The 72,089-nt window shown below is 37.8% G+C and overlaps 1 pseudogene across 1 annotated transcript; it reads right to left on the reverse strand.

Annotated features, from left to right (window-relative positions):
- Positions 1-39,262: 39,262 nt before the first annotated feature.
- Positions 39,263-42,057, reverse strand: LOC308514461 (AP-1 complex subunit beta-1-like; annotated as a pseudogene). The gene has a single exon. The product of its transcript is annotated as an AP-1 complex subunit beta-1-like (transcript).
- Between the last annotated feature and the right edge of the window lie 30,032 nt (positions 42,058-72,089).

The raw sequence follows: 72,089 nt of genomic DNA on the forward strand, positions 1-72,089 counted from the left end.
GCGTTCAGTTGATCAGCAGCCTAGCCAGGATCTCTAGCCAAGTTCTGGTCAGGATCTCCAGCGAAGTTCTGGTTAGGATCTCCAGCCAAGTTCTGTGTCCATGTTCTCTTGATAGGTTCTCCAGCCAGGTTCTCCAGGTTCTCCAGCCAGGTTCTGTAGCCATGTTCCCTAGCTAGGTTCTCCAGCCAGGTTCTGTCCAGGTTCTCCAGCCAGGTTCAGTCACCAGGTTCTAGTCAGGTTCTCTTGCCATGTTCTATCCAGGTTCTGTCTCTAGGTTCTTCAGCCAGGTTCTCTCGCTAGGTTCTGTGGCCAGTTTCTGTCCAGGATCTTTTGCCATGTTCTCTCCCTAGGTTCTGTCTCTAGGTTCTTTGTCCTGTTGTCTTGTTACATCTGTATTTATACCAGTTGATTCCAATCCTATCAATCTCTATTCCAAAGGTTAGGGCCTTTCTTGTCTCCATTCCAGGGAGTAAAGATTTAAGCGTGATTGTTTGTAGTTAAAGTGATTAACTACCCGCCTGGCACTTAGTTAAGGGGTTTTATTCCCTCCCTAACTTCAGGGAAAAATCCCTACCTGGGGAAACAACCTTTCTCAGAAAGGTGACCTTGGTTAAAACACATAGCGCTAAGGGGAACAAACATATTAAGAACAGTATGCTATATACGCCAGGTCCCTTGAAACATATGCTGGGCAGATGTTTCTTTCCTGCAGCGACTGTGTCAAGCAGCAAGGATGGACCAGCTCCTGGCACCCAGGTCTCCATGGCAACCGGGGAGCAGGCCCAGCTTGGAGCTGCCCGCAGGCCGGGCTTGCTCTCCTGCTCCTGGATCCCCATGGCGAGCGGGGAGCAGGGAAAGTTTGGGGCTTCCCACAGGCCAGGCTTGCTTTCCTGCTCCCAGATCCTCATGGCAACCAGGGAGAAGGTGCAGCTGGGGGCTGCCTGCAGGCCGGGCTTGCTTTCCTGCTCCTGGATCAGCCACAGCTGGGGACTGCCTACAGGCTGCACTTTTCTACTTACCGATGGCCAGGTCACCACAGCGACCCAGGGCCCAGCGGCACTTTCCTGCTCTCCAATAGTCATAGGGTCCCAGGCGGGTCTTAGCAGTGCGGGGCTTAGGCGGCACAGGGGTCCCGGCTGGGGGCGGGGCTTATGTCCTTCTGCCCAGAGCTGCACATGGGGCCCTGCCTGTAGTATAGGATAGAGGCCTGGCGCACGGGTGGGGGTCGGCTGGTTTGCCCTGAAAGTGTCCAGGATCAGGGTGAGGGTCCTGCTTGGGTGCCTGGCTAGCCTGGTTGACGGTCTGAAGGCTGTTTGCAGCTGGCCGTACCCCCTTCAGGGTGGGGGTCCCAATGGGGTGCCTGGCCAGTCTGGGTGAGGGCCTGAGAGCCGTTTTCAGGCTGGAGGGCAACTTAAGCTCCCAGCCTCTCCTTTTTTTCTTTTTTTTTTTTTTTTATTCTGGGATTTATTTACCTTCTATAGCTGTCACTGGAGCTGAGAGCCGGCTCCAGCTCTGAGGGCTGAAAGCAGGTTTCTGGGTCTGTTTGGCTTCTATAATTGAAACTCTGTTGCCATAACTGCAGCTCTAAGCTCTGAGGCCGAAGCTGGCTGAAAGCAGGTCTCTGGAGCTTGTTTAGCTTCTATAATTGCAACATAGTTGCTTAGAGTGCAGCTCAGAGGCTGAAAGCGGCAGGCCAGGAATGTTGGCTTCCTCTTCACTAGAGCCAGCAAGCCTCCTGTTTGCTTTAGCTGAGTGGCTGCTGGCCGCCATTTTGGTTGGCAGTTAATTTGCATATCCTGCTGATTAGCCAATGGGAAGGGTGTCGGGGTTATGGTAAATTTGCATGTTTCTCTTTTATTAGATAGGATTATATAGTAACTAGAGGCCCAGTGCACAAAAATTTGTGCACTCGGGGGGGGGGGGTCCCTCAGCCTGGCCTGTGCCCATTCACAGTACAGGACCCCTTAGGGGATGTCCACCTGTCAACTTAGGCCCATTCCCCGGGGGTTCAGGCCTAAGCTTGCAGTCAGACATCCTTCTGGCAGCCAAGGAGCCCTTGGGGGATGTCTGACTAAAGGCTTAGGCCCCCAAGGGATTGGGTCTAAACTGTTAGTTGGACATTCTTAGTGCTTCCATGGAGGTGAAAGAGGCTCCTGGCACCACCACTGCACTGGCCAGCCATGAGCCAGCTTCTGTCTGAGTGGCACTCCCCATATGGAATTTCACTGACCACCAGGGGGCAGCTGCTGCATTGAGTGTCTGCCCCATGGTGGCCAGTGTGCATCATAGCAACCAGTCATTCTGCTGTTCATTCAATGTGCATATTAGCCTTTTATTATTATTATATAGGATGTTCCTATTTCCCCCTTTTTTCCCCCCTCTACCCAGCTCTTGCCCCCCACCTCTCTCTGGCCATCACCATACTGTTGTGCATATATTTTCTTTGGCTAATCCCTTCTTTAAATTCACTTCTTTAAATTTTTATTTTCAAATATGTGTTTATAACTGCACTATTATATATTTTCTATTATATCATTTAGAATTAAGATATTTTTAATTGAATCCTTGTAAATTTTAGCACTATTTAATAAATTATGCTAGAAGCAATTATGAGATTTTTCATGTAATGCATACACATTTCAATTAATATTTTATTAATTTTTAATTTTTAATATTTTAATTTGAAATAATCTCATACATGTAAAAAAACTATAAAATACTACAGCATATTATATGTACCCTTCACCCAATTTCTTAGGTGTTAATATTTTAAACATAACCATTATACAACTAACAAAGTTTGGAATATATTTTTCTTATAATCCCTTTAATGTTACTTAATCCATTTACTTTGTTTTTGTTAATCTTCACCCAAGGATATTTTTCCATTGAATTTTAAAGAGAGTGAAGGGAAAGGGAGAGTCATATTGATTGGTTGCCTCTGCACATGCTCTGATAGGGACTGGGGATCAAGCCAGCTACTGAGGTACATGCCCTTGACTGGAATCAAACCTGGGACCCTTCAGTCCACGGGCTAATGCTCTATCCACTGAGCAAAACAGGCTGCAGCTTAATTCATTTACTTTTAATCTATATGTGTCTTTATATTTAAAGTGGGTTTTGTTTTTGATTCACCCTTATAATCTGTCTTTTATTTATTTATTTATTTATTTATTTATTTATTTATTTATTTTTTAATATATTTTATTGACTTTTTACAGAGAGGAAGGGAGAGGGATAGAGAGCTAGAAACATCGATGAGAGAGAAACATCAATCAGCTGCCTTCTGCCCACTCCCTACTGGGGATGTGCCGCAACCAACGTACATGCCCTTGACCAGAATCAAACCTGGGACCCTTGAGTCCTCAGGCTGACGCTCTATCTACTGAGCCAAACCGGTTAGGGACATTCTCTGTCTTTTAGCTGGTGCATTTATGCCACTGACTTTCAGAGTGCTTACTGATAGAGTTACTACCATAACAGGCAGCTTCTGGGGCTTCTGGGGCGGGCCTGCCTTGCCGCCCCAGGACTCACCAATGGGGTCCTGTGCGGCTGGCCTGCCTTGGATGGCAGTGTGCTGGCGGTTCACACTGTCCCGCCCTGCCTGCAGTATGCAAATTAGTTGCCATCTTTGTTGGTGGTTAATTTGCATATCACACTGATTAGCCAATGGGAGGTGTAGTGAAGGTATTGTCAATTACCATGTTTGTCTATTATTAGATAGGACTAGAGGCCCAATGCACAAAATTCATGCAAGAGTAGGCTTTCCTTCCCCCAGTTGCCAGCACAAAAACAGGAATGTGCTCAAATAGAGAATGGGAGTACATAATAAACTTAAAATATTTTTATGGAAAAGATAAAATATTGCTTCAAAATGTATATATGTAAGAAGCAGAAGCATAAAGTAAAATAATAAACATAAAGTGATTCTTTTTTTTAATATTTTATTGATTTTTTTACAGAGAGGAAGGGAGAGGGATAGAAAGTTAGAAACATCGATGAGAGAGAAACATCGATCAGCTGCCTCCTGCACACCTCCTACTGGGGATGTGCCCGCAACCAAGGTACATGCCCTTGGCCGGAATCGAACCTGGGACCTTTCAGTCCTCAGGCCGACGCTCTATCCACTGAGCCAAACCGGTTAGGGCAAGTGATTATTAATAAAATAAAAAATCAGTAGCAATATTATACAGGAGAATGACTATGGCTGTTCTGCAATCAGAGCTAACTTTATTTTAAAATCAACACTAGTATGTATTAATTACTCCATGATCACTTTAATGGGTAATTCACTTAATCCGTTAAAAGTTATTAATATTAATATTGTTATTAGTATATATCTTTTGTGGGTCCGGAAAGTGAGATTTTAAAAAGGTTAGATAATTTGGCCAAGGTCATACATCTATTGAATGGATTTCCAGAAAGTATTTATTTACCAACCTGGTATTTGTCCAAGTATGGATCATAGATACACTTGCACTAGTTCTAGTGGTGTTTTTTAAATGCATATTTCTGGGCTTTACCTCAGGTACACTTAATTCCTGGGCCAGGAATCTGCATTTTAAATAAATAATCTAGGAAAGTCTTATATATGTTACAATTTGAAAACCACTTTCATATATCTATACCATAAGAATTCAGATGCCAGCCCAGTTTCATAACATGGTGTCATGTAAGTTAACTGGAGTCACTTTCAGTTTTAGCATCTACAATGTGGTAAAAATAATAGTTATCTACTAGTATAATTACTTGAAGTATTAAATAAATAAGCATGTACAAAGTCCTCAGGACAGAATCTGGTAAATTGTTAGTATTTGCTAAAGCTAGCTACCGTTATTATCTAGTCATTTTCTTCAAGATTTCCTGGATTTAGAATCAGTCTCAGAGACCAGTTTATTCATTTTAAACATCATTTTTTTCACATGTATTTTCTCAGACTGAAGAATTCCAATCTTCAGTTTCTTCGAGGAGCCATTTCATCATTTTGGCCATTTAAATTGCATCTTCCTGAGCTTTTTCCAATTACATTATACCTTTAATTTTACTAAATCACACTGTAGAATACTGTAGGTGGGGACTCACAATAATTTCACAGTAGAATAAATTTATGTTTTGTGTTAGTTTTCTACCCTTTCAGAAGCTGCCCAGACTTCTTAGTACTCTTGTGCACATTAAAGGGGAAAAAGGCCAAGTTATTCAGTTTCCTTTTTCTGGATTGGAACTAATTGCTCAGAGCCCATTATCATTAATGGGGGGGGGGGGGGGGGGGAAGTGCTTATTTTTTTTTCTCTAAATGCATTATCCTAATTAAAATAATGACATTTTATATTCTTATAGTGCTTTATGATTCAGAAAATCCATTCGGTCAGAAGTCATAAAGGTACCATCACATTATACATTTTACTGTCCTACGGCATTTTTTAAATGCACATATATAACCATGCAGACATAATGCCAAATCAAGTGTGTTTTTTTCCCCACCTATTCCAAACCGAATTATACAACCAATATGAGGTAACATTTAGGAATGATTCCTGCAATATGTATATTATGTGTGTAAGAACACAGAATTTTGGACTATTTTTAAAAGATTAAGAATAGACAATTTATGTGTGTCATTAATTATTAGTTGTGACTAAACCAAAGTCTCCTGATTTTATAATACCTTTAACTTTTCTGTTTCTCAATCCCCTTGTTATAAATTATAAAGTTAATATGACAAATATGACTATGTTTATAATAATGATTTCACCTTTCAGAAAGAAAATATCACTTTCTTTTTAAAAATGTGGGGTTTTTTTGTTTGTTTTTTTGTTGTTGTTTTTTTTTTTTTTTTTTTTTTTTACAAAATATCAAGTAAAAGACACATTTTAGATTTTAAAAAACAAGAACTTAATTAGCTTTTTAAAAAAACCACATTCTTAGATTAACAATTTGTGTATTAAGCTTACATTCTGGAACCCTGTGATTAATGCTTTATTATGATTTTCATTTATTAATTACACAGGTCTGAACCAAATGAATATATTTTGATATCTAAGAAAAGTTGTAAGAGTCATTCATTCACCAAAATTTCTTCCACACTGTTCTAATTGTCAATCTTAAAGCAGCCAAGAGTGATAAAATTGAGCTATGACAGTTACTTTCCTACAAACAGATATCTCAGTTTAACTTATTATAATTTTGAAAAAGGGAATGCTGGTTTCCTCAAACAGAGGAGATAGGGTACTTCTACTGGTGAGCAAAGTTTGGCAAAATTTTAGATGTTCAACTTTTCAGATTCATCTGTCTTCTCAGAATTTTTCATCCCAATCTTAGGGTTCCACTCCTTCCAAGGCAATGCACAAATACTAACATAAAAAAACATGGCAATGTTCTACATTTGAATTATGTTTTAATTCTATAATCAACCTTATTAGATTTGAGGTAAGACTTTAGCAATGCCTGCGTTATAACTTAAAAAAAAAATTAAGGCCATAAACAAAAGTCATTCTGATTACTGAGCCTATCTTTGTCTTTTTAAAAGTTCTGCACAACTGCTAGAAGCAGCTAGCAAATTATTGACATCTCAAAACTTTTTCCTAAATTGACATTTCACCTCAAACCACTAACAGTGATAATATATCTATGTATAAATGCCTAAGCAACCAGACGACCCGCTGGTAGCTATGATGCACACTGATCACCAGGGGACAGATGCTAAATATAGGAGCTGGCCCCTGGTGGTCAGTGCGCTCCCACAGTGGGAGCCCTGCTCAGCTGACCCATGGGCACCAGGCACTGGGCTCATGGCTGGCGAGCGCCGCTGTAGCGGTGTGAGCCTCTCCCGCCTCTGTGGCAGCATTACTGAGCAGCAGCAGCAGGCACAGTGGGGCCAGCCCAGGCTCAGGCTCCTTCCTGGCTGCCTGCCGTTTCACGCACTACTACATCCCTCAGGATATCGGTCTGCTGATTTCAGCCAGATCCCCACAGGCCAGACTGAAATCGGCAGTTCGAAACCCCCCAAGGGGTCCCAGATTGTGAGAGGACACAGACCAGGCTGAGGGACCCCACCAGTGCACGAATCCATGTACCAGGCCTCTAGTTGGTAAATGATTCTCAGAAAGATAATTTAAAAAATTCAGTATCGATTAATGTAAATTAGGTTAGATGAAGTTGAGGGAATGGATTGAGATCAAATGGGAAAGTGACAAGCACACGCATTGTCATGACCACTTTTCAAAGATCCGAGGGTAGTAAAGTATTTGAGTTCCTGAGAGATCATCACAACCTTAAAAATAGTTTTTTAACCATTTGGGTTATGAAAAAATGTTCCTCAAAACTTTCCTTGGTAATCACTTAAATGGTATAATCAAGGCTTCTTTTTATTTATTTTTTTTAATTTATCGGGGTGACATTAGTTAATAGAATTATATAGGGTGGCAAGTGTACAATTCTACAATGCATCATCTGTACATTGTATTGTGTGTTCACCACCCCAAGTCAAGTCTCCTTCCATCACCATTGATTCCCCCATTACCCTCTTCCATCTCCCCACCGCCCTTTTCCGCTGGCAATCACCGTGCCGGTGGCTGTATCTATGAGTGTTGGTTTCTTTTTGCTTAATCTCTTCACTTTTTCACCCATATCCCTTAAACCCGCTCCCCTACAACAGTTCTGGCTGTTCTTTATCTATGAGTCTATTTCTATTTTGTTTGTCACTTTCTTTTGTTCATTAGATCCCACATGTAAGTGAAGTCATACGGTACTTGTGTTTCTTTGACTGGATGACTTCACTTAGCATAATACTCCAAGTCCATCCATGCTGTCCCAAAGGGTAAGGTTTCCTTCCTTTTTATGGCCCAGTAGTATTCCGTTGTGTAAATGTGCCACAACTTTCTTATCCACTCATCTACTGATGGACACTTGAGCTGCTTCCAATTCTTTACTTATATAAATAATGCTACAGTGAACATAGGGGTGTATATAGTCTTTAGAATTAGTGTTTCAGGGTGTTGTTTTTTGTATATATCCCCAGAAGTGGAGTTGCTAGGTAAAAAGGCAGTTCCACTTTAAAAATTTTGAGGTGACTCCATACTGCTTTTTACAGTGGCTGCACCAATCTGCATTCCCACCAACAGTGCACAAGGGTTCTTTTCTCCAGAAAAAGAACCCTTTTAGTAAAGCTAGCTACCGTTATTATCTAGTCATTTTCTTCAAGATTTATTAATGATAGCTATTAATCAAGTCTTCTTGAGTCAGGATGGTCTTATTTTATTTCTGACCTTTCATTATTTAAAACTAATGTCTGTTTTTATTGTTAATTAAGGAAAGGAGTTAATCAAGGGCATGTTCATTTTATCCTTGACTTCTTAATGTTAGGACAATAGTACTTTGCATTCTTATCTGATGTTTGTGTGACATATTAAAATCATCAATAAATATTCTGGAGGCTCAGATTTCCTCTCTGATCCTTTCCCTGTACCGTACTTGATTTCTTATACTGATTCTAAATTACAGTATCCTCCTTGATAAGTCAGACATCACATGCATGGCATTGTTAAAAGGGCAGTTTCAATTGATCTGGAAACTTTGAAACACAGTAGAACAGGTTTACAGGCTAAGCATAAACATACCTTCTGCCTGATTTCCACTCCTTGACAATGCTCATTAAAAGAGATGTAAGAGAAAGTTCATAGCAGCGTTATTTGTAATAGTTCAAAACTGGAAATTATTCAAATGCCCACTAGTGGTAATATAGATAAACAAGTAGATTTATTAACTGAATTATACAATTTGAAGGAATTATCTACAACTATGCAAGTTACTATGGCTGAAGTTAATTGAAAGCAGCTAAACACAAAGCGGCACATGATATATGATTAAATTTACACTAGAGGCCCATTGCACAAAGATTTGCACAATAGGCCTTCCTTCCCCTGGCTGCCGGCACCGGTTTTCCGCCGGCACAAGTTTTCCTCCGGCACCTGGGACCCAGGCCTTTGTTCCAGCCGCAGCAGAGAAGCCAAGCCTCTTCAGTCTTCAGTCTTCTCTCCATGCCTGCAAATGCAAATTAACCGCCATCTTTGTTGGGTTAATTTGCATAGTCACTCTGATTGGTTGGTGGGCGTAGCAGAGTGACACCAATTTGCATGTTTCTCTTTTATTGGTGTAGATAAAATACAAGAGAAAATATCTAATGTATTCAAATAAAAGTCAGCAGAGATGTCCCTCACTGGTATAGCTATAGTGACTAGCAGGAAACACAGAAAGGCTTCTGTGATACTGGCAGTGCTGCGTGTGTTTATGAAAACTTTACTGAACTGTATGTGTCCTTATGGGCTGATCTGTGTTCCCTCAAAATCTATATGTTGAAGCCCTAACCACTGGTACCTCAGAATGTGGAATGTATTTGGAGATAACGCCTTTAAAAAGGTAATTAAATTAAAATGAAGCCCTTAGGAGGTCCCTAATCCGATCGGACTAATGTCCTTCTAAGAAGTGGAGATTAGGCCATACAAACACCAGAGCCAAGTGCACAGAGGAAAGATCCTGGAGGGTTAGTGAGAAGGCAGCCATCTGCAAGCCAAGGGAAGAGGTCTCAGAAGAAACAAAACTTGCCAAGACTTTGATCTTGGACTTCTGGCCTCCTGAGCTGTGAGAAAATAAACTTCTGTTTAAGCCACCTAGTCTATCTGTGGTGTTTTGTTATGACAGCCCTAGCAAACTAATATATATGTTTTATCCTTTACATATATTATTCTACATTATTTTTAATATTTATTATGACATTTATACCATTTACTATATAATATTTAGCAAAGACTGGTGCAATACTCCTCCTATGTATACAGCAAAACATGAATATTCACAGTAGCAGGATAAATAAAAATTATAAATAGCTTCACTTTTCTTTGTGTTAGATTTAGCTGCCAAATAAGTTTAGGAATCAAACTATCAAAACATATCTTAAACAAAAGCAAAAAAAGAGTCCTATAGTTTTTAGAGCTTTGTGTGTTTGGAAACGTGGATGAGTCATTGTAGACCTGGTCTAAAATAACTTTAAAATTATGTAAATACTGTCTATTTACAACTGCTGTCCTCCACTATAGTCATGTGAATTACCTTCTCAATATCCTTACAATTTGCAGATTGCCATTTGAACCACGAGTACACAAAGGGCTTTAGGTACCTTGAGAGCATAGTAAATATAAATACAACGTGTTTGTGAGAAGACAGGATCTACTGTGAGCCTGGTAGTATAATACAGTCAGTATATTGAAAAAGCCAATAAAGTGAGGCCAAAAGAATAAAATAATTTATAAAATACTATGAAGTATGTCTTGGACATTATACTCCTCTGAGGCCTACTTCACTTCCTAGTAAAATTATGGCACTAACATAGAATAGGTACAAAAATATCACAAGTACAAGTTGATAGTCTTTTACTAAAACTATAAAATGGAGCTGATAGAAAACAAAAACAAACAAAAAAAAAACAGCCAACACAGTTTTATCCTTATTCAGAAAGTCACTTGATAATATCTCAGGGAAAATCCCCTGATCTCATTTCAGGCCAAGGAAGGCATGCTCCATCCTAAGCACCATTAATTTTAATACACCCTCTACTGGTTTTATTTTCATCTAACCTGGTCAAATCCATGTGATACTAAAATCAAGTTTTACTTTCATTTGCTTGACTGTGTGATTCTTGTTTAAGAAAAAAAAATTCAAATCAAATAGATATTTAAATAAATTGCCAAATACCAGTGTGTGTCACTCAGAAACTGTGCAGTTTACTTTTCCTTCTGGCAAGAGAGAAGTTGCTAAACATATCTGTGAAGACTCCTCTAAACTAAATAGAACTTGTGTTTCATACAGGAGAAGATTGGTAGTCACCTAGGTTAAAGCAAGGGTCAAGAGATCACGTGACCTTTAGAAGAAGAGATGATACTGTGAGTTTCATCTGCTATCCTTCTGGCCCTCGTCAATTCATGGCTGAGTCACATGAGACTATCATTTTCTGAGCAGGCAATTTTTTTAAAGGTAAAATAAAAGAGTATGTTCATGACAATGAATTTGTGAGTTTTAATTAAAAAATGTTGGAAGAATACATGATTAGACAGAATTAGATTGCTTATTCTTCCCCCATCTTTCAGTTTGGAACAGTGAAAATCTGGCAGGAGTTTTCCTTACCGCCACATCAGACTACGAATGACTGAGAGAACTGTGAAGGCAAAGAGCGTTCTCCATCTTGCATTGGGCTGAGAGAGCAGACAGGTTGCTCATTACAATCCATAATTGATCTAGTCACTATTATGTCTACTGTGTACTGTGCATTGTGCTGAAATTCACATATGATATATTTAATTCATAAAGCAACAGGGGTCCAGAATAAATAAGCATCTTGCCTGTTTTCCTAGCATGCAATGGATAAATCTGGCATTTGAACATTGCTATTCTGGTCATGATGAGAAAATACATGGGAGGAGGGGAATATTTAAAAGTAAACATTACATGGAAGTTTGGGAAAGATTACTTCAGACTCAGTTCTAACAAGTGGGCAAGATAGAAAATTCAATTTGAGAAAACTAAATGTCAGACACATTTACCCACTAAGAAATGTTAGATCTGTAAAAGTAAGTTGACTTTGAAAAATAAAGAGATAATTGAGATCTTGAAGGTAAAGATCATGTTTTGCTCTGTGTTTTCTGATTCTTTTTGGATATTTCATGTGGTTGTGTAATGAATTGCTAGGCTATACATATTTGGTTGGAATATAAGCATACACACATTAAAAGCTCTATTCAGATAAACCAGATATTAGAAAAATAACATGTTTCTCTTTCTTGGGATAAAATATTATTCTTATTGTAGAAGTCAGAACACATCCTTTAGTAGTTTGGTCCTCTGAGAAACTTCACAAACCCCCCAGTGATATGCTTCAGTGCGTATATGCTTCTGGTAACATTTATCTTAGCCTACTCTGTTAGGTGCCTTCACCTTCTATGTTATACCTTAGCTATCTCCTTGTTTATACCCCTCCTATCTAGCAGAATGTCTTCCATATAGTAAATACTAAAAATGTCCAGAATATGTCCTGTATCTTTTTAATCTCTCTCTCTCTCTCTCTCTCTCTCTCTCTCTCTCTCTCTCTCTATATATATATATATATATATATATATATATATATATATATATATATATATTTGTGGGTTATAGGTGATGGAAAGCATAAATCTCTGATTGAAATGCAAATGTAGCTGAAGGAGGAAATGTCAATTTGCTGAGTCTCTGAGAGTCAGGTGGCACAAAGGGAAATTCTGATAGTACTGCCAAGAGAGGGAACACCAAGTAGAGTCACAAGGAGGGTGGTGCTAGGAATTATGAAATCACGGCACCCTGCCTACTTTACAAATAAAGGAACCAGAGTTCAGAAAGTTGAAATATATAGATCAAGGTTACTCAGTTAGTTCAAGAAAAAGCCATCTGAGAGCACATGGAACATTGTCCATTATAGATTACTAGAGGCCCATTGCATGAAGATTTGCGCAATAGGCCTTCCTTCCCCTGGCTGCCAGCACCGGTTTTCCTCCAGCGCCCGGGACCCAGGCCTTTGGCTCAGCCACAGCGGAGAAGCCAAGCCACGTCAGTCTTTAGTCATCTTCAGTCTTCGCTTGGCCAGAGCCTTCAGTCTTCACTCGGTGCCTGTATATGCACATTAACTTGCCATCTTTGTTGGGTTAATGTATTGCTCATCCTGATTGGCTGGTGGGTGTAGCAGAGTGATGGCCAATTTACATATTTCTCTTTTATTAGTGTAGATGTTTGACCACAAAACGAATCTTAATAGATTTAAGATTGAAACATATGTAGCATTTTTATGACCACATTGTTTGACATTCTTACAAATCTTTTGAATGGTCAGTTTAATAGAAAATGAAAAGCCTCTCATATCTGCTTCAGTCCCTTGCAATAGCATATATCATGTAGCTGCTAGAAAACTCTGTTATACGTTCATAGAAAATAAAATATAAGAGAGCACCCTTGCTGGTGTGGCTAAGGTGGTTGAGCATCATCCCATACCCTGAAAAGGTCACCGGTTCGATTCCCAGTCAGGGCACATACCCAGGTTTTTGGTGCAATCCTTGGTGGACAACTTATCAATGTTTCTCTCTCACCTTAATGTCCCCCCCCCCCTTACCCTTCCTTTCTCTCTCTAAAAGAAAATCAATAAAAACATATTTTAAAAAATGATAAAATTGCAAATGATATCTTAGTATTCTTGTAAAATTAGTTTTACAAGCCACCTGACAATTTTTGAGCCTCCTATGGGACTCAAACTTTAAGAACTACTTCTGTAGCAGATAATTTTAACAATTTTCTGGTACTTTTCATTGCTTGCATAGAGGCTGTGGCAAAAATATGTTTTCTTCCTACAGCTGAGTTTTCTTCATAGCTAAATGCTTTAAATGATTCTGTTTTTGTACTTGATTTAGTAACTTCGCTGAGATATGTTTTGTTGTTTTTGATCATTATCAGTTTAGCATTTACTAAGTTCTGCCCTGTTAGATCACTTTTTAAAAAAAATATATTTTATTGATTTTTTACAGAGAGGAAGGGAGAGGGATAGAGAATTAGAAACATCGACGAAAGAGAAACATTGATCAGCTGCCTCCTGCACACTCCCTACTGGGTATGTGCCCACAACTAAGGTACATGCCCTTGACCAGAATCGAACGTGGGACCCTTGAGTCCGCAGGCTGATGCTCTGTCCACTTAGCCAAACCGGTTAGGGCAAAGTTCTGCCCTTTTAGATAACAATTAAATATCCTCTTTCAGTCAAGACAACTATTCCTTTATTTTTAAATGTTAGTCCTATCCCATGTTTTTGTGTGTGTGTTTTCAGGAACCAAATTATATTTATATCAGACCTTTTTTGTATTTCCTAGCTATTTTTATTTAATCTAGTTTTCCTGATGCTTTTTTAAATTTTCCATTGTGATATTTTCTCCTTCAAGCGTGTCATTTGTAACTGACTTTGTATACCATCCATTTCTCTATGATTCGGATGTGTATTTCATTTTGGTAATGACAATGTTATAATCTGCAGTTTAATGAGCACTGTGCTCTGTTGTTACTTTTGATGTCATTCTGTTACTTTATTGCCCTTCTCTGAAAAATATTTTATGAAATCAAAGGGTATCTTGTTCTCAGTAATTTTAAGATTATAGGCTATGATTTTTTTTTTAAATGACTGCTTTTCCTGGAACAATTTTTTTTGTATTTTTTTCCAGTGACCTATGATTTATGATCTACTTTTTTTCTGTTAGTGTATAAAAATAGATACCATAATGAATCCTTATGCTTATTATTCATATATAAATGGGAGGATTTTTTAACCACTTTATTGAGGTCTGATTGACATGTAAAAAGCAGTATGTGTTTAATGTATACAATTCAATGAGTTAGGGCTAAGTATCCATCTATGAAACCATCACCACCATCCAGGTCATAAACATATCCATCACCAGCCAAAAATTCCTCCTATCCTAGTTATTAATATTATTATTGCTATTATATGGGAAGAACACTTAGAATAAGATTTATTCTCTTATAAAACTTTAAGTATACAATACAGTAGAAATAGTAGATCTCCAGAACTTATCCATTTTACATACCTGAAACTTTTGTACCCTTGACCATCACCTCCCTAATTCTTCCTTCCCTCAGCCCATGGTAGACAACCTTATATTCTCTGTTTCTAGGAATTTGACAATTTTAGAATCAACATTAGGTGAGATTATATGATATTATGTTTCGTGTCTGATTATTTCACTTAGAATATGTCTTCCAGGTCCACCCATGTTATTTCAGAGTCTTGGTTCCTTTCTTTTTTTAAGGTTAAATAATGTTCCATTCATTATTATTATTATTCTCCATGTATTATGTACCTTAATATAATAAAGGCACTATATAATAAGCCCAAGCTAACATTATACTCAACATGAAAAAATGAAAGCTTTCAATCTGAGATCAGGCACAAGATCAAAACACCTAGTCTTGCCACTTCCATGCAATGATTTTATATATGTACTAAAGGCCGGATGCACAAAATTCATGCAAGAGTAGGCCTTCCATCCCCTGGCTACTGGCACTGGCTTTCCTCTGACACCCGGGACCCAGGCTTCCCTCGCAGCCCCGGCTTTGTTTGGAAGGACTTCCAGTCTAATTAACATATTACACTTTTATTATTATAGGTGTGTGTGTGTGTGTGTGTGTGTGTGTGTATTTCTCTGATCAGGTGTCTTGATCAGCAGCTGGGAAATTGTTTGCAAGTTTCTTTATGTTCTGCACCTTTTCTTGTTGTTAATCCTCACCCGATGATATTTTTCCATTGAGTTTTAGAAAGAGTGGAAGAAGGAGGAGAGACAGAGAGAGGAAAACATCAATGTGAGAGACACACATTGATTGGTGGCCTCCCGCAGGCGCCCGCAATGACCAGGGCTGGTGATCGAGCAAGCAACCAAGGTACATGCCGTTGACTGGATTAAGTCTGCAGGCCAACTGTCTATCCACTGAGCCAAACTGGCTAGGGCTGTTCTGCGCCTTTTACCTTCAGCCTGCTTCTCATGAATAACAGTTTGGAGAATTGAAAAAAAAAAAAAAAAGGCTGTATCTGTAGAAGTCCCAGGAGAAGTCCCAGGGCCAACTTTGCTGTGATTTTAGTGATTTCCCTATAACTGCTCTCCCATATTCCTATTCCTTACATCCAAAAAATATTTTCTTTAGATCTTTCAGAACTCAATTTTATGAAAATTTCTAGCCTGCTATAGATCAAAGTTCACCATATTAATATATTGATAAGGTTAAATACACTATCTGCATGTTTTTGTTTTTGCAAAAATTGTCTCACAATTCTGCCTATGTCTTGAGAGCAAGAATTATGGCTATAGATATTTAGAATCTATAAATACTACAATTTTTAGAGCGTAGTATTATCATCTAATATAATATGTCTGCTAGTTAATGACCAATGAGACAATTAGCTATCTACAGAGATTAGAAAACTACAGCTGTGGGCCAAATCCTGACCACTGTCTTTTTTATAAATAAAGTTTTATTGGTACACACCACATTGTCTTTGGCTACATTTCTCTTACAACAGCAGAAAAGAATAATCATGGCAGACCCCATGGCAAGCAAAGCTCATAGAATTCACTATCTGGTCCTTTACAGGAAAAAAAATGTCCAGATCTACAAGAAGGTAAAATGAAACATGATAAAAACTTCATGAAGAGTTTTTGTTTTTTTTAAATCTATTGAACTCTAAAAGGTGTATATATCTAAGAAAGAGAAGAAGAGCTCCAAATTTGCAGAAATACATGATTTTAGTTCTTCCTTTTTTTTTATAGATCATTTAGACAAAATTCTAAGTATCCTGAGTGGAGACACATTTACACTGGCATTGCATTTGAATAGATTTTCATGGAAAAAAATAGCATGTAAATAAAAACTGAAGGCTAAGACCTGGTGTTTTAGTTGGTTAGAGCCTTCTTCATACACCAAAAGTTCCTGGTTCTATTCCCAGGCAACCCAGGTTGCAGTTCAATCCCTGGTCAGGGCATATGCTCCAGGCAACAGATTGATCTTTCTCCCTCACATCAGTGTCTGTCTGTCTTTGTCTGTCTCTCTACATCTCTGTACCCCTTCCTCTCTAAGCATGTCCTCAGACGAGGGATAAAAAAAAAAGGAACAAATAAAAATGGAAATGTGCAAATTTGAAGTTGAATTGATGAGCTCTGAAACATCAATCACAAATAATTCTCTGTATAATAAATGTAAATTGCTACATGGTACATATCTCACAAATCTGACTCTGCAGCTGAGATTTAAGTTGCCAGTGTCTTTTTAACAGACATAAATCCTATTTCAGATGAAATTATTTTCCTAAGATAAATGATAGAATAGAATTGCTTACAACAACAAAAAAGGAATTTAATGACAAAATAAGTCTGTTGTTTAAAGAAGCAGAACATTTATTTATTTTCTCTTCAAAGACTAAGTTTTCATTTTCTCCATGTTAAAAAAACAAACAAAACAGAAATAACAAAGTAAAATTCACTTATACTTCATTATTAGGCAGCCAGGAAATATATGCTTAGCTTACAAAAACAAAACAACAAAATATTTCTTTTAAATTCCAATAGGTGGGTATTAGAGTTGAGCTTCTAACAGAAGGCAACTTCAAGTTCATAAACGGCAATCTGAGATCAAAACTCTGAATGATTAGAGTGCAAATGTACATTTGAATATATTTAGTGTAATTGACAATTCTATTATCACAAGTTGCAATTACAGAAAAGTATTCAAGTTGAATGTGTGAAAATAGTAACCATTTACCTGTGTGTTAGTCAGGATACATCATTCTGTTTTAAGTTACAGAAATCCAACTCAAACTGCTCTAAGCAACAACAACATCAACAACAATAAATTCAAAATAAAATAATTTGGGATACTGCCTGAAGTAATGTGAAATACTAGGCTTCAGGTGACATCATCAGAATTTAGATTTTCTTCAAGTATGTCTCTTCTCTGTTAGCTTCATTTTGCTCCCCATTAGGGTCCCTGTCACAACAGCTATATAGTTTCTCAGCTCCCCAGTATTAAGAAAGACAGCTTCTCTTTCCCAGGAATTCCACAAAAGGTTCCTGGATTACCGTAATTCTATCCAATTCCTAAAGCACAAATACTCATGCTGGCTAAAGGCATTATTTATGGAGTGTCCATTAGTAGAACCATGGTAGAGAGCAATATATCAGTATCTGAGAAGGAGGCAGTCTGAGGAGCATGAATAAACATTTTGAAGTCACGTAATGTCCTAAATTTAAGAATATTTGGCCAATATATCTAATTTCTAGAAAATAATCTAAGGAAGTAATCAGCATAGAAATATTTTGTTCATCAAAAATTAATTAAGCCCTGACTGGCTTGGCTCAGTGGATAGAGTGTCGGCTTGCGGACTGAAGGGTCTCAGGTTCGATTCTGGTCAAGGGCATGTACCTCGGTTGCAGGCACATCCCCAGTCAGGGCGTGCAGGAGGCAGCTGATCGATGTCATCAATGTTTCTAACTCTCTATCCCTCTCCCTTCCTCTCTGTAAAAAAAAATCAATAAAATATATATTTTAATAAATAAATAATACAAAAATTAAAAAGTTAATTAAAACCTATTTATCATTAGATAAAAAGGCTTTAAGGGTGCTATCCAGTATTTTTTCAGTCATATATATAAAAGCTTGTAGCCAACTCAAAACATCTTAAATATTTAATTTCATAAAAATAAAGAAAATGATTAAAATAAAAATGCTAATATACTTCTTTAAAAAAAACCTTATTTATAATTTCGTAAATTAAAAACCCTCTATTCAACATGAACACTTTAAATTGTGGCACATAATTCCCAAATATATAGCATTCAATATTTTTGTTTTTTTCATATATACATATATGTATATGTATATATGTATATATGTACACATATATACATATATACATATATAGTCGTATTTATTTATGTATATATAGTCATATTTATTTATTTTACCACATATACATATATACATATATTATTGTCACCTTTTTATCCATTTCTTCTAGTTATTTCTTTCATAATCCTCCTTTCTTTTTGTGAATGTATTTTCTTATTCTTCCTGTATTCTTTTACACTATTGAGTTTATCAAATCGCTTCATAGAAATTCTTTTGTACTTAGCATTGGATTATACTTGGAGGATTTTTTTCTTCTTAGTTCACCGAGTGCTGTTTCCAGCAGCTTTCCTCATACCTACAGCACTTTTCACTCATAGGTCTTAATACTGTTTTGTGTTACTTTTCTCCTTACACATTGTCAGTTGAGAAAGTATTTTATAATATTTCTTCATATTCATCATCAGTCAAGGCTCAGTGTTTTCACAGCCCATGAACATGGGCAATAGGGTAGTGACAATCTTGGGGGTGTGTACAGGCTGGGAGAAGGAAGGGAAAGAGGGAAAATATCTGTAATACTATCAATAATAAAATATATATTTTTTAAAAACTCAGTGTTTTCTAACAGGAAAAAAAATGCAGAATTCCCTTTTGTTTGTTTTGTTTATCATCTTATTTTTTCTTCTTTTGTATCATTTTTTTCTGATCTAAAGCTGGAATGCAAATTGATGTTCTCAACCCCAGTCCAATTCTTCCTCTTTAACAAGTTTTCATCATTTTTCTTTCTATTCAGGTGACATTTTACTCCTGTCTTCATATTATCTGCTCTTACAGGCAAATATAGTTTATGACACACTACTACTCTACCACATTGTACTAGCAAAGTCTTCATGTGGCAGCTCTTAACCAAAAGCATGTTCCCCTGGTGCCTATATTTCTTAGAACATCCTGAATTACCCAAGGGTTCATCTTACCACTTAACAACCACCAATTCAAGTTTTCTAGGGTTGCTTGCATTATTTTGAAGCCTCTGCTGTATGCAACAATGACTGTAATGAGAGCTAAAGATAACAAGATAAAGAGCATACCAGCCTAACCAAACAATTATTGAGGGGTAGGAAGAAATATTCTGTGTCTCTAAGTCAGAAATTGCTCCCCAATCTTGTACATTATTTCCAGGCAATCTCTATACATTAATCTGTTTTTGCTATGAAAGAAAAAACTCAATCTCTTAGTGGCTTACTATCTCAGTTGCTTACTCCTTGGTCTTTTGGTCAGCTGAATAGCTCTGCTCATGGTGTCTCCTACCCTCCTTGTACCTGGGACATGTCTTCATGGGGAATTGTAGAAGTGTAGAGGAACAAATGAAAACAGAACACTTTTAAAGATCTAGGCTTGAAACGTTACACTGTCACATCTATCTACATTCTATTGAACAAACCAAGTTAATACCCAAATTCAGAATAAATGGGGCAGGAAAATATATTTTGTCCATTCTAGTGAGAGCTATCTTCTGCAGAATCAAATATAAAAGTGCATCAATTAATTCTGTTGTAGAAAGGAAGTGAAGAATCAATAGTAAATTAGCAACACCTACCACACTCTGATTCATGAAACATACCCAACATTCATCTTGAGTTTAAGCATAAGCAGACTTTATTAATAAATTAAATCTGCTTCATAATTTATATCAATTTCCTTCCAGATTCTCTCATTAGTTTATCTGTCAATCTTGACTTTTTGTCCTGCAAGTTTTGATTTTTTTCTATGTCCAATGATATATTAGTGAGAAGTTGAGTGAGATCACGTTGGAACTTGTTAGACAGTAATAAGTTTGAATTGATGGCCTGCATACTACTTTGTTTTGTATTGTTTTTTTAAAAACTAGTTGAATTAAACCTCCTCTGTTTAAGTAAAATATGAAAATAATTTTTAAGTTGTTACATGTAGGATCCATAATTTCTAATTGTATAGGTAGTACAAAGCAACTTTTATTTTTATATTAAATCAGTATTTTATTTTTCAATTGCAGTTGATATACATTTTATTAGTTTTAGGTGTACACCCCAGTGGTTATACATTATATAACTTACTAAGTAATCATTCCAATAAATCACACTGATCTTACATCATTAGAATATTGACTATATTCCTTATGCTGTACTTTATATCCTCATGACTACTCTCTAACATTCACATCATGGGAGTGCCAAGAGAAGAGAGAAAACAAGAAATTGAAAACCTATGTGGAAAAAATAACAACAGAAAACTTTCCTAACATGGTGAAGGAAATAGGCATAAGAGTCCAGGAAGTTCAGAGAGTCCCAAAGAAGCCTATACTAAAATACATCATAACTAAAATCCCAAGGATTAAAGACAAAGATAGAACCTTAAAAGCACCAAGAGAAAGGCAGTTGGTTACCTACAAGAGAGCTACCATAAGACTATCAGCTTATTTCTCAACAGAAAGTTTGTAGGCCAGAAAGGCTTAGCAGAAAATATTCAAAGTAATGAAAAGCAAGGACCTACATCCAACATTACTATTCCCAACGAAGTTATCATTTCATTTAGAATCGAAGGACAGATAAAGAGCTTTCCAGATAAGAAAACAACAAAAAGCGTTCATCACCACCAAGCCAGTGTTATATGAAATGTTAAAGGATCTTCTTTAAGAAGAAAAATTATCAAAAATACTAACAACAAAATGGCAATACGTATCTATCAACAATTGAATCTAAAAAAAATAAAATAAAAAAGACAAAATAAACAAGCAGAACAGAAACAGACTGAGATACAGAGAGCGTTTTGTTGGTTTCCAGAGGGGAGGGGTTTGAAAGAATGGGTGAGAAAGGTGAAGGGATTAAGAAGTACAAATTGATTGTTACAGAATAGTCCTGGAGATACAAATCAACTTTTTAAACTGAGTTAAGTCTGGGTCCTCTCTCAGCTTTAGTAGTCTTATCTGTAAATAAAGAGAATTGAAGTTACTCATGTCAAAACTGGTATAATGGCATATTCTTCAGTAACGTAGCATACAAAATGCTTTTATATTCTCTAATTGCCTATTTTAATCAAGTGCTATTGAACATTGAAACAAAAAAACACCTTTTCTCTCTAAACTATATCTCTAAAAATCTCATAATTATTAGTTACTCTAATTATAAAAATGCAGTTCAGTACATTTTAAAATTCTAATCTCATTTCAAATTTCATTTGAACTTTCTGGGATATGAAAATATGAGTTACATAGGTGTGTGAATTTGTCAAAATAAAAAATATAAATGTTTATATTTATATGTAAATATACTATATGTAAAGTTTACCATAAAAATAAACTACAATTTTGAGTAATTAGTAAGTTTGCTTTTCAAAATGTTATGGGTTATCAGTTTTCAAACTCTATTTTTGTGTATTAATTAGGTTTGAGGAAATAAGTAAATGCATTCAAAATAAGGGAGCTACAGAGAACACTGTTGAAGAATATTCTCAGCCATGTCCACTAAGATGGTATAAAAGCAATGACATACCAGTAACAATGAGCACATTCAGAGACCAGATTTTGGTTTCTAAAAGCCATTCTTCACTAAAGAAAAATAGGGCTCTTGGTAAAAAGACAGAATATAGGAGAAATAAATCTTTCCTAGAACACCATGCTATGCCATAAATGAAGAAAATGTTCAAAGAATTATGGGAACACATAGAAAGTACATAGTATCCAGCTGGAAGGTACTCAAACTGGCCACTCTAGGATATTTTGAATATTAAATTAAATAATAATTATAATAATTATAAGGAATTAAATCCCATTGAATAAATTTAGAATTAATGAATTTTATTTTATTGGCACAATTGAAAAATTGTAATACAGACTGTGAATTAGATAATAATGTACCAATGTTAAATATCTTGATTTTGATAATTATGTAACTAATTAAGAAAATGGTTTTGTTCTTAAGGAAAAGAGTATGTTTCCAACTTACACACACACAAATATACACAATTTATCCTATTCTCCATCTTAGGCAAGACCAATGGCTGAAGGAATTTGAAGTAGGAACAGGGACATGAGCTATACTTTCATTTCTCTTTTCCTTTGCAACTGGCAAGGAATGGTAGGAATAGGGAAAGGAGGACTGTTAATAACTCTTAATAACTGAGTATGATAGGGCTCATTGTACACCATTTTAACAAATCCTGAAAAATATTTTTGTTTCCAAGTATTTGTTGCTCTCTTTAGAATGCCTCCGTTTTCAGCTGTGGGCCTAACCATCTCTTTATAAGGAACAAGAAATACCCTATTTATCATTCTGTGACATTAGCTTACATCTCTAACATTCAAGGTCTAGGTGAAGTTGTTGTGTCCTTACATAATGTGGGTAAAATACAGATTCTTTACAAGCTTGAAGTCACTATGTATACTGACACTCATCCAAACATGATTCCACACTCCTACATAAGGATGATCAAATTGTTATTCTTGGAACCAGAAATTTTTTACAACATATAAGTGATATAAATATAAAAACAGTAAATCAAAATTATTTATCTATCTATGCACCCACCTATCTATCATCTATCTGTCTATGCTTTGTTGTAAAATTATACAATCCAGGCCTGATATTTCTGAGCCCATTAACTTTGCTGCTAAAAATCTTCACTCAGAAAGCTATAAAGCCCGTTTGTGCTACACTATAGACCAGTGAAATTTCCCAGGTACTCTCACAGTTCCTGGAGAGCCACTAGAAAAAAGTATTGGCAAGTAGGAAGAAAACTTAAAAAGTCACTAGAACTCTAGATCAACAAGAAAAACAAGAATTTATAGAGTAACTGTGGAAATAGAGTAGTGTGGGTGTGAAAAATAAAATTGGCTCCTGAGGTTTCAATACAAGTATACTATTGCCATCCATTTTGCTGGATAGGAGGCAGAAAATTGCCTAATGACATTAAAATAAGTGCAAATTAAAAGCAGCAAGAAGAATCAAAAATAAAACTTTACCCAGTCATAATTATACCTGTATAGCCATGAACCATCAGTCCACTTGTCAACTGCATTTTCCTTTTGTAACCAGATGATGGTGTGTCATATAGACATCAAATCTACCCATAATTACTAGAACATATAACTTTACAATCAAAAACTTAATATTATGGAGCTGCTGAAAAGGTTATGTTTGTCTAATGTACAAATAATATAAAATAATATTTCTATATCACAGTCATGCACTGTAAGTAATATATAATGGCTGCAATGAAGAGAAAATATGCTAAAGTAAAAGTGTTCTATTTTGGACTCTATAATTTCAACACCAGAGACTAACAATTTGTTGTGACTTATATACTTTTTTTAATAAGACAATTTTAGGATCATTTTGTAATTCTAACATCTGTGAAATTCTGATTGCAAATACTGGTAAAATTTTATCTTTTAGAGTTCTGACTCCAGAAAAAAAAAGTCACTCTTTTTATCATTATGGATCTACCACTACTTTTGTCTTAGCCTATTGGGATAAAGAAAGTGATTTGATCAAAACTAAGAATCAAAGGCAAATTCCTCCAATAAAGCCAGCACCTTGAATAATGATGCTTGCTACTGTCACAATCGGATCTCCCTTCATTGTTTCTACTGCAGTAACTGGGGCAAGTCTCAGGATGGCCTCAAAAAGGAAACATCACACCCAGGAGTGTGAAGTATTTCAGTCTGTTGAGAAAGTCAATAAGCAATTACATACCAAGAACAACTATGTGGTCAAAGTTACCATTACTAAAATTGGGATAAATTGTTATCATTTACTTCCTGAAATAATGTCATGAGAAACAGTCCATTTCTCTTTTTTCATATCCCTGCTCAAAATGCATAATATAAATTTAATATGATTTTAAATTTTTAAACTTAATTTTATCATTGAGGTATAGTTGACATGTAACATATTAGTTTCATGTGTACAGCATAATGATTCAATGTTTATATATATTGCAACATGACTACCATAATACTCTAAATAAACATTTGACTCCCTACATACTTACAATTTTTTTTTCTAGTGATGATTTTAAAAGTCTACTCTCAGCAACTTTCAAATGTACAATACAATGTTTTTAACTATGGTCACCCCCACCACCTACTTCTATGTATCTTTTGATCTTTTTTTTTTTATTTCTCCTTTAACCCAATAGTTGTTCAGTAGCATGTTGTTTAGTCTGCACATATTCGTGGTTTTTCCAGTTTTCTTCTTATAGTTAATGTCCAGGTTCCAGAAAATATGTTTGGTATAATTTCAGTCTTCTGAAATTTATTGAGACTAGTTTTGTGCCAGAACAAATGGTCTACCCTTGAGAATGTTCCATGTGCACTTGAAAAAATGTATATATTTTTTGTTTGGGGATGGAAAGCTCTGAAAGTATTAACTATGTTTATTTGGTCTAATGTGTCATTTACAGACAAATTTTCTAATTGGTTTTCTGATTAAATGGCCTACCCACTGCTGTCAATGGGGTATTCGGGTTCCCCACTATAATCGTATTCTGTTAGTTTCTCCCTTTCAGTATTAGTAGTTGCTTTATATATTTTGGTGAGTCCAGGCTTGGTGCACATATATTGAGTAATTTTTGCTGTTTTCTTTCTTTTTTTTTCATTTTATGTGTCTCAGTTCTAGTTTTTTTTTGTTGTTATGTAAAATAAAGTTTATGCATACAATAATCTTTTTCCTTCTGACTGCATCTTATTTCCATTCATCTGCACAAGTTTAGTCCTTTTTCCCACCCTCTTTTATGATTTTGTTGTCACAGATTATCCCTTATTATATTGTGTTCATTTCCAAACTGCATAAGCTATAGTCTTTTTAAAATGTTTCTCCCCTTAACCTTTAAGCAATAATTAAGTGTTTAATACCCTATTCTGAAATAAAGTTGCAATTTCTTCTGTCAGTCATCTTGCTCAGAGTTTTGTAAACGCTTTTGTCTTTTTGTTTCAAGTAGAAGCACATCCTTCACTATTTCCTATAATGCAGGTCTTATATAGGTAAAATCTCTCAGCATTTTTTAGTCTGGAAAATACTTTATTTCTCCTTCATATCTAAAGAATAACTTCACTGGATATATTATTCTTGGCTATCATTTCTCTCTTTTTAGTATTTTGAGTATTTGAATGCATCTCTCCTGACATAAAGTTTCTACTGAAAAACTGATGATAATCTAATGTTTTCTTTATAGGTAACAGCCTTGAGAATTTTTTGTCATAAGTTTTTGATAGTTTTAACATCTCTGTCTTGGTGAAGGTCTTTTTGCATTGAGCTAATTAGATGTTCTGTCAACTTCTTTGACTGGAAGGCTCAGCTCTTTGCACAGGTTTGGGAAGGTCTCATCAGTTGTTTGAATATGTTCTCTGTTCACTTCCCAACTTCGTCTTTGTTTCCATTTGCATGGAATACCTTTTTCCATTCCTTCACTTTCAGTTTGTGTCTGGCTTATACCTAAAGGGAGTCCTTTTTAGGCAATATATAAATAGATCTTTTTAAATTTTAATTTAGCCACTCTATATCTTTTAATAATTTAGTCCATTTACATTTAAATTAATTATTGATAGGTATGTACTTAATGTCATTTTGTTAATTGTTTTTAGCTTTTTCCTAGTCCCTCTCTTTTTCTTTCTTCCCCTCTTCTTGCTCTCTTCCTTTTATGTGTGTGTGTGTGTGTGTGTGTGTGTGTGTGTGTGTGTGTCTGCATGGGAACCAACTGCAATCATGGCTCCCTATTAGAGTTACGGCATATGAAAACCAAGTCCATATCACACTAGCTCAATTCATCTACAGACCTTCCCTTTGGCTATCTCCTATTTGTCTGAATACCCTCTGAAACAGATATACCAAACAACTGATGAAACTGTTTCAATAATTTTCTGAAACAATGGGTTAAGAACTATTATGAGAGCAAAATCCATATGTATAGCCCTAAAATGTACACATTCCCCTTGCCAAATAGTAAAAATAATACCATAATACAGATGTAATAGCAGGGATTAATGCCACTCTACAGGGTTGCAAATTCAAATATGTATGGGTGCTTCTCTCTATCATATTCCTTTAAATTTAACAGTATAAACCCTACAGAATCCAGAAGGATCATTGAGGTAATGGTGAATGTGTTAGATATCTATTGCTGCAAAACAATTACCACAAACTTAATGACTGAAACACATGAGCTATCCACAGTTTCAGTAAATCAGAAGTCTGGGCGCACCTTAACTGGGTCTTCTGTTTCTCAGGAGGCTGCAGTCCCCATGTAGCCTGGGGCCGAGTTTTCATCAGAGTGTTAACTGTGGAAATGCCTGCTTCTGAGCTTCTTCGGTTGTTGGCAGAAACCATTTCCTATGCTTGTATGACTGAGGTTTCCGTTTCTTGCTGGAGAGTGCGGACAGTGCTCGTACATAAAGCGGCTGCCCATAATTCCTTGTCAGGCATGTGGGCTTCTCTAACACGCCTTCACTCCATGGCAGTTTGCTTCTTTGAGCCAAGAAAGAGGAATCTCTAGCACAGAAACTAGTATGATGGAGTTCATATATATTATAACCTAATAGCAGTGATGACATCCAAATTCGTTTGCCATATTCCATTGATTGGAAGGAAGTAAGTAGAAGAGAATGTTACAAGAGCATGAATACAAAAGGCAGGAATCATTGGGAATTTCCTTAGTATCTGTACACTAGAATAAACTTCTGAAAACTTTCTTAAACCACAACTGCTGTCAAAGATGTGGTATATTTACATAATAGAGAGGGATAGTTCATAATGATAAAGGTATTTTTTTTTCTCTCAGGAGGATATAATAGTGCTAAATCATACGCCTGGTAACACAGCTTCACATTGGATACTATCCAAAATCTTATAAACAACAGAATTAATAAATAAATGATGGCATGGTCACATTATGAAATACTACAATGTAATGAAATTAAATAACCTCCAGTATACTTCAAAAGAAGTTTCTAAAAACCTATCTAACATAGGTATGCATGTATATTTTTACAGAAATGGCAAAACAAAAAATAGAAGCTTTATGTAAAAATTATAAGTAGTTAATTTTACTACTTAAAAATGTAAATTATCATGAATATCTCTCTTTTGTGACACCAAATAGCTAAAAACGACACAAAGAATAAGGCCAATTTAAATTTTAATTATGAAAACTTTAACATACTTCTTAAACTTTTGGTTTATCAAATATTTTTAAAAATCACGTTTTTCGTGTATTGTCAAACAAAACACACATATAAAATTAGGTAAAACATTTTAGGTAGTATAATAACTATAAAACAAAATTGTATATCTAAAACCAAAATTTAACTATAAACTAGAAATATTAGATTGTTTCTTCTATTTCTGTAAAATACCATTCAGATCTTGAAAGGGAATACATTAACCTAAATATTGCTTGGGGAATATGGACATTGTAACAAAATTATTCTAATTCAGTGTCACAGTGTTGTTTTTTCTTTCAACCCTTTTTTTTAATCCTCACCCGAGGATGTGTTATTATTTATTTATTTAATTTACAATTTTATTATTATTTTTTATTTTTTGGAGAGAGAAAAAAGCAAAACAAAACTACAATGTGAAGAGAGAAACATCAACCAGTGGCCTGCCTTCCGTACTTGCCCCGACCAGGAGTTGAACCCACAACCTTTTTGGTGTATGGGACCACTCTCCAATGAACTGAGCCACCTGGCAAGGCCTTCTTTCAGCACTTGAAATATATTTTTCCATTCACTTCTGGCCTACAAAAGTTTCTGGTGAAAAATCTGCTAGAGGTTTTATGGGGCTTCCCTTGTTTATAACAGTTGTATTTCTCTTGTTGCTTTTAAAACTTTCTTCTTGTCTTTAACTTTTGACACTTTATTTATAATGTGTCAGTGTGGGTCTCTTTTGGTTCATTTTATTTGTAATTATCTGGGATTCCTGGATCTGTTTTCTGTTTCTTCCCCCAAATTCAGGATAGCTTTCAATAATTATTTCTTCAAATAAGTTTTCTGTCTATTTCTCTCTCTTCTCTACCTCTGGGACACTGTAATGAAAATGTTTTTTTCACTTGACATTGTCCCATAAATTGTTTCACTCTTCTTCTTCTTCTTCTTCTTTTTTTTTTTTTTTCTTTTTGTTGCTCTGTGACTGGGGGAGTTCCAATGCCCTGTCTTCAAGTTCATTGATTTTTTTTTTCATCTGCTGTTGGGACCGTGTGTTTTATTCTTCAGCTGTATAGTCTCTATTTGGTACTTTGTTAAATTTTCTCTTTGTTGAAATTCTCCTTTTGTTCATCCATTCTTCTGCAGAGCTCAGTTAAAATCTTTATGTCATTTTGAACCCTTTTCCAGGTAAATCACTTACCTTTATTTCATTAAAGTCTTTTCTTTTTTTCTTTTTTTTTTAAATATATTTTATTGATTTTTACAGAGAGGAAGGGAGAGAGAGATAGAGAGTTAAAAACATCGATCAGCTGCCTCCTGCACATCTCCTTCTGGGGATGTGCCCGCAACCCAGGTACATGCCCTTGACCGGAATCGAACCTTGGGACCCTTCAGTCCGCAGGCCGTCGCTCTATCCACTGAGCCAACCGGTTTCGGCTAAAGTCTTTTCTTAAGTTATATTTTGTTCTTTTATTTAGAACATATTCATTTTCTGTTTCTTCACCTTTTGACTCTCAGTGTGCTTTGTATATATCACATAAAACTTATTGTTCAACCCTATCCTAGCTTTCAGTTGTCTCTTAAATCTTTGTGATTGTCTAAGCAGCCTGTTTTATTTTGAATGGCCCGCAGTAACTGAGAATGTGCCCAGGTCTATCAGTGTCTGAAATGGGAGGATCTTAGCACTTAGATGGTGTTTCCGTATTTTCAAACTGCTTATATTAAGTAAAGATTAGTTCTATTAAAAAACAACAACACAGTATTTATTAAAATGTATTCTTCCAATGCACCAATAAAACAACCATCTACTTATAACTGAAAAGACATTCATAAGCATTTTCTGCTATCTTAATCTCAGGCTGAAAATATTCATCTAATATATGTAGAGATAATTTATTGGCTCAAATACAAGCTATTATGAATGACAATAAAAAAGGACAAATTAGGTCATTCTAGAAGGCATTAAAATATTTGACATTGTATAAGAATGCAAACATTTCAAAATCAATATCATGAAACAACCAAGCCATTTTTTTTTTACTTGGAATAAAAAGATTGCCTTTCATGGAGTAATTTATAAAAGACCTTATTTGCCTAGTTAATAATCTTTCCTGTTCAAGATATATTAGCATTGTCCTTAGATTATTCTTTAGGTAGTCTGATAATAAACAATCCTTATCATCTATTTATTTGTTTAGTTATGCTCACCTGAGAAGAATACCTTTAGAGTATTTAGCTGTCAATAAGAAAATATTTCAAATGTGAAATTGTAAAGGCAGCAGGATTAAATTTATGTCGGCTAGGATGTGCTTTTATATTTCTGCAGGGAACAGAAATAAGGACATTAAGAGTTAGCGTTCTCTTGTCTTTCACATAGCTTAAACAGCTATTAGAATGAAGTCCCCTCTGACACACTAGTTGTTTAGAGAAAAAAAATATCTGCTAACTTTAGCTGCTCAAAAACTAAGTGAATTAGCTTTTTCCCTTATTCCAGACAACTCACATTAAAAAAAAAAAATATGACAACAATAATATCTTAGTTAAATCAATTGTAAAAACTTCAAAGGAAAAATATGTAGTTCCTATTCTTCAAGAAATACTATTTATTTTTAAGTAGATCAGACCTACTAGTCAAAATAATATAGCTAGCATGTGAGCACCTACAATCTCTTAAACATAATTATAAGTCTCTTTATGTATTACCTACTTAACAAGGAGGAGAAGGAAAAGAAATAAAGGCATAGAAAGTGTAAGAAATTTCCCAAGGATACACAATGTCAAACATGAGCAGATTCACTTAGAGATGGAAATAAAAAATGGGAATCTTATAAGTTAAGATACGGTGACCCTTTATTTTTTTCTTAAATATATGGATTTTATAGGGGGGGGGTAGCACTGATAAGGATAAAAAGCTTGGCTGGGCCCACATTATGATGAACTTATTATGGAATCAGATAATGGGGATCCTAGAAGGCTCTCCAGCAGAGGAATAGCAAAATCAAAGTGGCGCCTAAGGAGAAAGATTAATGGTTGATGTAAATTTAATTTTTAAACTGCTGTTAAACTATAACCTTGACACCACTTTCGATGTGGGAACATTGAGTTTGCTTTTGAAAAATAGCAGTACTCCATGGTTCTGCTCACAGATTTATGGTGAGTCAATGGAGCACTTTCTGGCATCAGTTGAGTGTTTTATGAATAATCTGGGACTGTGTAATTACTTGGATGGACTTTTAGGTAACAAAGACAGAGTGTAAATCCAAACTAAGAGTAATACTTCTTAATTTTTAAAACATTTAACAGACTAAAATTCCCATTATTTTCTATTTTCATTGCCATCAACCTATTGAGGCTGCTATAGCCCCATACACCAGAACAGTCCATCAGCCTCCAAAATTGTCTCTAAGCTTCAGTCTACCACCTTCCAATTTACTATTTTCCTGTACAATTAATCTCAAGTCTCCGCAAATTTTTTTCAATGGCTCTCAATAATTTACCAACATAATTTCAGACTTCTTAATCTAGTTTTAAGACTTTCCAAAATGCTCTTCACCCTGTCTGTTTGTTTATCTTGAATTACTACATCATTGTCAGGTTATTCAACAAGATGACAAGTTCATTAACTTGCCACGTCTCCTTGTGGATAAGAAGCAAACAAGGAGGAGAGATAAAATTTGGAAACAGGCATTAGCTTGAGTCTCCATCATTTCACCTCTATAGCCACAGTTTTCTGAAAACAGGTTTTTCATACTTTGCTCACAAAGCCATTATAAGGATTAAAACTATGAGAGAAGGTATCTTACTCTTAAATTCTAAGTGTCAGACCTGTTATCACCTCTGAACCTATAGAAATAAACACTGGGATGCTTGTCCAATCTGAGTGAACTTTGGTCCTGAAAAGTAGACACACTTTCCCAAGAAAGCTGCCATCATTCTACGATGGACTATTTATTCTTAGTGGGTATTATATGCAATCTGGGTCTTTAGGCAGGGCTATTTCATTATGTTATGTTTAAATTACTGGCAGAGTCCAGTAAAAACAGAAGTAGTAAAAACAGGAAGTACAGTACATATTTCAACATTAACCTAATTAAATTGTCTTTATCCTGATCTACCCATTTCCATCCAGGAATGAGTTAATTTTATTTTTATTCAAATATTTTGTCATTTATTAAATATTCACAATCTATAGGCATATCGCATTAATGCCATTTTATAGTCAAGAGATTTGAGAGCCATACAGTTTGAGGGACTGCATGTTGTTGTCAGTATTTAAGTGGCAAAGCTGGACTTGTACTTGTGTCTCCTGACTTGTGTGGGACTAATTTAACTGCACCTCCTTTCCTTCAGCATCTTCACCCTGAACAGAAGTTTCTTTTTGTTACCATCTATCTCAATCAGGTTTCCCTTAAGTGGGGAAACACTGTACTAATCGGCTCCTCATCATTATTCGTTTTCTGCAATCTGGTTTTTGAAAGAAAGTGTTGCTGTCAGAATCCTTCCATCATATACTCTCAGGCAGTGAAGTCACTCTGGCTGGTGGGTGTAGGAGAAAATAGCATCCCCTAGACTTGATTTCCTGGAAGCTGGCCATCTGTTAGGCCTGCATCCCTAGCATCCTGCCCTTGGTTGGTCTGGCAGCTGTGCTTCAGGTAATCTGGCTCTGGACTTGGCAAAGTAGCTTACTTGGGAAGTGTGGGGAGAGTGAGCCCCACTTAGGGCAATGACCCCACTTTACTTTCTGGTTATTCCTATCCTCTCATACTGGCATCTCCTCTTCCTTTTCCTTCCGTGCTTCTCCTTTGGTATATCTTTGGTTCGGGTTGTTTAGCGTTCTTTCTTTAATCAGCTTTACGTGAATGAAAACTCCCCATTTCCTGGGTCACCAATACCTCAGCTGTGAGTCGGGCTGCATCAGAAGGACTCAAAGACCTGGGCCAGAAGCTCCACCACCAAGGGTTTTCAGAGGTGACAGAGACACCCTTTTCATCCTCTCCCTATCGCTTCAAAGGTCACCTGTGTGGACTCTGAGTTTCCAAAGTTCTCCTTTATTCCCCATGCCTGCCCTCACTTCACCACAGAAGATGCACCAGGCGGACACAGACAAGGACATGTCCATCTCTCTAGGATCTGCCATTGGGACCCCAGCTCCATGGAGTCCCCAACCCCCTCTCTGCTGAAGCCTGCACCCATTTCTCTCCCAACAGATCTGATGTGGTTGATTATTCTTTAGAACTTTCTTTAACCACAGAGGACTGTTTATTTCTTTATATTTATCATCTAATATGAACATTAATAAGATAATCCTACCATTTTTTAAAATCCTTGCTGGCCTTCTTTATTTACACTTATTGAAATTTCCTGAAATGCACCAAAAAAATGTGGAGAACAGAATAACAATCATATCCACTGTTTAAATGCCCCCAAATGCAGTTTTATACTGCCGTATCTTTCAGGGGTATAGACCAACATTTATTTTGCTAAATCTATGTTCTTTTCCCAAGAACTTTTCTGCTTATAAAAATTTCCCATTTTAATCTCTGGCTATCATCATAAAAACAATTGGATTTGATATTTAGTTTAATTTCGCTATAGTATATGGAATTTAGTCAAAGATCCAAAAAGAAACCCTTCTAAGGATGAAACATAGCTGTATTAACAGGCATACAGAAACAAGTAAGACAAGACAGTCTCAAACTGGGATATTTGATTACCCCACCTTAAATTGAACATGAATCTCTAGAGTCCCATTTGGTGTTTGCACAGACAGATTGAGCTAATATATAGTGTGAAAACAAGGCAGCTCCATCCTTTTTCTGTATATCCACTTCAATTATTGATTTTTATGGTATACTCTACTGTTTATGGTTCACTGGAGGGCCTCCTAGCAGTTCCACCAAGATGCAAGCTGGCCAACCACTTGAATAGTAGGTCCAGACATCTATTTCTTTACAGGCTATACATCTGAAATCTCCCCTGACTTCCCAGTGTTTTAATAATATACAAGAGATGGGCATGGCATGATTCAAACTCTATCAATTTGTCTTTTGTTCAATTTTATGATGATTCTTAATAAGACTCTTAATAATTATTAGACCAGGAGGACCTCACAGACCTACTTTCTCCCCATTCAAATGTAAGTTTGCCTCTTTGAATTAAATAGGCTCAGATTTTACAACCTCTCAAATATTTTAATCTTAGGAAGGATACCTAAGATTGGAAAGTAAAACCCCAGTATCAATAATGAATCTCATTGATTTGTTACCACTTTGCTGTTCCCCGTGTTTACCTGACAGACACCCAGGCCTAGAAAAGTGTCAGGACCATAGAAGTGGTCTGTTCTGTCTCTCATCAAGTTTGTCTACTATCCCAGTTGAAATCTCAGTTCTAAAAATGGATTTTTCCTGATAACTTGGTAATTTATAATTCTTTTGAAAAAACTCATAGCTTTTTTTTTAAATCCTCACCTGAGGATATGTTTTTATTGATTCCTGAGAGAGAGAAACATCAATCGGTTGCCTCCCACACACACCCTGACTGGGGATGGAACCCACAACTTAGGTATGTGCACTTACCAAGAATCGAACCTGCGGCCTTTTTTATGTGTGGGATGACTTTCCAACGAACTGATCACTGAGCTAGGGCACATTCATAGCTTTATAATGTGTATAATTTTAATTATTTCTCTTTCAATAGTGCTCTGATCCCATTCAAACATTCATGGCTATCTTCAGTTTGTCAAAGCCTCTGAATCCCACCAACTTTATTATTCCTCTCCTAGGAAGGAATGTTCATCTTTAGGGTACCTCTGATTTATGTGCCTGCTCTTCATTTCGAAACTTTGACATGCTCATGTTCTTAACTTCTATGTATTAATCTATAAATTAATCATTCTAATATATATCTTCAAATTTAACTATACAGAATTGGCAAAGTAAATAATTTAAAATTCTCTGGGAGTCTTCATTTTGAGCAGAATTGGTTTAAATTGTGTTTATTGGTTAAATACTGAAGCACCAAGAAGCAACACACATCATATATAAATTGTAAACACAGTTTTTTTCTCATGTTTTTATAGAAATGTGCACACAGTTATGGCAAATGTGGGCTTCTCTTAGTACAAGCCAGATCAGAATTACCAAGATAAACACAGGCCACAACTTTTTATACTGTATGACTGGGTGATGGGCTATTTTAGCATTTAAAAGTTATTTCTGCATTTCAGTTACAGTTCCTGTGTTTTAATTCTAATGACCTGTTCAAAAACATCTTACCTCTCCTGGATGGAGTTATTCCATCTAGAGGAAGTTTCCTCATGCCAATATCTAGCCCTCAATTTATTTTTATAAATTGTGGTCTTGCCTGTTTCCCCTTTAGTTTTATATAATGTTCCTATCACTTTTCTTAGATTTCCAATTCCATAAATTTCTTGAGCATTTTTCCCACAGCACAAGCAACCTCTGCATTTCAACAATTGAGTCACCTTGAAACTCACCCAATAATGCTTTTAGTATTTTAGGCTGTCCACAGTTTATGTAATCCTATTCCACAGTTGTCCCAATCTTCAAAGAGCGGTTCCTCAATTGGCTTTATTATTCCTCTTCTTTCTTCAACTTAACAAAGTATATGTCAAAGTTTTTTGCATCTTAACTTTTTCTGGTTTATTTATTTCAGGCTTCCCATGAGATCTTTCTTTCTTATTCTTTTGCATTTGAGTTATCCTTGACTTCCTTAACCTAGTAACCATTAAAACCCATTTCCTTCTAGAATTATTTTAAGAAATTTCATCTAGATATATTTTTAAGCATGTGCCTTTTATTATTTTAAACAGAGGCTTCATTGGTTCTAAAAGCTGAAATCTCCTATGAAGTTTACCTAATTTGGGGGCATCCCTCAATTCTTCCCAGATATGTTCTTGATTACTTCTAGAAGAAAGCCTTTTTTTTTAATTACCCTAACCACCATCTCTTTCATTAAGTGGTCCTCGCCTTAGGGAGGTGTCTGAACGTGCAGGAGGCTCTTGTGATGTCAAAATTACTGAGGACAGAATTTGCTCTTGGGAATTAGGTGAAATATCAAATATACTTATCATAGATAGTAGGGTTGTGTCCCCCCACACCTTGGAATACTGTTCTGCCTAAAATGTCAGTATCAGGAACATATTCATGGAAAACACTAATCTAAACATCATCAGATAATACCTCATCTAAATTCCCAAACTGAAATATCCCAGATAAAGTCACTATTTTGTTATCTGTTTTACATTTTGGCTTTACTGGCTTATCTTTCTTTCTGCCATTGTTCTAATAAGAAAAAATTCTCAATGATATTGGGTTCCAAGGTAGTTTTAGGGTTCTAAGGTAGTTTTATTTGTGGTTAAAGCCACAGTATAGTTTTCAGGTTTCACAATCACTATTTATAAACAGTGAGCAGTACAATCTAAGAGTGAATAGATGGTCTAGTCTGTAATATTTACATAAATGCATTAGGCTTACATGAGGATTATCATTTAATAAAAATATCTCATAGTAGAAGATATCACAATAATCATGCGATTTATTAATAATTAAATACCTCACACTCAGAAACTAATTATTTTCTTTTTTTAATTTTTCAAAATTAAATGTATTAGAGTTACATTGGTTAATAAGATTATATAGGTTTCAAGTATAGATTCCTGTGATACATGAAAATAATTTTAAATGGGTCTTACCAACCAAGAAAAACTGTCAAAGTTAAAGAAAGACCTAGAAGAGGCTTCTGAAAGATGGCAGGTTATATAGCACCAAGAGTCTGACTACAGATTTGGACAAGATTCCACTGGCAGAATCTGCTTGATATAATTATTTGGAACTTCAGAGGCTGTTGAAGACTTGCAACTTTTAGGGGGAAATTTTGACAGTAAATTGCAATTAATTTGGGTTTATTTCATTTTCTTAGCAAAGTGGAAGCTATCTATCTCCTACCCCTTCCATGTGGCTTGGCAGCTGTGTTCATGGAATAGCTAGTGCAGAGTTTACTGGATGATGAATGGGGGAAAAAAGGATCCTGTCCTTAAAATATCAGGGCTGTCTGCTCTGATTGCTGCTTTTGACCACAGGAGTGCAGTTGAAGAAATGGGCAGACGTTATTGTTGCACCTCCTTCCAATGGTGCAATTTCCACCTCCAGGAGATTTCAAGGGCCAAGCTCCTTGCCTGAATTTCGTGCATTGAGTCTCTGTGTATAGATAATTTGGAAAACAAACAAACAAACATACAGAATGAGAAGACAAGGCAACCAAAAAAGTGTTATTTAAGAATGTGCTTAGCAACATAAACATAATAAATACCACAATAACATAACAATATTTAAAAAGGTTAACTTTTCTCACAGAACCAGAAATCCAGTGGTGAAAACTCCAGGGGTTTTGCTGCTGTTAAACACTGTCTTCCAAGACTGAGCTTGTTTCCTTGAACTACTTATTTTCACTAAATCTGCTAGTGTTGGCTTTCAGCTCACATTTGCTACTTCATAGTTATAAGAGAACACTGCACTCCTGTCTCATATACACATTCTAGACAGAAAAAAATAAAGTAGAAACAGGCAGCTTCAATGTAAGAAAACAAAACTGTTTTTCAAAAAACCCTAAAATATACTTAATTGGCCAAAATAGTTATAAGACTATACCTAACTAAAGAGATTCACAAAAGTATTTTGACCTACTCTACCTAAATGAGAGTCACAAAAGTATTTTGAACTCAGTACATTGCTGCTCCAAAGCAGTACATTTGTATTAAGGAGGAGTGTAGGAAGTGCTAATGGTAGGAAATTCATAGTCACCCTAAGAAATAAAAGAAGTTTGCTTCAGGGCTTATCAGAAGAGGCAGCCCTTCTGAAGAATATGGAGAGAGAACAGTTCAGACGACCATGAGATTCTTGGAGAGAGCAGTGACATGTAATTCAAACAAATGGGAAGTGAGTAGCAGCAGTATATATGGGTAGAGTTTGTGTACAAGAGACTTCAGGAAAATGTATATTGAAATAGCTTTGAAAACAGTAGCCTATTGTCTTCTTGTTTACACTATTTCACTTGCACATGAACTGCCCTCCACTTTGAAAAATCTGCTCTTTTATCTCTATTTTTTAAATTCTGCACTACTTGTTTACCTTCTATGATGGTCTTTACTATATAATGTCTTAGAGAACTAAATATATTTAATCATATAAAGCAAGTTAAGATTGATATGTAAGTGCAATGGAAAAGAGTAAGGAGTTAAAATAAATTAACAATAATTACAAAAATCTTATTCTCAGGAAGTAAGCAGTCAGAAAAAGAGAAATGGATGCGAGAGACATTGTGGGGAAAAAAAAATGATACAGCTTGAATTTGGAGTGGGTTTTGGATGAGAGTGAGGGTGAGGAATAATACTTATGCCTTAGTTGTCTTTATGTATCTTCGCACTGAGCATACTGTTTTGATTATCTTGGGCATGTGATGAATACTTGCTGAATTTCTCTTGTCATTCAGCTCCCTCTGCAATTTTCCCATTTTAAATTAGAAGTGGAACTGTTTGAAGAAAGAAGTTCAACAAATATTCATCACGTTCACAGGATGACCAATAGAGTCTGCTAAGCATGAGAACACATAAAGACAATGAAAGCATCGCCTGTCTTCTCAAAAAGCTCATATAAAAAAATCTTCAATACAAGGTGAAAACACAAGTGGCTTAATAAAAACTAAATCAGACTGTATTGAACATGAGCAATATGTAAACTATTTTATTATATCTTAAAGATACCCAGATGAATAATGTACAGTCAACTATTATTAATAGAATTCTAGTCCACTTAGAAAAGGGAGAACAGATATTATGATGATGGCCACCTTATGTGTAGCAACAACCATTTGCTTTACAATGTATATACATTTTGTCTCTGTTCTTATAACAACATGAAATACAGAATTTCTGTCCCCATTTAAAGGACAAAGAAATAGGCCTACAAGTTAAGTAAATATATAAGATATTAAATAATGGTATGCAGATTTGGAGCCAGATCTGATCCTAACCCATATTCTTTCATTATGCCATTTCCCTCTTGAAACAGAATGTGAATCTGTGCATTTTCAAGAGGAAGACATGGCATTCAGTTGGGTCTCTCAGGAAGAAATCTTAAATTAAGAATGTGTTTGTGAATAACTATACTTACACTTAACTTTATATTTTTCTATTAAAAAATAAACTTTGGAGATTGTTACTTGTGGCTTCTTAAACTATTTTTTCCCCCTAGATACTTTTCCTTTTATATTTTTGGTCTTTTTATGCTTTTGAAATGAGCTCTCATTGAAAAAATGTCAAAAAATGTCCGCCATTGGCGTAGTACGGAGAAGCCCACAAGTTAGGACAGATAGCAGGAGGCAAGAGGTGGGAAATGACTGAAGCGATGGCTAACAAATGTTCACAGAAAGATAGAACTATCCAGCAGGTTGTGCCCTAATTTAGCACAAGTTTGACTAGTCACTACTGGTAGGTGGTCTCAGTGTGCTTAGGTCCGGATTCTACACGGCAATACAATTTCTTCTGGCTAAGAGTTCTTGGCTTGTACTGATCACACGGTGGCCTGAGGGCACAGGAGCAATCTATTAGTTTTTCAAAATGCTTTCAGAGACCTGATAGACATACTGAGAGACTTCAGGAGCTCTACACCTCAGTGACAGCATATAATTGGGGCTTCCTGACTGGATACGTAGCTCAGCCAAGATCCAAATGCCATTTGTGAGCTTCAGAGGTTGGGGCATATCATGCCCTTCCACATTCCTCTCAGAAATAGTATAAATGTTGTTGTTTGCAACTTGCTGGAAATAGTGTCAGCATTTACATGACATTCCTTCATCTGAAACTGAAGGTCATTTTCATTGCAGAAATCCTTCCATATTGCAAGAAAGACCTAGTGCTCCATTTTGCCATCTTTTACAGAAAGCACATTGAATGGATGAGGCAGCTAAAGTAGAAGATGTCAATACTGTTTTCCACAGCCACCTGCAGGTTATTCAGAGGTTCCATCTTCATGACTGGGCCCAAGATGTTGAGATTCAGGGAGATATCAATGCTCTGGTTTGGCATCAGTGGTATATGGCCAGAGGAGTTCTGGGGATAACACTAAAGCTATTCTTGTTAACCTGGATTGCAAATGCTGTCATGTGCTGCAGAGCTTTGTTGGTGAAGTTCATTTCCATATAGATATGCCCCTGATGATGAATAAATATTCCAGAAATCTCCAAGCCTTTACTCAGACAGCCTTAGGAGCCACATATCCACCATATGCATGCCTATCCCTGTACAGAACTCAAATAACTCATTCAGACTACTGCTGACCACAGCAAAAGTAAGTGAAGGAGCAATAGTTGCGGGCACTGATAATGGCAGGAAGGATTGTCCCACTGTCAGACTTCCTCCAATGCTTCCGCCAAGCTCACTGCCAAGAAGAATATCTAGTCTTCCTCCCAAGAGATCCACTGCTCCCATCTGCATGGCGGATGCTTGTGTCACATTGACTGGGGAACCAAGGTCAATGTTCAACAGGTCTCCCAGAAGGTCACCTTGAGAGGGAATAACCTGACACTGTTCCAGGTTGGTGGTAGTGGTGGTGCCAACAGGACTGTCAGCTGCATCAGTGCTCCCATGATGTGTTGGCAAGTGTTTGTGATGGATCCATGACTTCCTTCCACAAAAGCATTGGAAGGCTTGTGGTACAAAGAGGCAGAGAACCACTGTGTCAGATTAGCTCACCCAGCAGAGTTGGCTCAATGAGATCTGTCTCCTCAGAGATCCATGTCTTCTCAGACAATACCACTTCTTTGGCTGTGACAGAGTTCATTGAGAGAAGCCTCCAATAAATATAGCCGCTGTCTCAAAGGTAAAGATTATCAGAATCCTGAGTTGCCAAAATCAAGACCTGTTTCTGTGCTTCTGATGGTTTCTTAAGAAATAATTTCACTAAAGCAGTAAGCAGAGTGAGCTGCAACCTGGGTTCTTTCATCATGAACACCCTCCAAGGAAGTCTCTAGTAACTCATCTGCATTGTCAATTCATTCAGCATAATCTCCCACAATCCAGCTCATAGCTGCTCAAGCATCTGGCTCATCCAAGTTCTCACAACAGTGACAATATACTTTCATACTTGTTGGGGTACTTGTGGAAGATGTCACTGATTAAAACAATCACCTCTTGGGCCACATAATTTACTTTGGTCTAGATAAGATCAAGCAATTTGCTTATACAATGTTCTGTATATTCCTCCACCTTGATGGCACACTGTCCAATAGCCCAAACAGCTTTGCAAACAAAGTCAACACCAAACTTTGAACATATTCCTTCAGTTCTGCCAGAATCTGAACCATATTAGCTTGGGATTCCAAAAGAATCATGATGTCAAACTTCTCTAGTGTAACATAGATGGGATCATTATACTTCACAAAGAAGACTTTGATTTCCTGCTTTAAGATTTCAGGCAGTTTTTTGACAATTCAGTTGATGTTCTTCAGGATGATGTACTGCACCTCTGGCTCCCCACAGAGCAAAGCGACAAATGGAGGGGCCAACTTCTTCAGCACCATATTATAATAGAGTACCTGGGTAACAACTCTATACGTTTCATTAGGAATTTTACTGTGAAAGATCCACAGCTGAGTTGGTATGAGATAGCCAGGGAATTAGCCACTCACAGGTGCTCTGAGCCTCCTGGTTATTCTTTAGAATTGTAATTGGACAGGCAGTGCAGAATGAAAATCTGATCCCATTCAGAGCACTCATTCAGGGCTGTCAGCACCTTACCGATGTTCTGTGGGCTCAGATCAAATAAGTTGCTGTTTGGGTGTGATTCACTGATTTCAGATAACATTGCTACAGCATTAGCCACTCTTGAATTTGAATCTGCTACGAGATCCTGCAGAGAATTCATAAATCCCAATCTTCCACCATTTGAGCATTGATATCATGACATATTACCAGGCAGATTGCTAGTTTTCTGGACACAGGTATCTTCATCCTTCAAGCACTTGTGGAGAGATTCACAGAGATATTCTATAAGCTTGTCTACTTGATGCACCCTATGGTTCTGACTGCCAAAGCCTGAGTCAAAGAATTGGGATCTTCACAGTCCTTCACAAAGCTATTGACATCCAGGATGACCATGCCTGGATGCTTGTTGGCATAGTTCATCAATTAGAGATACACAAGCTTCTTTAGTTTCAGGTTGTCAGTCTGCACACAGTTCACTACATATGGAAAGAGTGCTAACATCCTTCCCCACAATCATAGCAGCAATTTCTTTCTTCACAGCCTCCTTCCTCTTTTCTTCCTTTTCATTGTTGCATTCAGCCTTTAATTCAAAGATTTATTTCTTTTCATTGGTTGTGAAGTATTTGTAGTCAGTCATGGAGTTGTCTCTTTAATGTACTCCAGAAGCCAGGGCCAGGTGGCGTCAGCAGCCAGAGAACACAGCCTCAGCGAAGTGATGGTTTAGTCACCTTAATTTTCCCATCAAGACCTTGAGGCATCAAAGGAGAGTGAGAAGGAAAACCCATCACAAGTATCAACTTTTTTTTTAAGTCCACATTTGGTCTTGAAAATCCATGTGGATTTTACTTTTACTCCACAATATGTATCCTATATAATAAAAGCCTAATATGCTAACTGTCCGGTCATCTGTTCAACCAATCAAAGCATAATATGCTAATGATATGCTAAGGTCGCTCATCCGCTTGCAACGACATACACTGACCACCAGGGAGCAGATAGTCGACTGGTTGACCAATCGCTATGACGTGCACTGACCACCAGGGGGCAGATGCTCCGACTGATAGGTTAGCTTGCTGCTGGGGTCTGGTGGATCAGAACTGAGCCAGACCAGCCGGACACGCCCTGGAGCCCTCCTGTGGTTTCTCCCCGGCTGGCCAACCTCCTGCATCCCTCCCCAGCCCCGATTATGCACCAGTGGGGTTCCTCGGCCTGGCCTGCACCCTCTTGCAATCCAGGACCTGTTGGGGGATGTCAGAGAGCCAGTTTCGACTCAATCCCACAGGCCAGACCAATGGACCCCACTGGTGCGTGAATTCATGCACTGGGCATCTAGTATTCTATAAGTATAGAATTTTATTTTCAATAAATAAACAGCTCTCCAACAAGATATATTATTCTTCACTGTGTTGTGTCATATGCCTTTCATGCTCAGTATTCATCCAAGAGTTTCATTTTTCATAGTTGGAAGGAAACTCAGTTGAGGTAGCATTCAGAGAGCTTGCAAAGTTTAAGGTATTCAATTTGATTACAATTCAAATGTGCTTATCTGAGAGGAATCAAGTGTCCATTGTTGCCATCCGAATATGGGCTATATTATTGTTTTAATTGGGAAGCAAACAAACGTTTTCCCGAAAAGTATCCATGCCATCATTTTTATAAAAACTGAGTTGAAGTTTAAATAAAACATTATCTGTAATATTTTGACCTCATTCTGCATAGGGCTGGCAGTTCCACATACTTGTCTTTTATCCCCTTTTATACTCTTTTAAAAAATTCCTTTCTGATCCTGGATGGAAAAAAGTTCTCAGCTAAAATGAGTTTATTTTGTTTCTGAGTTTTGACGGTGATGTCTACTTGTGTTTATTGTTTTTATAATTTTGGCAGGATAAAGAAAAGCATTTTTGCTTTTAAAAATCATAGGGGAATATTTAAATTAATAAAAAGAAAATGAGAGCAACTTTAGGCCATTCTTTTGAAGCAAGTAGGCAATTCAAAATCACAAGGCAGGGTATCAAAGAACCTTTGCCTACAAAGGCTTCCTGCTACCAAATCAAGACTAAATTTAATTGAAACAAATTATCCATATAGTGCAACAGACTTAAAATATTTTTCCATTTTCTTTTTCTCCAAGTCCCTGTACATTAATATATCCTCCCCAAATATATTGCTAATCATATCTACTACCTCTGTTTTATTGCTAATATTTTTCTGTCACTTATTTAACCTGTAAAATGGTACAAGTAAATCTGATTATGGTTAAAGGCAAATTACCTTTAACCATAAATATGTACACACTATCATATATTCAAACTTATACACAAATACACACACACACATACACACACATCTTTGCCTTGGGAAGTGTGACACAGAATTCCATGCAAAAAGAGAAGACAGACTTTGCAGAAGACCATCATATTGTTAAGCTTTACAGATCATGTGTTCTATGCTCTGGCCAATGTGGCTCAGTTGGTTGGTGTGTCATCCTGTACTCTGAAGGTTACATGGATTTGATACCTGGTCAGGCCACATACCTACGCTGCCCCCGTTGGGGCACATAATGGGAGGCAACTGATTGATTTCTCTCTCGCATCAATGTTTCTCTCCTCTCCTCTCCTCTCCTCTCCTCTCCTCTCCTCTCCTCTCCTCTCCTCTCCTCTTCTCTCTCTTCCCTTCCCTTCACTCCCCTCCCCTCTCCTCTCCTCTCCTCTCCTCTCCTCTCCTCTTCTCTTCTCAAAAACTTGATCTGTAAATCCAGTTGTGATCTGTAAATTTAATCCACCCACATTTTATATTAAAAGTGTCAACTGGAAAACTAATATTTCAACAGATAAAGAACTCTTTTGACCTTCCCTTAACATATTCTAAGGTCCTTAATAGAAGGAGTTGACATAAGTAGGTGAAATAAAATTTCTTAGAGGAAATGATATATGAACTCAAAGTAAGCTGGGTAGAAATATCTAATTAAGAAGGGGAAAGCAGAGTGTTTCAATCAAAAGGGACAATGTATAGAAATGTTGAATATGAAGGACTGGAAGAAGGCTAGTGGCACTGGACGAGAGAAAGTAGGGAAGATTGGTGTAAAGAGGGAACAAGAGAGCAGGGTATAAAGGTTGCATTATTCAGGGTGCTGAAGGCCATAGTCAGAATTCTATCCTCTTTCCTAAGAACAATATGTACCATTAAAGGGTATTAAGCATAGGGGGAATGTGACCAGAAATATATTTTGATATATTACTCTGCAATAGAAAATAGGTTAAAGGAAAATTTAGAGATTGCTGGGAGATTAGTTTGTAGGCTATTGAGAATTCTATAACAATAACTATAGCAGGAAATGTTGTTCTAGCATTGCACATGCAAAAAAATAAACAATCTGAGAAATATTTACAAAATCTGATTGGCAGGACTTGGTGATGGTTTAGATGTGAAAGGTGAAGAAGAACGCTGTGTCCAACATGACTACTAAGTTCCTTGCTAGTAAAATCTACAGTGCCAATCAGAGAGACAAGGAAGGCTGAAAAAAAAAAAACTAGAAATGAGAGAGAATATCATGAATTTACTTTTTATATATCTTGTATTTGAGATGCTTTTGAAATTTCCAAGAATGAATATCAGAGAAGGGTCCTGGGTAAGTGCATCTCTTATGTCTGTATAACTAGCTAGTAATAGAAGTCATAAAGGTGAATAAAGACATCAGAAGTGAGAAATGAGAGATTCTATTACTAAGCTTAAGCAACTTCAATATTCATTGGCCCACTCTGATGAACCTGATAAGCATAGAGAGAGGTAAGAAGAAAATCAAAGGGCATCATTGCAAGAAATTCAAATAATGAGAATATCTCAATGCAAGAGAGGAGAAAATAGTGCTGAATGTTACTTAAGCAGACTAGGAAGCATATACAAAACTGTTCTTTGACTTGCATGCATATATGCAAAACCCACTGACACATGGTGTGGTAAAGGCGAAAGGTAGGTGAGGGCTAGAAGGGATCAATGGGGGAAAAGGTATCTGTAATACTTCCCAGGAAGATGATTGTGGTTCTTATCAGAAGCTGTTTGGTAGAGACAAGGTGCTAATGCCAGATGAGGATTTGAGGAGTGAGAGATAATAAATGAATGCAGCAATTATAAACATATCTTTTGAGGAAAAATTGTATTAGAATTCCATGGCTCTACATGTTGATGAAATGATAGTAAAACTCACACCCATACCAGAAACATGAACATTAATCTAAACTCATACTTCTACTTTACCTTTCTACTACCAGTTTGCTTTGAAATTTGCAAAATTCTGTCCTTAAAGACTTACATAGCAAGCAGCAGCATAGGCTAAAAAGAATATAAGCCATGGACTTGAATCCCAAATCTATCACTGACTAGCTGTAAACCTTGAATAAGCTGCTTAACCTCTCTAAGCCTTTATTATCTCATTACGAGAGGCCCAGTGCACAGATTCATGCACCAGTGGGGTCCCTCAGCCTCGCCTGCAGGGATCAGGCAGAAACTGGCAGTCCGACACCCCCCTAGGGGTCACAGAGTGTGAGAGGGTACTCTGCAAAGTTGCTATTGCTTTGCAGCTCCTGCGTTGAGCATCTGGCACCTGGTGGTCAGTGTGTATCATAGCTACTGGACTGTTAGCCAGTTGCTTAGTCTTTTATATATATAGATAACACATCACTAAGGAAATCTCTCTCATGGAACTGGTTGGGAATTAGATTATATACATAAAATACCAAGTAAAATGCTTAGTACACAGAAAATATAATTAAATGATAACCCTTTTAAATATTACAATTAAACATCTTTTCTCTGTGTCTCCTTTCTCTTCACATCAATACTTCTGTTTGGGTTTTCATCAATGTTTGCTGGTTTACTTCAGTTGTCCTTTAATTAGCTTTTCTTCAACTCATCTTCCAGATTGTTGCCAGTGTAAATTTTCTAAATGGCATATACACTGAGTGGCCAGATTATTATGACCACCTGATGTTTGTAGGCAAATTAGGTATAATTTCATGCTGAAGTTGCTAGAGGGCCAGACCATTATAAATAGGGAAGCAGGTTGTTTACCACGACAGTAGAAGTGATTTTTTTTTTCTGAAGATATGGGTAAACAACACGATTTAACAGCCTTTGAATGTGGGGGAGATAGATATATATACATATACATATACATATACATGTACATATACATATATATACACTGAGTGGTCAGATTATTATGACCACCCCATCAGTACTTCGTTGCCTCCAATACTGTGGTGATTCTTCTTGGTATTGACTCCACAAGATGTTGAAAGGTGATGCGAGGAATCTGACACCATGCCTGATGAATAGCACTGTCCAGTTCTGTGAGATTTGATGGTTGTGGAACCAGCTGCCTGATGGCTCTTTGAACTTTGTCACACAAATGCTCAATTGGATTGAGACCTGGTGATTGTGGGGGCCACCTATTCAAGGTAAAGTCTCCCTCATGTTCTTGAAACCACTCCTGCACAATACGAGCACCGCAGCATGGGACATTGTCTTGTTGGAGGAAGCCATCTCCATTGGGATACGCCATCAACATGATAGGATGAACCTGATCAGCAATGATACTTAGGTATGTTGTGCTATTCAGACGTTGTTCCACACAAATTAAAGGGCCCAAATCATGCCAGGAAAACATGCCCCAAACCATAACACTGCCCCCACCAGCTTGAAGGGTTGTACTTATGCATGTGGGGTGCATGCATTCATGCTGTTTCTGCCAAATTCTCACTCTGTCTTCTGCATGATGCAACTGGAAACGTGATTCATCGGACCACATGACTTTTTCCCAATGCTCGACTGTCCAGTCCTTGTGTTCCTGTGCGAATTGGAGACATTTATCTTGGTAACTGCAGACAGCAAAGGTATTTGAACAGGCCTTCGGCTTCCATATCCCATACGATGCAGTGTACAGCTAATTTGCCTACAAATGTCAGGTGGTCATAATAATCTGGCCACTCAGTGTATAATCATACTGTTGCCTTGCTTAAAACACTTAAAATATTTCAAAAATCCTCCCTAACTTTCAGAATATAGTTAAAATTTCTCAGATTATCATCCAAGGTCCATCATGTCCTTATGCTTGCTTTAAAGTCCTACCCTGTTTTCTGACAATTTCCCACAGGAACAATTCTGATAAACTCCACAGAACATTTTGCTTATTCATCACACAGACTTCTCACTGTTCACAGAGCACTTTGTTCTATCCCTTCATCAAAACTAAACTTAACCTCCACTGTAAAGATTTTCTTGAACTTGATATAATGGATTTTCTTTATGCTCCAGCATCCAGAGCATTTCTCTTTCTTATGTAGTGGGGTAAACCACATTGGATCTAGACTGCCATGGATCAAATATTGACCCTGATATTTATTAGTTGTGTGCCTTTAAGCTAATAACTTTATCTCTAACTCACCTTTCCCCTTTGTAAAATGCAGATCACATTAAAGGTCGCTTATTATAAATTTTAGATTATTATAATCACATAAATCATTCCAGAATTTGTAAAATAAGAGTTCTTTACCAAGCAGAAATAGAGCTTTTAAAAGCAAAATCACTGATATCAACAATACAAGCAATTTTGCTATAAAATATAAAATTATCCATATTTTATCTGAAGTAATAAGTATAATGTGGAAAAACCTATCCTTGCTCCATTTCTCAAAGTATCAATTTCTAAAACTATTTTGTTAGGAAAATATGTTTTCAAATTTCATATGTAAAAGCTACAGCATCTTATTGTAATCTTTTGAACTTTATTTAAGCTTTTTTGAATTTGGAAAACATTCTAAATATTCTACAAACACATGTAACTATATATGTAATAAAAAACAAAAGTGGATAGTAAACATTGTTTGGGAATGTGATATTTTAGCCATCTTTGTGATTAATATCAGTGAATTTTGTTTGAGCTATTCGAGATAATCAAAATTAAGCATGTTCATTGTTTCTAACTCAAATTTACCTGACTTTGACAGAATCGTGAAAACCTTTTGATTGTTTTCTAGAATTAGCTAAATTTAGATATCAGTAATAAGCAAGACCAAAGAACCCCAAATGTATTTAATTACTTGCTCATTTTACAGGCAGAACGAGATTGTTTTAGAAAAGGACAATGTGTTCTTTACATTTGGGTACTGGAATATAGATTTGAACCAGACTGCTTCAATAAAATGTCATAGACAAGCATACATTTTTAACTTTTGTCAAGGAGAAACTAAGTATTTCGATTATGAAAATAGGATGGGACTTACCACAACTTTTTATTGCTCTTGAACATAAAGCTTTATAGGCCAAGAGATGAAACCTGAGGATAAAAGAAGAAGAAATATATGTAATCACAGTGACTGAAATAAATGAACGGTGTAGATTACAGAAGAGGCAACCTCTAACTGTTCCCATTTTTATATAAAGAATTTTGTTGGGCAATATGGAGCATGCTCTGACTTGGATGCAGCATGATATAGTGGGCTCGGTTCTTAGACCAACACAGGCTCTAATATTAACTCTGACTATATTATGTCAGGCAAAATTTTAAATATTGAGTTTCAGTTATTTCATCTGACCAATAAACAAAAAGTTGCCTGAAGAGTATAGGAAGTTATATGAAATTATTTTATCTAAACCTGGCACAAATGTGCTATTTCACAATTGTAACTCTTTATCAGTGGTCATCCTGGGTTAATTAAATACAGGACCTTGGGGAAATTATTATTTATTGCACCTTCCATGTCAATTTCTTTTATAGTAGATACCAAACAGTCCACAAATGTAACTATATAGAAACTTTTTGTCTTTGATATGACCTTTTCTCCTTTCTTTCCTTTTGATTCAAAGTGGCCTCATCTAGCACCCTGATTCACCTGCTTCTTCTCCCTTGCATGCCCACTCCCTTAATCATTAAGTCCTCAGGACAATATTCTGGTCATCATCAAGGCATCAAATAATCTTATAAATAAATCCTTGGGTATATTTGTGGTAGGCAGTTAGATAGACACGGCAGAATAAGGACAATGGGCCAGGTTCGGAACCTCACCAGGGCTTAGCCCTAGCTGCCTAGCAACAGGCAAAACTGGGAAAACAAGGGCGGCCCCTCCCTTTTCTTCCCTAGCATATTGCTGGTCATGCGGTTTAGACCCCCGACCTTCCCTTCCTAGAGATTACATCTAGGCCTCAGTTGTGTTTCACCTTCAGGTCCAGAGAAGCAGAAAAACTAAACACACGATGCCATGTGCCATGTCTGACATCAGGACCAGCTGCATTTACTAATGACTGCCCCCTCCCCCCAGCACCAACCAGTCAGTGGAGAACACACTCTGAAAGGACACACCTGGAAAGCTGATGAACATTCTATTGAGATCCTCCTCCCAGGACACCCTCTACAATCCCCACCCTTACAAGCCTTTAGGGCAGAGGACCCAGTTCTCCCTCCCTCCCCAGAGCATACCTATACCTTTCTCCTCCCCCTCCTCCTCTCACCCCTACACTTCTTTCTCCTAAGCTCCAAGGGTGTTTATTTTGCCTCTGTTCTAAATAAACTTTCTCTTATAGTTTCAGTTCTTTCCCAGCCAGAATTCAAGTATGGAGGTTGCTGAACCAAGGTCCTGTCTGACCCCGCCAGTCTAACAGCTGGTGCCGTTCTCACCACTGCCAACATATTGACCCTAGAGGCAAAGTTTTGGTCAAACTGGAGATAACATTTAGGCCTCGGTGGGCTTCAGCTGCAGGCCCAGGAAATCCGACAAAGTGATACCATGACTGACATCAAGACCAGATACAGTGACCAACTACTCCCCACCCTAGCATCAACCAAGCAGTAGAGACCACAACCCTGACACTGATCCTAACTCCTTTAGTCACCATGATTAAAGATGTTTCTCTTATATAACACATTCCCCGAAAGCCATCAAGGAGCCAGGTCTTTAGCATTAGCTTACCTGTGTCTCTGGGCATGGGCCACTTCCTAAAAGTAAACCCTTACTGTCTTTGCTATAAACTCTGTTCCTCTTTTATTGGGTTTTAATACACACAAGCAAAGGACTGGTCCCCGTAACACAAATTCAGGTGAGTAAAATCTAATTTTGTTTCTAAGTGCCACTACTGTTCTCAAGATTCCTATTTTATAGCTGTCAAAAATGCTTAACTCCACCAATTCATGGTCACTCAATTACTTCTGTTTTAAAAATGAGTCTCTTAGAATTCTACCTCACACATGCACCACCACTAGGCAAACACAGATGCACAGGTGTGGTTCTCCCTCTTACTTTCTCTCTGAGTCATCCAAATCCTGGAGTGAAGTTATATATTATCCCAGCATTAGAAGGGAGGTATCTGGTCCTCATGCCACTTTCTGGCTTCTCTGGTCTGCAGAGAAATGTAGTTCATATCAATCTGGCCCACACTACTGTCACTGTCTTCTTTAGCCCAGTTCATCTCCCCATACCGGATTTCAATTGTCAAAACCATACCATCTGCATCCTCTTTATTCTAACCATAAGTTCTCTCCTGGTGGTACCTTGCTTTTTCCAACAATTCTGAATCCTTGGTAGGGGTTGAGTGCTCAAGAATCTTGGTTATCTTTTCACAATACTTCAGAGTTCGTGATTTTGTGTGACTGACCTCATACGGATCTAAGGAATCTCCTTCAGTCATTGGTCATTGGTACCCTAATCCTGGGTGCCATTTTGGACAGTGGGTTTTCCTATATAAAGCTTGTCACTTTCTGTATTAGACTGTGAGAAGCCAATCAATTAGTACTTTCTCCTCATATCTGCAGGTTTACTTTATTGCCTCCATTTTTGGGGGCCTGGTCCAAAAAACAAGGGCTGGGCACTTCCCAGAGACCATTGTTTCTAATATCTAGTCACATTCCTTGGCGATGTCTTTTTCCATATGCTAATCAGTCGAAACCTCGCTTCCTATTTTAACTTATCAATTCTTGGCTCAAATTCCAACTGGCTTTGCCTCTTCATATTTAATTTGAACTTCTGGCACTGAAGCAAAAATAAATATACTTTTCTGTCTCAAGCATAAGCTTCTTGAAATTGGAAGTCCAGTCTTTTCAAAACATTGTCTCCACCAGAGGTTTACAGACATTGAGAAGTGAAGAATTTGCCTCCTTGTTTGATTTTTTTTTTCTCCTCTTGTTTTACTTTTATCATCTCTGCCCTGAGGATACAGTTTATAGAAACCCGTTCCTGCTGCCTGAGAGCATAAAATAAAAGGAATGGGCAAACATGGTTTTGATGTCAAAACTTTACCCAGTGCACTTGCCACTGCTAAAGAGATTTAGAATGGACGGGAGAGCATGGGTGTTTAATATCCCACTCATTTGTGGTTTCTGCCTTTGTGGTTCTTTACACATGATTCCCTCCTAAGTTCTTCCCTCTGAGTTTGCATATTCAAATCCAAACTACAGCAGTCCTTCCTTATCCCAGTTTTGCTTTCCACGGTTTCAGTTACGCATAGTCAACCTCAATCCAATAGTAAATGGAAAATTATAGAAATAAACAAGTCATAAGTTTTAAATGGTAGTTCTAAGTAGCATAATGAAATCTCACCAGTCCAGCTCCCTCTCAGTGGGACCTGATTCATCCCTTTGTCCAGCATCTCCACCCAATATATACTCTCCATCCATTTTCACTTAGTAGGCCCCCTCAGTTGTCAGCATCAGAGTGCTTGCGTTCAAGTTACCCTAATTTTACTTAATAAAGGCCTGAAAAGGTAAGAGTAGTGATGCTGGCACTTCAAATATGCCAAAGAGAAGCAGTAAAGTGTTTTTTTAAGTGAAAAGGTTAATGCTCTTGAACTCATAGGAAAGGGGAAAAAAAATCATATACTGAGTTTGCTTATATCTGTGGTGAGAAAGATTCTTCTCTCTGTGAAATTATAAAGAAGAAAAAAGAAATTCGTGCTAATTTTGCTGTCACACCTCAAATCGCAGAAGTTACAGCCACAATGTGTGACAAGTGCTTAGTCCTTACAGAGACATCAACAAAGGGATTCCCTGAAATGAATGACATAAAGTCATTTACTGCAAGTAAGAAATGGTTACAGATTCAGAAATAGTTTTGGACTGAAAATGTAAAATAAAAAAAGAAAAGAAGAGAAGAGAAGAGAAGAGAAGAGAAGAGAAGAGAAGAGAAGAGAAGTGAAGAGAAAGAAAAGAAAAGAAAAAAAGAAAAAAAGAAAAGAAAAGAAAAGAAAAGAAAAGAAAAGAAAAGAAAAGAAAAGAAAAGAAAAGAAAAGACAAACAAAAAACACCTGGAGAGGATGTGTCTGCCAAGCTGCTGCCACATTGCTTGCAGAGTTGAAGAAGTCAATTAGAATTTGGTACTACCTGTGGTTTCCTGCATTCACTGAGGGTCTTGAAACGTATCCTGGGCAGGGGAAACTACTTTATTCTAAGCTCAGCTCAAGCGCTGCCTCTCCCATAAGGTAGTTCTAGTCAAAATAATCTCTTTCTCACTGGAAATTATTCTTGCATATCTGTATCATTGTCATGAACTAGAAAAATTTTCATGTATATTAAAAATTTCTGCTATGTCATATTTTCCTTGATAATATTATAAGTTCCCTAAATATATTTACTGTCTGACTGGGCTCCTTATATATCACTAGTGATTAACAGAGTATCTTACTTTAGTGTATATTTACATGTATACTTATATACTTAACATATATGATTTTATCTGAATAAAGCATTGCAATAGTTGACTTTATAAACTGATTAAGCATTTAGCATGTGTAGAGACTAGTGGAATACTTTTGTATTCATTTCCTAGGGCAGCAATAACAAAGTGCCACAAACTGGGCTGCTTAAGACAACAGGTATTTATTCTCTCACAGTTCTGGAGATAAGAAGTCCCAAATCAGGGCTTCCTCTGAAACCCATAAAGGAGAAAGCCTTCCCACACACCAGGGGGGTGAGGGCATGAGTGGGGGTGTGGCGGGGCAATGGGGGGATAAGGACGCATATGTAATACCTTAATCAATAAAGAAAAAAAAATTAAAAAAGAAAGCCTTCCTTGTCTCTTCCTAGCTTGTAGGGGTGGCCCATCCAAGCCTTAGAATTCCTGTGCTTGCAACTGATTTACTCCAATATCAAACTCTGTGAGGGGTAGCAGAGTTTGCCATCCCAAAATATTCCTCTTTGTGTTATTATTTTAAGCTGATTATTTTTAAGACACAAAAGACTCAGAAAGAATCTTTGACCCTTCCTTACCTGCCTATAAGAATTTAGGCCAGCCGAAACCGGTTTGGCTCAGTGGATAGAGCGTCGGCCTGCGGACTGAGGGGTTCCAGGTTCGATTCCGGTCAAGGGCATGTACCTGGGTTGCGGGCACATCCCCAGTGGGAGATGTGCAGGAGGCAGCGGATCGATGTTTCTTTCCCATCGATGTTTCTAACTCTCTATCTCTCTCCTTTCCTCTCTGTAAAAAATCAATAAAATATATTAAAAAAAAAAAAGAATTTAGACCAGAAAGGTAGCTATCACCATAGATAACTATAGTTTAATATCAACTACCATAACCAGGAGGAGCCTCGCAAGGCCATTTGACCCAAGTCCAATCCGCATCCCTTTGTTAATGATGACCTAAGAGGGCATTTGTGTACCACTCACTTGCCTTGCTATCTCCATGTGAATTGCCTTCCTGCCCTTTGAATTCCATATCCATCACCACTCCCCTCCCCCCTTAGCTCAAGATGCCCTCCCTATAAGCCTCAACTGCCAGATTTGTCCTAGGGACTAATTTTCCTATGGAACTCCTGTATGTACATACATAATAATTGGGTTATTCTTTTCCTGTGAATTTGTCCCATGTCAATTTTATTGTTAAACCAGCCAGAAGATCTTAGAAGGGTAGAAGAAAAATTATTTTTGCTCTCCCACATCTGTTTCTATCATCACATGGCCGTTCTCTTTTTAGTGTGTGCCTGTGTCCAAAGGACACCAATCAGATTGAATTAGGCCCACCCTAATGACTTCATCTTAACTTGACAGCACCTCCAAAGACCCTAGTTCCAAATAAGGTCACATTTCACGCTTAACGTGGGTTTGGACTTCAACATATTTTGGGGGGCAGGGAGACACAATTCAGTCCATAACTATAGCTAATAATGCTTGACACAGTAAGTATTCAAAATATATTTGAAGAATGGATAAAAGATGATTTATGCATGAGTTGTTTTCATAATTTGAAAGTATTGACTTTATAGATGCCAGCTTATCATCAACATACAGCAGCATGATTCTTGCTTTTAATCAAATGGTCCATTTGAATATAAATTTGCTTCTATATCACTGCCTAGTTCTTTTTTTTTCCCTGAAATGGTCCTTTATTTTTATTTTAAAGATTTTCATTTGAAGCTTACTGCTATTGTAACTTTCCTGCTAAAAGTCCAAGTCAAATCTATTCAATCAGTACCCATTAATCTATTTCATTACAAATCACAGAGAAATCAAATCTGAAAGAAATAAAAATTATGTCCTACAGCACACTCACTTCCCTCTCTTAACCTAAGCCCTTCAGTCAGTCAGCTGTTCAATTTCCTTGCAAATAAGTTTAAGATAATTCATATATTTAACTTTACATTATGTTTAGGTAGTTGCTGAAACATCTCTATGCAATATGCCATTGTATCTACATAAAAATAAAACCTACCTGTGAAAACTGAAACCACACTGCACCACATAAATGGTATGTGTGGCTATTGATAATGACATAAAAATTCAAGGATGAGTCATTAACATTATAGACCCAAAGACTTGTGATCTCAATCAAAATTGCTTTCAACAAAAGAGTGAATGATTACAATATAATCCAATTCCCACTGGAAAATACTAAACTCCCACAATATTAAATTCTATCCAATCATATTACTTATATTCAACATTACTTCAAAAATGTCCATTCAAAATGCTTTATAACAACTACAGAATATCCATAATGGCATTTACAACAGAGCAAGACCTGAGAAAGCAGCATGGAGAAAATATTTGATATAAGTAACTCTGAAAACATTTCCATCTGCAAGTGCAACATAAGCCCTAAAAATATTCACAAATAAAGTATCTTGGATTTTCACATTAACGCCATACCTTAATGAGAAACTATATTAGTAAAGAGTAAAAAACAAAGAATTATACATAAATGCAATTCACAACAAGTATGACTTTTTCATACTAGAATACCAAAACAGTAAATGACTGAAATGTTTCTAAATATTTCATTTCACAAAGTATATATTTTTCCTCTTTCATCATAATTTTCAATTTCTTGACTGTTGCCTACTTCCTGGACTATTACCTGTTGGAACATTTGCCTCTGTGCCCAGTCTGTATTAAATTATCACTTTTCATCAACATGGTTCTTTGGCATTTTTACTTTATAAAATAAAAATATCACATAAAAACAACCAAAGTATGATTTTTGTTTGTCTGCTTGTTTCCTAAGCTATATTCTAATGGTAGCTCAGATAGCTTATCCTGTCTAAATTACCTCATATGTAAACTTAATAATTGTGCACTAGTGTTGAGATGTTCTAAAACAACCTATAAAAGGTTTGCATCTACTGTGTAATGAACAAATGACAGCCCCCTTATCATTCACATCTACTCTGAAGGGCATATCAAAGAAAATTGCTGAATTGTACTGAATGACTCCTGAAAATGAATATCATTTTCTTTTCAGCCCAAATCATTTCTGTACAATAGCATCACTCATTCCTGGTTTGTACCTTTTCCTTTCCCACAATGATTTTGTCATATTTTGTCAACTCCTGTAGGGTAACAGCTTGATGATTAGCTTTTTTATTTGTTTAATACTCATCCAAGGATATGAGAGATGAGAGAGAGAGAGAGAGAGAGAGAGAGAGAGAGAGAGAGAGAGAGAGAGAGAAACATTGATTGGTTGCTTTCCATATGTGCCCCAACTGTCGAACCAGCAACCTAGGTATGTGCCCTGACCAGGAATCAAACCTGCAAAGTTTTGGGGTACAGGTGATGTTCCAACTGAGCCACCTGGTCAGGTCAGGACAATTAGCTTTTTTATTATTATTCTAATGTGTCTGATATTAAGTGTTTGATTGCCAAGACATCCATCTGTAATAAACATTGCTGGCTGCCCAACCCAAGAAGTTCCCCTTTTTAGGAAGTTCTGAGGGACCTAGAAAACTGACCATTCGACTAACCACTTGCTTTTCCCTTCCTGTGCTATAGTTCCATAGTTTCCATTTTTTTCTTTTAATTCACTAATAAACAGTAAACCTGTGAAAACTTTGGCACTTCACTCTTGACCCCATTAAAGGCAGATCCCCGGTCCATTTCCTCTCTCTCTCTTTCCCTCTGACCTCCTTGTGTGGCCTTGGGGGTGCTATGTACCCTCCAGGGTCTGCGAGTAATAAACCTGTCTTTTTAAAGTTCTCTGATGGTTGTTGTGAGGTGCATCTTGCAATCATAATATGAACAAGGGCTGGTCCAACCACAACATTGGCTCAGGTTGGGAAAATGTCTCTGGGGATCATCATAAACTGATGGGCCTAAGTGAATGGCCTGAGGCATTCCTAGCTGAGAACATCACTATCCATAGACTGAGGCTGACACAAAACACTCCCATATCTCTTCAACCCAGCCTGACATTGAGACAGCATACGTGGGCCTGGTAACTGAAGGATGCCAGATGGACATAAGGAGTACCAGTTAAGTTGACCGAAAGAATGTCACCACCCCTCTATACTCCTTACTCAAAAACACAGAAGTAAATGATTTTCTCTCCCTTCTAACCACCTGCTTCCTTGCAGATGTTAAAACTACTATTCCAAAACACATCTGCAGTTGATCAAGGTTTGACCTCTGTATGATCTTTCTAGAGTGCCAGTAATGAGCCACAATGCCATCTTGCTCCAACAGTTCAGGCTTGGAGATAGTTGCTAAGCAATCCAACAGAAGGAGGAAGTAACTGCACCCTGAGGTTGCAAATCCCACTCACAGAACCCTTCCAAGCCCATCTTTGCACACAAGCCTGCCTTGTCCCCAGTTTATAAAAAGCAAGCCAAGCAGAGCCAGCCCCCAAGCCAATTCAGAAAAACATCCTTTCCTCTGTGCTGCTTCCCTTGTGCTAGAACATAAACATAATAAAGTCTGGAAATTTCTCTGGGGTTTCCTCTTGATTTCTACCTTGAGAAATCCAGGAACCCCAATGCTGATAACAAAATGATGTGTTTATATCCTATCTCTTTCACAAAACTAGGCATGAACATTTTTTACCTCAAAATTCCTTCTATAGGGTGTCCCAAATAATGTATATATGTTTCATCAGGTGATAACTCAATTTTCACTCATTTTCAGGTTTAACTGATTTGAAATAGTGGGTAAAGCCGGACTAAGCTTTGAACAGAAAAACTATATCCTAAAGTGCCACTAGCCTTTTTTTTATGGGGATACAGAAAAGATAAAGTTTATGGTACAAAACTTGCAACAGTTGACAAATTGAGGGCATACAAATACTGGATGAAATGATTCCATTGCTTCATATTATCAGCGGTGCCTGGAATAGAACAGTAATCAGTTTGAAAACAGGTTATGCAAAAAAAAAAAATATTCATTTCTGTAGATTATTTTAAATTTTGAAAATGAATGGTATGTTAATAAACACTGACTTTATAATCATTCAAAGTTCATATACATTTTGAGGGGACATCTTGTATATTTTCAACCATTTTTATCCACTTTAACAAATTATCAGAAGAGTAATTGCCTCTACTGGATTCCCTTTTCCATAGAATACCCTTCTTCTTATATCCATACAACTTATCCCATCATCTCATTCAGTATTTACTCAAATATTATCTTTTCAATGAGGTTTACTTGGACCCCCATATTTAAAATTGAAACTCTAACTCATTCATAGTTTCATGCTTTTCTCTTAGCATAATCTATTTTTGTTCCATGCCATATTTATCCACAGCCAACTATATAGTCTACATATTCAGTTGGTCTAATATTAGCCTATTTCTAAGAGAAAAAGGAGCTCCTCCATAGAACTGGGATTCTTCTACAGATGTTCAGTGAAGGGTACTGGGCACATAGTATGTCTCCATAAATATTCACTGAATAAATGAATGCATGTACTTCTCTTAAGCTACCAAGCAATCATTTTTTCTAACTCTAGAGGAAAAACATTTTATTTTATGTAAATCTTTCAAACACTGTATGATAATTTTTATGTGTGCAATTTTTAAAAAAAAGCAGGGTTATAGATATAGAGAACAAATTGGTGGTTACAAGAGGTGGGGGTGGGTGGGGCACAATGGGTAAACTGTTTTTATAGTTCAAATTAATTGAATATGTTCTGAAAAGTTTAACAACATAAAATTAAGAATAAGAATTATAAAACAGGGCATTAAAATAAAAAGATTAGGCAGATTTTATAAAGAGCCAAGTGGAAATTCTAGAACTGAAAAAGATAGCACTTGAAAAATAATCCAAAAAAACACAAACTTTTAATACTAAATAATTCATAAATTAAAAAGAAAATAAGTACAATATTGTATGATGTTATTTAAAACAGACAGACGTGGCCAGGGAATTATAAAACAAAGTCCAATTTAAGCAAGATGGATGGTGAGGAGATCCCAACATTCCTCTCTTCCAATAAAAACAACAAATAAACCACCACAAATCAAAATTAGTCTTGGAAAGCTCCAGCCGTGGGCAAACTACAGCCCATGGGCCGGATCCGGCCCGTTTGAAATGAATAAAACTAAAAAAAAAAAAAAAAAAAAAGACCGTACCCTTTTATGTAATGACGTTTACTTTGAATTTATATTAGTTCACACAAACACTCCATCCATGCTTTTGTTCCGGCCCTCCGGTCCAGTTTAAGAACCCATTGTGGCCCTCGAGTCAAAAACTTTGCCCACCCCTGCGTCTACTAGACTATAATGAGGAAGCATCAGTAGCCCACAGTCTTCATCAATGCTCAACGCTGCTGATGGAGCTGCCTGGATTCCCAGTCAGGGTGCTTCCTCCCCATGGCTGTCACTATGGTGATACCTGACCCCAGGTGCCCTAACCACTGCTGTGCCCTGCTCTCCGGTACCAAATTGCCATAGGTCCTCATCGTGGACAAGATGAGCTGCCACTGCTCTGCACCCAGACCTCAAGTACCCAATTATGATTTTGACCTGCCATTACCAGAGCAGAACTTCTTTTGCTTGAGTCATAAGCAGCTTTACCCACCGATACCAGGTTGCACTGCTACAGCTGTGTGCCCCAGCTCCAGAGTTCTAAGTCATAGCTTTGGTAAATTACCAGGGATACATTGCTGCTACTTTGTGCCCTAACTACAGCTCCAAAGTTGAAGCTTTAACCCATCATCACTGGGCTGCACCACTACAGCTCTGTGCCACAGAACCCAGGTTATAGGTCACAACTTGGACCTGCCATCATCTGGGCTGACTGCTGATGTTCTGCAACTGCATACAAGGGCCAGAGTTGGGAATTTGATCCACCAACCTCAAGGCTATTATTGCACTCTGCCCATTCGGACCAAGTTATTGCTGTGCCCTGTTATCCCAGTGTCCATGCTGCTGCTATGTCCTGCCTTCAAGATCCAATCACTGAAGCAAGCCCCTGAGTCCCTGACCCCAGTTCCACTGCTCACTCCTGAACCTTAAACACTGGCAGTACTGCAGCTGTGCTTTCTGGACAAAGATGCTTCGGTAGTTCTTTGTGTGTCTGATCTCAGTACCCTAGTCCCTAGTACTCTGAGTGACAGTGTCCTAGACCTGGCAACAAGAGGGATCTCCTCAGCCAGATCTTCCTCCCAAGAGCAGAAAGGAAGAGGAGGAAGAAGCCAGCAGCCTTCACTTCCAAGGATCCCAATGACCCTAGTCTCCAATGCCATCCACAGGACCTCCAGTCTTGACAACAGAAGATCCCCACCATCTTTGCTAATGTTGACATCAGCTGATTGAGACGCCACCACTGTGCCTTCACATGAAACAGAAGAGCTGAACTCCAATGAGCCAGCCACCTCAGAATCACTTTTAGGTGAACGTCTTTCCCCAATGGAGCCAGTCCCAGAAGGCTGGAAGATATGGCTTACTCCCTCAAATGCATAGATATCAATGCAAAGCCATCAGGAACAACAAACAAGGAAATAATATACCACCAATGTCATTTTCAGTAAATGAACACACAAACACACAAAAAAGGAGACCTGTGAGTTACTAAAAAAATAATTCAAAGTAATTATTTTATTTAATGAATAAAGGACTTAAACATAAGATGGAAAACCTTAAAAATCTTAGAAGAATTCCTAGGCAGCAAAATATCAGACATATGTTGTAGCAATATCTTTACCAATACAGATCTTAGGAAAATGAAAACTAAGGAAAAAATAAACTACATAAACTACATTTTTATTTTGATGGGACTACATCAAAATAAAAAGCTTCTGCACAGCAAAAGAAATCATCAACAAAAAGCAAGAAAGCCCACTGCATGGGAGAACATATTTGACAATGTTATATCTGACAAGGGTTTAATCTCCAACATTTATAGGAACTCATATAACTTAACAAAAGTAAGATAAACAATCCAATCAAAAAAGTGAGCAAAGGACCTAAATAGACACTTCTTGAAAGAGGACATACAGAAGGCCAAGAGACATGTGAAAACATGCTCAAAGTCACTAATCACTTGAGAGATGCAAATCAAAACAACAATGAGGTACCATCTCACACCTGTCAGAATGGCTATCATTAACAAACGACAAGTGCTCGCCAGGATGCAGAGAAAAAGGATCCCTCTTGCACTGCTGGTGGGAATGCACACTGGTGCAGCCACTGTGGAAAACAGTATGGAGTTTCCTCAAAAAATTAAAAATGAAACTTGCATTTGACCTAGTAATTAAACTTCTAGGAATATGCCCAAAAGAAATCAGAAATACCAATCAGAAAGGATATATGCCCCTATGTTCCTAACAGCACAATTTACAATAGCTAAGTTTTGGAAACAGCCTAAGTTCCCATCGGCAGATGAGTGGATTAAAAAACAGTGGTACAGCTATACAATGGAATACTATGCTGCTGTAAAAAGGAGGAACTCTTAGCATTTGTAACAGCATGGATGGAACTGGAGATCATTATGCTAAGTGAAGTAAGCCAGACAAAGAAAGATAAGTATCACATGATCTCACTCATTTGTGGAATATAATGAACAACATAAACCGATGAACAAAAATAGAGCCAGAGACATAGAAGCATCGAACAGACCATCCAACCTCTTAGGGAAGGTAGAGGAGGGAGGGGTAAAAGAGCAACCAAAGGACTTGTATGCATGCAGATAAGCATAATCAATGGACACAGACAGTAGTGGGGTGAGGGCATGTGTTGGGGGGTTAGTACAACCGGGGAGAGGTTAATGGGAGGGGAAAAGGAGACATGTAACACTTTAAACAATAAAGAATTAAAAAATAATTATTTTAAGTTATCCTATATAATAAAAGGCTAATATGCAAATTGACCAAATGGCAGAACCACCGGTCATTATGATGCACACTGACCACCAGGGGTCAGACGCTCAACGCAGGAGCTGCCTCCTGGTGGTCAGTGCTCACCCACAGGGGGAGTGCTGCTCAGCCAGAAGCCAGGCTCACAGCTGGAGAGCTTAGTGATGGTGGTGGGAGCGTCTCCTACTCTGTTGCAGCGCTAAGGAGCAGTGAGCCAAGTGGTAAGGAGCAACAAGCAGGCAGGCAGTAAGGAGAGAGGGGTCCCAGACTCCTAGAGGGATCCCAAACTGCAAGGGGGTGCAGGCTGGGCTGAGGGACTCCCCCTCCCCCCCAACCAAGTGCATTAATTTTGTGCACCAGGTCTCTAGTACTTAATAAAATTCAAGAGAATGCAGATACCAAATGAACTCAGGAAAGCAAGAAGTTTAATGATAGAAATCACAAACACCAAACAATTTGTGAACTTGAAGAATACAATGAAAGATAAAATACAATAGAGAGATTCAACAGCTCACTTAATTATATAAAAGAAAAAAAACTGAGAACTGAAGACAAATATAATATCAAGAGTGATATTATCTAGTCAGAGCAGAAAAAGGAAATATGAATGAAAAAGAAGAGCTTCTGCTTCAAGATGGCAACACAGGAGGATCCTGAACTCATCTTCTCCCATGGACACACTCAATCTATAACTATGTGGAACAATATCTCTGAAAAACTCCAAACTAGCAGAGCCAATCCTATACATCAGGAAAATGAGAAGGGAAAAAACACTAAAACAGGTAGAGGAGGCCAGACTCAGTCTCACCATAAACCCAAGCCCCTGCCCAGTAACAAACCATTGGGAAGAAACTTACTACTCCTGCTTCTCCTTGAAGAGGGGAGGGTTTGGACTCCACATGTGGTGCCCCAACTTTTAAGACTTTCATCTGAGAGATAGGTCCCCAGAACATCGAGCACTGAAAGCCAATGGAGCTTGTGTCCATGAGACCATAAAGTTAGATAGCAAACAGTTTTAATGGGTTTGCAAGAACTCACTGTGGCTTACCCCCTAGAGATCAACAAGAGGCAGCTCACTGAAGCCCCTGGTATTTCCTTGAAAAATGTGTATTTACTTATCTTAAAAGTTGAAGTCCAAGGGACAGGCTTCTAATATAGGAGACTATTGTAATATTCTCTATAGACAGACCAGGCCAGTGGGTACCAACACCACTGTCTTCTCCTGCCACTCTCCAGGTCACCGGTATCTCCCAGAAAGGAGCTTGTGCATGCCTGGTTCATTTGCTTTTGCAGATGCCACCCAGGGGATGCCTCCCTTGATTGCAGGTCTGGTGGCTAGTAGAAATACATCCACAGGTTCCACAGAACTATAACAGAGAGGTCGTTCTTAACTGGCTATCTTCCAGAGCACAGCACAGACTACAACACCAAGACTTTCCCTGCGAGAGGACTACTTGTAGATCTTAAAAGCTACATCCTTAGGAGCAGAATTTTTATTTAACCTGCAATCCTCCTCAGAGACCAGAGAGGCCAGCAGGTGCCATCTTAATGTTCTCCTTCTGCCCCACCCCAGGTTACCAGTGTTTCTATGAAAGGAGCTTGTGCATCTATCTGGTGCCCTGGTTTTTATGGCTGCTGCCCAATCTCCCCTCAAAGAGTTATATTCAAATACTTTAAAAGTAGCTGCCTGAGGCTACAGCTTCCAATCAGTCTTTATGTAGCTTACTGATATCCTCTCTTTGAAACTCTGATAAGTCTTGGCACAACCTCAACTATGAAAACCACTAAGAAACAGAAGGCTGCTTAGAAGTTTAAGAGACAACCAAGAGCTAGGGCAGGGATCAGGACAAGGTTCATCTCCTACACGGGGCCACCCATTTGACTGGGAGAAGTGGCTGGTTTATTTAATGCACAAGGCATCAAGAAAAATAAAGAGAGAACTATATCCAAAATGAAAGAAAAAGCTAAAACCCAGAAAAGACATTAACAAAATGGGGATAAATGATTTACCTAATAAAGAATTCAAAAAATTGGCATAAAGATACTCACTAAGGTCAGGAGAATAATGTAGAAACAAATGAGAATTTTAACAAAAATGTAGAAAATATAAGAAAGTCCCCCCAGAGAAATCACAGAGCTAACATGCAATAACAGCTGAAATATTCAATAGAGTGGGTTCTACAGTAGACCAGAAAAAAATGGAAGAAAGGGTCAGTGAACTCGAAGGCAGGGAATTGGAATTCATCCAGAGGAACAAAAAGAAAAACAGTGACAATAGCTTAAAGAACCTTAGGGAAAATATCAAACAGATGTTCACATTATATAGATCCAAAGAAGAGAAGAGAGAGAAAATAAACAGAAAATTTATTTGTAGAAATAATGTCAGTAAACTCTCCTAACATGGGGAAGGAAAACTGATCTCCAGATCTAGGATGCTTAGAAAGTTACAAAAAAAAAAAAAGATTAATTCAAAAATCCCCACACCAAGACACATTATAATTCAATAGACAAATGTTAAAGACAAAGCACTTGACTGTCACTCATAGATGGGAAAACAGGTCATTGTCCAGAATGAGCAAGGCCACTGCAAGATCACAACATTTGGGATATCTAACCCCCTAAACAAAGGAATTTGCACACTTTGTTCTTCTTATGCTCTTGAGACTCTTATTGTTCAAGGCATGCTCTCCTGTTTTTGCCTACATGGCTCATGCCATGTGGACCCTCACACACAATGGACTAACGAACTACAATTAACCTGATGCTGAATTGGACCTGTATGCAACATGGAATGGAAACTCTGGACGCTGACTTTGCTTCCAGCTTTACTGAAACCCCAGCTACACTTCTTCTATGACTAAAATGGCACTTTGGAAACCTAGGGATGTAATTCCATGCAAATAAAAATCACTCATTCTCCTGTGCAAGTCTCAGAAAATTCTTTTTATCAAGCTATTGTAAGGACCCCACCCCAGCTCCCAGTGGGAAAGAGGACACTTCTCCAATAGCAGGAGCACATAAATATAAAAAGTAAATATTAACAGACCTAAAGGGAGAAAGAAAGGTAATACAGTAATAGTAAGGGACTTCAATACTCCTACTTTCATCAATGAATAGACCATCCAGACAGAAAATCAATAAGGAAACCTCTACACGTTAGATCAGATAGACCTAACAGATGTTATATGTTAGACCAAAAAACAAGTCTTAAAAAATTTAGGAAGATTGGAATCATGTCAAGCAACTTTTCCAACTATAATGACATGAAACTAAAAATCAATTACAGTAAGGAAACTGAAAAATTCACAAGTTTGTGGGGATAAAATAACATGCTACTGAATAACCAATGGATCAAAAAAAAAGACATAAAAACATAAAATTAACAGTTTGATAAAAATGAAAAAAACAGCATACTAACATTTATGGGATGCAACAAAAGTAATTCAAAGAGGGAAGCTCATAGCAATATGGCCTATGGTAATAACCAAGAAAGATCTCAAATAAACAAACTGACCTTATGCCTTAAGGAACTGGAAAAGAAGAACAAACTAAGCTCACAGCAGAAGAAAGGAAATAGAGATCAAAGCAGGAATAAATAAAGACTAAAGACAGTAAAAAAGATCAATAAAACTAAGAGCTTGTTTTATAAAAAGATAAAATACATAAGGCTTTATTTAGACTTTTAAAAAAAAAAAAGAGGTCTGGAATGAATAGAAATAAAAATGAGATGGTACAACTAATACCACAGAAATACAATGGAGTATAAGATAGTATTATGGACAATTATACATTAACCTAGAAGAAATGGATAAATTTCTAAAAACATACAACCTACCAAGACTGAATAATAAATAAACAAAAGATCAGAACAGACTGATTATTAGTAAAGAGATTCAATTTGTCACCAAAGCTCTACAGAAGAAAATAAAAGTTTAGGACCACATGGCTTTGCTGGTGAATTATACCAAAGACATTTTAAGAAAAATTAATACTAATCCATCTCAGAATCTTCCAAGAAATAGAAGAGAAAATGACACTTCCAAATTAAATTTACCAAGCTGAAATTACCCTGAGACCATAGCCAGGATCAGAACACTACAAGAAAAGAATATTATAAGCCAATATCGCTGATAAATACAAATATAACCCCTACCTCCAAATGCTGGTAAATTGAATTTAAGAGCACATTAAAAGGAGCACATATCATGATTAGGTGGGAAACAGTCTTGGGATGCAAAGATGATTCAACACTTGCAAATTACTTAATGTGATATTCCACACTAACAGAATGAAGGATGAAAATTATATGATCATCTCAATGAATGCTGAAAAATAATTTAACAAATTCAACATCCTTCCATGATAAAAAAAAAAAAAAAACTCAGCAAATTAAATATAGGAAGAACTTACCTCAATAAAAGGCTATGTATGACAAGCTCATAGCTAACCTCATACTCACTGGTGAAAGTGAAGTCTTTCCTCTGAGAGCAGTAAGAATACAAAAATGTTCATACTCAACACTTCTATTCAACATAATACGGGAAGTCTAGCCCCTGAAATCATGCAAGGAAAATAAATAAAAGGCATCCAAATCAGAAAGGAACATCTCTATTTGCAGATGACATGATCTTATATATAAATCTCTAACGAAGCCATAAAAAAAAAAAAAAAAAACTGTCAGAACTAATAAGTGAATTCAGTGAAGTTGCAGGCTGCAAATGTCAACCTACAAATATCAGTTACATTTCCATGCACTACCAATGAACCATCTAAAAGAAATATTAAGAAAGCTATCTGATTTATAATAGCTCAGAAACAATAAAAATACTTAGGAATAAATTTAACCAAGGAGGTGAAAAACCTGTATACTAAAAACAATAAGAATTTAATAAAGAAAGTAAAGAAGTCAAAAATAAATGGAAATATACCCCATGTATTTGGATTAGAAGAATTAATATTATTAAAATGTCTATACTGTCCAAAGAAATTTATAGAGTCAGTGCACTCTCTATCAAATTTCTAATTGCATTTTTCACAGAAATGGAAAAACTCTATTCTAAAATGTGTATGGAACCATAAAAAAAACCCAAAAACCCTTAATATCCAAAGCAACCTTGAGAAAAAAGAAAGCTGGAGACATCACACTTTTCAGACATAAACCTACATATACACAGCACTGTTTGACAGGGGTGCCAAGAACACAGAACGGATAAAGCACAGTATCTCCAACAAATGGTATAGGGAAACTGATACCCACGTGCAAAAGAGTGAACCTGGATTTCTATCTTACACCACTCACAAAAAATTACTAAGAATGCATTAAAGATTCAAATGTAATACCTGAAACCATAAAACTTTTATGAAAAAAAAATCATAGGAGAAAGGATCCTTAACAATGTTGCAACAAAAACTAAAACAAGTGAAAGTACATTAAACTGAGGAGAATTAGCACAGCAAAGGAAACCATCAACAAATTTTTTTTAAAGCAACCTACAAATTGGAGAAAATATTTACAAACCATAGATCTGATAAAGGGTACTATCTAAATTATATAAAGAACTCATAGAGCCCTGACCTGTTTGGATCAGTGGAAAGAGCGTCGGCCTGCGGACTCCAGGGTCCCAGGTTCAATTCCAGTCAAGGGCATGTACCTTGGTTGTGGGCACATCCCCAGTGCGGGGTGTGCAGGAGGCAGCTGATCGATGTTTCTCTCTCATCGATATTTCTAACTCTATCCTTCTCCCTTCCTCTCTGTAAAAAATCAATAAAATATATATTTTTTTAAAAAAGAACTCATACAATTTAGTAGCAAAAAATTCAAATAATCCAATTAGAAATGGTCAAAGGACCTGAACAGTTATTGTTCCAAAGATTATATGTAAAGGGCCAACAATGACATAAAAAGGTGCTCAACAACACTAATATAAGAAAAATGCAAATCAAAACTATAATTATATATCATGTCACACCTGTTTAGATGGCTTTTATAAAAAAAAAGAGTAAATGTTGGCAGGGATATGGAGGAAAAGACATCTTTACACATATTAGGTGGGGATGATAACTGATAGTTATTATGGAAAACATTATGGAGGTTCCTTAAAATATTAAAAATAAAACAAGCATATGATCAAGTAATTCCATTCCTGTGAATATATCCAAAAGAAATGAGTTCAGTGCTTCAAAGAGATATCTGCACTCCCATGTTTATAGCAGCATTATTCACAATAGCCAAGATACGGAAACAACTTTAATGTACTTCAATAGATAAATGGATAAGGAAGTTGTGAGGCATATTGATGATTGATAGCTAGAGATGATAGATAGATAGATAATAGATAGATAGATAGATAGAATAAAATACTATTCAGCTATAAAAAAAAAAGAAAAAAAAAACCCTGACATTTGTGACAATATGGACAGACCATGAGAGTAATATGCTGTCAACTAAAGCAGAAAAAGGCAGTGGTATAGCATCATTTACATGTGAAATATTAAAAAAAAAAAAAAAACAACTAATCCTATCTAATAAAAGAGAAACATAGTAATTAGCGTATGACCGCTACCCTTCCCATTGGCTAATCAGGGCGATATGCAAATTAACTGCCAGCCAAGGAGGCGGCCGGCAGCCAGGGAGCTTGAAACTAACATGAGGCTTGCTTGCTTCAGTGATGGAGGAAACCAACGTTCCCTGCCTGCCTTGCCGGCCTCTGAGCCTGCAGTTTGAAACATTGTAACAAATATAGAAGCTAAACAAAACCCCAGAAACCTGCTTTCAGCCAGCCGGGATCTCAGAGCTGGACTTATACATTGTTTCGATTATAGAACTGAAACAAACCAGATACCTGCTTTCAGCAGCAGAGGCCTCAGAGCTGGAGCCAGAGCTAAAGCTGGCCCAGAATAAAAAAGAAAAAAAAAGAAAAAAAGGAGCAGTTGGGAGCTTCAGCCCTCAGCCCCTCACCCAGACTGGCCAGGCACCCCAGTGGGGACCCCCACCCTGAAGGGTATGTGACCAGCTGCAAACAGCCATCATCCCCGTACCCAGGCTGGCCAGGCACCCCAGTGGGGACTCCCACCCTGATCCAGGACACCCTTCAGGGCAAATCAGCCAGCCCCCACCCATGCACCAGGCCTCTATCCTATATAGTAAAAGGGTAATATGCCTCCCAGCACCGGGATCAGCGAAACTGAGAGGCCTCCCGGCACCGGGGTCAGCGTGACAGGGAGCAGCACCCAAACCCCCTGATCGCCCTGCGACTCTGTGTGTGACAGGGGGTGGGGCCGCAACCTCCCTATCCGCCCTGCTCTGTTCGAGACAGGGGAAGGCACCCCAACCTCCTGATCAGCCCTGCTCTGTGCCTGATACGGGGGAGCTCCCCAACCCCCTGATCGCCCTGCGGCTCTGTGTGTGACAGGGTGTGGCGCTCCAACCACCCCCCTCCCCCAAGGGCCCTGCTCTGTGTGTGATGGGGTAGAGCCATAACCTCCCCATCAGCCCTGCCCTGAGTGTGAGAGTGGCGGCGCCCCAACCCCCTGATCGGGCTTGCTCTGTGGGTGATAGAGGGCGGCGCCCCAACCCCCTGATCTGCCCTGCTCTGTGTGTGACAGGGAGCGGTGCCCCAACTCCCCTATTGGCCCTACTCTGTGCGTGACAGGGGGGAGCTCCCCAAACCCCCTGATGGGCCCTGCTCTGTGTGTGACAGGGGGAGCTCCCCAACGCCCTGATCAACCCTGCTCTGTGCATGACAGGGTAAGGAGCCCCAACCCCCATGATGGGCCCTGCTCTGTGAGTGACAGGGGGCAGCGCCCCAACCCCTCGATTGGCCCTGCTCTGTGTGTGACAGGGGGTGGCGCTGCAACCTCCCCATCGACCCTGCCTTGAGTGTGACAGGGGGCAGTGCCCCAACCCCCCAATCGGCCCTACCCTGAGCATGACTGAGGGTGGCATCACAACCTCCCAATCCGCCCTGCTCTGTGCATGACGGGGGCAGTGCCCCAACTCCCCAATCAGCCCTGATCTGAGCCCAACCAGGGGCTGCACCTAGGGATTGGGCCTGCCCTCTGCCACCCGGGAGCAGGCCTAAGACAGCAGGGTGTTATCTCCCGAGGGGTCCCAGACTGTGAGAGGGCACAGGCCAGGCTGAGGGACCCCCCTTCCCCCCTGAGTGCACAAATTTTTGTGCACCGGGTCTCTAGTTTCATATAAACAGAAATGAAAGATGGCTGTCAGAGACTGGGATGAGGTGAAAATGGGAAGATATAGCTCAAAGGCTACAGATTTTTAATTATAAGAAGAATAAGTTCTGTAGAATTAGGTATAGCATTGTGACTATCCTATGTAATAAAGAGCTAATATGCAAATACTCATCATGCCCTCATGCCCTCACACCATAATGGCTCAGACACTCAACACTGGGGAGAGAGGAATGGAGACCAGCCATGCACAAATGAGCTCACAAGAGAGGAATGGGGACCAGCCAGGCTACGGCCCAGGAGAGGGACAAGCTGCCCATCCCACAATCCCAGGTGCCAGCAGCTCGGGCTGCGGCCTGGGAGAGGGACAAGCTGCCCGCCCTGCAGTCCCCACCTTCCCCTGTTGGCTGTGGCCCATGGTTCTCTGTGGCTGTGGCTGGCCCAGGCAAAGCTGGCAAGGGTCCTGGGTGCCTACAGCTGGCCAGAGGGAGGGAAGACTGGGTCCTGGGTGCAGGGTGAGGCAGAGGTGGTTCGGGGTGATTAGGCCAGCAGGGGAATAGTTAGGGGTTATCAGGCCTGTAGGGGAGTAGTTAGGGGCAATCAGGCAGGCCAGCAGAGGGGTTAGAGGTTATCAGGCAGGCAGGTAAGCAGTTAGGAGCCAGTGGTCCCGGATTTCAAGAGGCAGTCAGACATCCCCCAGATTGGAGTCCCAGATTGAAGAGGGTGCAGGCCGGGGTGAGGGCCCCCCCCCCTGCACGAATTTCATGCACCAGGCCTCTAGTCCTATATAATAAAACCCTAATATGCAAATCAATCAAACAGCAGAATGACTGGTAGTATTATGCACACTGACCACCAGGGAGCAGACACTCAATGCAGGAGCTGCCCCCTGGTGGTCAGTGTGCTCCCACAGGGGGAGCGCTGCTCTGCCAGAAGCCAGGCTCATGGCTGGCGAGCACAGCAGTGGTGGTGGGAGCCTCTCCTGCTTCCGTTGTAGGTGGGTGGTAAGGAGCGAGGGGTTCTAAACTGCAAAAGAGCGCAGGCTGGGCTGAGAGACACCTCCCCAATGCACAAATGTTATGCACTGGGCCTCTAGTAGTTAATAAAACCTTACTGTAAGCTTGAAAGTTACTAAGAGTGGAACTTCTTAAGCATTCTAACACACACACACACACACACACACACACACACACACACACACAGAGTTCATTATAGGCAGTCCTTGGGTTATGTCCGACTCTATGTACATCATTTTGAGGTTACATTGCCATCTCCAATTTATTTATAAAAAAAAATTTCTGTCATTTTGACGTATGTACATATGTGTTTTGGTTTTTATTATTTATTTACCACAAGTAAATGTCAGGAATTGTTATCTTTCTTTTAACTTTTTTTTTTTTACCGTTTCACTTCATTACCTCTGTGTATGTGCTCCATGTGAGTGACGTAGGTGCTTATGCAGGTGGGTTCCGACTTACAGCGAAAATTGCATTATGTCGCATGGTAGGAACAGGTCTCCCACATAAACCGAGGACCTACTGTATATGAAGGAATGAATGTGTTAATTATCTTGATCTTGGTAATGTTTCCAGAATGTATAGTACATCACATGGAAACATTGTGTACTTTAAATATGTATAATTATATTTGTCAATCATTCTTCAATAAATTTTTTGGGAAAAGCTGAATTTATGAAAAAAAATTATAAGAGATTAGAAAGTCACTTTATGATGCTAAAGTTGGCCATTAACAATTAAGTTTTAATAGTTTGGAATATTTATTTACTAAAATTAACATAAAGTTAATATTATAAAGCAAAACTATACAAGTACAGAAATATTAGATAAATCAATTGTGAGAAAATTTAATTCATTGCTTTAGTTCAGACTAGTAAATAGATAAATAATAATAATAATCAAAAGTTAAAACAGAAGAT

The sequence above is a fragment of the Myotis nattereri genome (genome assembly GCF_964212035.1).
Source record: "Myotis nattereri genome assembly, chromosome: 2".
Taxonomy (NCBI): domain Eukaryota; kingdom Metazoa; phylum Chordata; class Mammalia; order Chiroptera; family Vespertilionidae; genus Myotis; species Myotis nattereri.